The sequence below is a fragment of the Nyctereutes procyonoides genome, unplaced genomic scaffold (assembly GCF_905146905.1).
Source record: "Nyctereutes procyonoides isolate TBG_1078 unplaced genomic scaffold, NYPRO_anot_genome, whole genome shotgun sequence".
In the NCBI taxonomy this organism is placed as follows: domain Eukaryota; kingdom Metazoa; phylum Chordata; class Mammalia; order Carnivora; family Canidae; genus Nyctereutes; species Nyctereutes procyonoides.
Window position 1 is genome coordinate 55,696,879 of NW_026575046.1, and position 69,949 is coordinate 55,766,827.

Here is a 69,949-nt window from a genome sequence, read left to right on the forward strand (position 1 = left end):
GTTTAAAAGATGCTGTAGTTTCCAGGGCTCCTGGCTTCGCCTCAGGTCCCGATCCCGGGGTCCCGAGAGCCAGCCCTGCATTAGGCTCTGCACTCAGCCAGGAGTCCGCTTCTGTCCCTCGCCCTCTGCTCTGCCCTTCCCCGCCATCCTCTCTCTTGAGTAAATTAAATACATTAATAAATCTTAAAAAAAAAAAAGATGCTCTCATTTCGGATTCACCTGTCATGCCCTCGGGCATCTTCTCTATTTAAATAGAGCTTAGGCCAAGTAACTGTAAGGTGAGCGCCTTTGGTCCAGGACACATCTGTAAGCAGGAGCATCTGTACTGGCTTCTGGAACGAAGGCCTCGCCGGCCCCATGGGTCTGCTCTTGTCAACCCGAGGGAGGGATTTTGTGCTTTTTCTTTTTCCTTCCTTCCTTCTGGCTTGTTGGAGCCTGGGGACCTAACACCCGGAAGGGGGCCCGGCACAGACAGTACACTTGGAATGTGTGTCGTTAAAAGAACGGCTGGGTGTGCTATTGACGAATAAACAAATGACTGAACCTCATTCAGCTAAAAACATGCATTTGCACGATTTCATCATGTCACACGGACGTCCCAACATCACCAGCCTGCGGCTACAAAATAAAGTCGCTTACTTTATTGACCACTTTATGGTGGCTTAAGCCGTCGCCACTTCATTCTGGAGCCTGGGTCAAACTCCACCGAACCCTGGCCCCCACCACACCTGCGCTGCTTCTGTGACTCTCCTAAGGGACCCCCTCCCCTGCCGTGTCTGCATCGACTCTGGCAGCCGTGGTCCTCAATGGCACACTCCCCATCCTCCCCATCCATCTTGCCACGGCCGGGGCCCTTGAGGACCGTCAGAGGAGCACCAGCACCTGCCAGCATCCATGCCAGGCGGGCTGACCCCGGCTTCTCTCAAAGCCCCCAGTCCTCAAGCAGCAGCACTGCAGAATGTACCCCAGGGGGGCAGGGGGCCCTGGGTGTGCCCCAGCTCTTGCCACATTTCGCCAGCTGGACTGTGAGGGACAGCTCCCACGGGTTCTCTTGGGGACACTCTCCTCGGTTCCTAACTCCTTCGGAATGCGGATGCTCAAACACAGGCTCCAGGCTGCACAGGCCCCAGAGCTGTGGCCTCTTCTGTTTCCCACCCAGTCTCCCCTCCTCTCCTGGTACAGAGAGGCTCCTGGACCCATTGGTGGGCAGAGACATCCTGGAGGTTAAGCCTGAGCAAGAGTCCTCGCCTCCAGACAAGGTGGGCGCTGCAGCACGCGGACCCCCTCAAACATCCTCTCATACGTCTAAGAATAGCAACTGCCTCCTGAACTTGAATCCGCAGGTACAGAGCCGGTGCGAGGTGCTTTGCATAGATTAGCTCTCGTCACCTTCAAGGCAATGAGTTTTTGCACCATGTGTCGATGGAAGTGAGGCCCAGGGAGGCTTAGTCTCTTGCCCAAAGTCACACGTAAGCAGCAGAGCCAGGATTCAGACCCAGGGCTGTCAGACTGTCAAGTACCACCTCATTTCATATAGTTAGAAAGTCTGACCTCAACCGTGGGAGGAAACACACACCATCCTGCAGATTTCCTACAGACGCATCTCTTTTGTTTTTCTTTTTTTAAAAATTTTATTTATTCATTCATGAGAGACACACACAGAGAGAGAGGCAGAGACACAGGCAGAGGGAGAAGCAGGCTCCATGCAGGGAGCCCGATGTGGGACTCGATCCTGGGTCTCCAGGATCACACCCTGGACTGAAGGCGGTGCTACACTGCTGAGTCACCGGGGCTGCCCTAGAGACACATCTCTTGATCACCCTAGAGATGCATCTCTGCATCTCTTGATCGTCCATCCACTGTTTAGGGCCCAGAAGTGAGAGGGATCCCACCTAAGCTGAAGCCCCCGCCTCCCGACTCTTTAGCGAGAGGCTTAAAATGGTGCCAGCTAAGGGCCGGGCCTGTCCCGTGTGGCCGGGCAGCCAGTCCCGGGCCCCCACCACTGCCTGATGCCGTAGAACGTGGCCCCACCTCACTCCCCCGGGGGACGGTCACTTCCACATTTGCTGGAACCTTAGGTTAGGCCAGACCTTCCTGTTCTTTCTCGGTATAGCTCTTGCCGGCAACCAGGTACCTTCCCCACACCTCCCAGCACAGGAGGTCGCCCCACATGCCCAGGTTCCATGATTGCCTCTGTCTGGATCTGTCCAGGAGCCCGCGACCCCCCCAGGTCCAGGATGCTGGCCTGGGCTTCTAGCCCAGAGGCTCTCATGACCAATGTCCCAGGGACCACACCGTCCTCAGGCTTCCGTGTCCGTGCCAGGTCTCCCCATCCCCGCCGTCCTGGGCTGGGTTGGGGGGAACTAATTCTAGCTCCAGGGCTCGTTCATTCCCTCCCAAGTGACCCCGCTGGGCCCTGTCCTGCTCAGGAGAAAAGCCTAGTCCGGGCCCGCGGTGGGGCACGATCGCATAGCCAAGCCCTGCCAACGTGCTACCGTTAGAGGCACACGCGTGGCCATCTGGACTAAAATTCGCAGCCGCCCACAGAGTCAGATCTGGAGGTTGGGGGAACCCCAACTCCCCGAAGGAGCCAGGAGGCAGGATGGGCCTGCTGTCAGGGACACTGGCCCCCGCGAGCCCGCGAATACCCATGTCAGCAGGGAGCAGGGGCCCCGTGGCCCTTGTTTAACAGGCTTTATTGACCACTTACAAAAGGGGTCGATGGCACGCACAGCGTAAGGATGCTGCGCTCCCCGCAGATGGCACACACGGCCCAGGGCAGCCCTCTCCTAAAACACAGGCTGCAAAACGCCCCTGGGGTCACGCTGGGCCCCGGCCTGTTGGATTCCACCTCTGAATACACTCCGGGGCCGGGATGCAGAAGCCCCAGCACGGGGCTTACGCGGCGACCCCGCCGAGCAACCTCTCCAAATGCACACTCAGAAATGGAGGGAACCATGTGTGCATAGAATCTGCTTAAATAAGATCACGGAGGAGACTCGGGCGCTCGTTAGTAGGGGCGGCAGGTGCAAACAAGCCTCCCACCTCCCTCTCCCTGACACGTCTGGGTTCCTTATAAAGCAGGTTTCCTTGAAGTTGGGCAGGACTTCTTTGCACTGAACATAGAGGCCTGTGCATCCGCTCTCCAGGCAGGTGGTCACCAGCTGGCCGGGGCACTTGGCCAGAGGGAAGCGCTGAGAAGCCCGGAGCCCCGAGACCAGGTCTCCGCCACCAACCTCGCTCCTCCCTCGGAAACTCATTTGTCCTCTGGACGGAGGCTTGGGCTGGAGGCACTGTGGCCTTGGTCCCCTGGGGCGCTCGCTGGGGGTGGGTGAGGACGACTGGACGGCCTCGGTCAAGGGCAATGACATCATTCAGATCTGGCTGCCAGGGGCCGGGGGCTGCACTCGGATGGACGCAGTCCAGGCCCTCCAGGTGATGCTGGTCAGAATGGCTTGGAAGGCTTCTAATACTTCCTGGAAGAGTTGCCCCCGCCCGCCCCCACACCCGGAGAGTCAGGCCACGGAGAATAGTGCGCGTTGGTGCTGCTTTTGCACTTGCCCGAAGCCCTTGTTCCCACGTGTTTGTCTCAGGCTTCACCTTGGGCCTGTGAGTGGCGGTGGGGACAGACTCGCTTCACTTTCCAGATGAGGAGTGAGCGACTGGGGGTTTAGGCGGCTTTCCCCGGTCATACCACGTGAGCAGGCTACAAACCGGTGTCTCCAGAACCCGCACTGTCCCCTCAGGGACCCCTGGTGGCACCTCGGGCAGGGCTTGATGCTCTCCCGGGTGGCTCAGCGGCTATGGCCACGCTGCAGCCCGGATACCTCTGGGCCCGCCTGGGACCGCCCTGTCATCCCGGTGCCCCTGGTCCCACACGGGTGAGGCAGGGGCCCCGTCTCTGCCCAGACACCACCGTCCTCCTTGCAGTTGCCTCTTCGGGGAACAGCCCCGCAGGCCGCGAGTTGTCCGTGCGTCCCTGCCCTGCGCGATGCACCTGCTGCCCTGCAGCCCGCGGGGGGCCCTGCCCACAGGCTTGGCCAGAACCCAGCTTCCTTCTGCTCCTGCCCCTGGCAGGGGGCTTCGGGAGCAGGTCCCGGCTGGCCCCGCCACACGAGGCCGGGGTCCTGGTCCTCACCTGAGGGCGCTGAGGCCCCAGGAGGACCCGCGGGACTGGAGGACCCCCAGCCTCTGCGGATGGGGAGCGCGCTGACAATCTGGGTGAGGAGGAAGGATCTGCCGGTGCCCCCCATGAACAGAGGACTCCCTCGTCTACAGTGTGTCCGTGTCCAGAGCCGCGGACGAGGGGCTTACGTCACTGCATGGACGGGGAGGACCCTAGGGGGCAGATGGCGGGGAGTGGGGTGCAGGCAGGAGGATGGCTGGGGCGGGGATGCGGGGGCCACCGGGACACCTGCTAGAAGTGAGCCTCATTCCCCACTCCCTTCTTCTCGAACTTTTGCCTTAGCTCCGAGACCAGAGCCGACTGCGTGGGGCCTCCCGCCTCGGGCCGCAGCGAGCCCCGGGGCTGCCGAGGGCTGAGGGAGCCCGAGACCGTAGGCACAGCCCAGCGCGCCGGGCCCGCCCTGGGAGCCCTGGGAGCCACAGCGGGCGCGGGGGGCGGCGCGGGGGCTGCGGGCGGCAGGGGGCTCCCCGGGCCGTTGTTGTTGCCGTTCTCGTTCTCGTTGGACGGATCCTCCTTGAGCGCGAACTTGGCGGCGGCCTTGGTCCTCCGGAACCGGAGCCACTCGACACGGACGGCCCGGGGCGCGGGGCTGGGCCGCTGGCGGAGCACGCGCCGCACAGGCAGGACCCTGCTGGACTTCTTATTGCGCCAGAAGGTGGCGGTGGAGATGAGGACGGTCAGGGCCACGATGATGGCCATGAGGCCGGCCAGGACGGCCACAGCCTTCAGGGGGTTGTCCTTGGTCTGCATCAGGAAGGCGGCCACGGGGCTCCGCGACAGCGTCTGGAAGACAGAGCCACCCCCTAGCCTTCTGCTGCTCTGGCCCCCCGGAGCCTGGCGGCTCTTGGACTTGCTGGGGTCAGGCACCCCTTGAGGATCGGAGGAGCACCTGGGCTCCATCCTGGAAGGAACGCACGGACCATGCAGCGCTCCCGGAGAAATGCACCAAGAGAGCGTGTCGAGTGTGCGAGCAGCCTCGGATTCAGCTGGACGGGCCCCTTGGGAGGAGGGGCCGCTTCCCTCCAGCGACCAGCGACTGGGCCCCACCTGGCGAGCGTACCAGCAAGTCCCTTAGTGAGATTCCCAGCAGCCGGGAGCTGAGAACGGCCCACAGTGGCTTTACGTCTGCCTTTTAACGCCCGTTCGGAGGCGCCATCACTGTCCCCGGTTATGGTTACGGGAAAGGAAGTGGGGGCTGGGCAAAGCCCAAATAAAAGTGTTGAAATTAGGATCACCTGCCACTTGATCCCAAAGCCCAGACGTCCGACGGCGCCGGCAGCCGGTGCTGGCACCGAGTGTCCCTGGGAGGAAGGCTGGGGATGGCCTTCCTTCCTCCGACCACACCGCAGCAAGGCCCAGCTGGCCCTCCCAGCTCCCGCCCAGCCCTGCCTTGGTGCCCACCTCCGTGTCGGTGACGTCAATCTTGAGCAAGGCCGTGGTGCTGAAGGAGGGGGAGCCACGGTCCTTGGCCTGCACCTCTAGGGACCACGTGAAGTCCCCGCCGGGCGTCATGTTGTGCAGAGCATCGAGGGAGCGGATGGAGTTCTTGAGCCGGATCTCCCCGGTGTGCACATCGATGTCGAACACGTTGGATGGCTCTGCGTGGGTGATGGAATAGTCCACCAGGTTGTTGGGCTCCTCTGCGTCCTGGTCCGTGGCCTGCGCGTGGGGAGGGTCGGACAGAGTGGGGCTTCGAGGATGACGCCTGTGCACCCTGGCCACACTGGTGGGTCACATGTGGGTGGCTTGCTGGGTTGATGGGAAGCGGTCCTACCCCTACTTGGAGTGCACTGGACTTGGGAGAAGCACTGAGCAAGCTGGGGCCGGTGCCGGGTGCCTACGCCTGTCGTCCCCTTCCACCCTCAGAACGAGGCTGGGCAGGAGGCGTTGTTAAGAGAAAACCCAGAAGCTTGGGTGATGAGCGACCTGTCTAGGGATAGGAACCTGGAAGGAGGGCAGCTGGGACTGAAAGCCTCGTCTGCTGGCTTTCCACACTGGGGAGACCGGGCGGCAGGGCACTGCTGCGAAAGCGGGCAGCCAAACACGGCAACTACCCCAGCTTCGACTGTTTCTTGTGTGAAGGGGCAGCAATACCTCCTTTGTAGAGGTAATTTCTGGGTTGAGGTGGGGATGGGGACATGCAAAGTACCTTAAAAACCCCTGCTCGTCCCGGGAAGCCAGTACGTGGTGTTTTAAAATAAGTTATTATCCTGCGGCGCCTCTTGCAGCAGCTCCAACAAGGCTCTCAGGGAAGCCTGGCTGCCTTCGGAGCTCACCTCGATTTTCACCGGGGTCCCCAGCACCATCGTCCTCTCCTGGACGCTCTTTCCAAACTGAGGAGAGTGGTCGTTGACATCCAGCAGGGTGACGAAGACCTCGGCCAGGCTGTATTTGCCCTCTGTGTCCTCCGCCTTCACGTAGAAGTTGTACCTGGCGGTGGCCTCGGCATCCAGGCTGGCCCAGGGCTGGGTGTAGATGAGCCCGGTGGACGGGTGGATCAGGAAGCTGCAAGGCACAGGGCGCTCGGGCTCTGCTTGCACGAGCACACACGCACGTGCGCACGCGGGCAGCCTTGTCGGACTGAGCCACCTCCCATGCATTGTGCAGCTTCTCCAAAGGGCCCCCCTAACCCGGTCCTATCCCCGACCTGCGGTCTGAGGGAGGCAGGCCCGCCCCGTCTACGCACCCACCTATTAACCCTGAACTTAACCCCTCGCAGCCTCAGGCCCTGCCCCGTCCTCCTGGGGCCCGCCCCTCCATGGCTCTCAGAGCCTAGGAGCTCAGCCTCAGGTCTCTCCTGCTCCCCCCACCCCGACCCTGGGCTCAGGCTCGTTTCTCCAACCCTCTCCAGCGTCCTCCTGTGTGGGGCACCCGTCCTCTCTGCCCCCTGCCTCCCAAATCCCTTGCCCGAGGCCCTGCCCAGGATCCTGGATCTACTTACGGGTCTGCCCCGGGCCCGTAGATGGAATATTTGACTTCGCCCCACGGACCCGTGTCTGGATCCACAGCCTAGAAGACACAACGCTCCAGGTGGCCCCTGCCCTTGGAGGGCTGCTTCTCGGCAGCGACGCAAGGGGACCCGGGGTTAAACCAACTAGGGACAGCCAAGCTGGAGGCCTGCCCGGGAGCTCTAGTTCTCTGCCCAGGGCTCAACTGTCGGAGGAGGCAACAGGTGTGGATCTGGAAGGCACGCACCCCTCCTTTATAAATGAGGCAGGGGCAGCCCGGATGGCCCCGCGGTTTAGCGTCTGCCTTAGGCCCAGGGTGTGACCCCGGGGTCCCGGGATCGAGTCCCACATCAGACTCCCTGCATGTTGGTGTATGGAGCCTGCTTCTCCCTCTGCCTTCGTCTCTGCCTCTCTCTTTCTCTCTCTCTTTGTGTCTTTCATGAATAAATAAATTAAGTCTTAAAAAAATAAAATAAGTAAAATAAATAAATAAAATAAAATATAGTAAAATAAATAAATAAAATAAAATAAAATAAAATAAAATAAAATAAAAATAAAAATAAACGAGGAAGGAAAGGGAGATGGGGCCCATGCCCCGAGCTCGGGGTTTATGCCCGTGTCCCCCTTACAGTCATACCCGTCGTACCAAAGAAGAACCTGAGCCTCAGAGAGGCCCGGGAGCTTGTCCCAGGACAGAGTTAATGAGTCTGGGCTTTGCTATTCAAACCGGGAGCCAGGTGATTTCAGGAGGCCCCTTCATTGGGAGCCCCCACCCCCGGCCCCTACCCCCCGGGGTAGCCCCCAACCCACCGTGACAGCCACCACGTTGGAGCCCCCCGGCGCATTCTCGGGGATCCTGGCAATGTAGTAGTGGGAGGTGAACTTGGGGACGTTGTCGTTGGTGTCCAGGAGCTGGATCACAACATCTGCAGTGGAGCTGAACTTCTCTGGAGTGCTCACCTCAATGGCCAGGAGCTGGGGGAGGAAGGAACCTAAGGGCTTGTCCGGGCAGTGGCCCGGGGCTCCCCGCCTCGCACCCACCTGCCCTGCCCCTCCCTGCTTGGCCGCCAGCCTGCCAGGCCCGCCACCCCCTGCCCGGGCACCCCAAAGGCCCACGGTCTTGAAAGGCTGGCTTTCTTGCAGTTCTCAGGGGGCCAACTTCCTTGGTCTCGTTGACTTGCATCTTCCTTTCTAGTCTCGATTTCAAGAATTATTTTGTTACATGATATAATTTAATATTTGTTTTTTTTTTAATTTTTAATTTATTTATGATAGTCACATAGAGAGAGAGAGAGAGAGAGAGAGAGAGAGGCAGAGACATAGGCAGAGGGAGAGGAGAGGGAGAAGCAGGCTCCATGCACCGGGAGCCCGATGTGGGATTCGATCCCGGGTCTCCAGGATTGCGCCCTGGGCCAAAGGCAGGCGCCAAACCGCTGTGCCACCCAGGGATCCCTAATTTAATATTTGTTAAGGAGCTTCCCAACTCCTATTCTTTCCTTCTGTTTTCCTGGCTGTACTTAGAGGTTTCTTTCTTCAGAGAAAAATCAGTGTGATTAGGTCAAACCGCCCCCCGCAACCTCCCCAAAGTCTTGGCTGCCCAAGACTCGGTTGAAATGATATTGGATCCTTTATTCACTTGATGAGAATTTGCATTTTCTTAAGCAAGGTGCGCCTTTATGTTTCTTGCTTCCTTTACGTCTCTTTGTTAAATTCTCATGGTTTTTTTTTTTTGTTGTTGTTGTTGTTATTTAGATGCTGCATAGTTACTACCCTAATTCCTAGGAATTTTATCTTTGGTTGTTATTATAAAAAAAGAATCTCTTATTCCATTATTCTCTTTGCTATTTTTCATACGCAGGAACACTCTCGAATTTGGCGTATTAAGTCTGCCATCGGTCATGTTAGCAACTTTACTGTGTTTGTTTTTCCAACATTTCTTAGATTTGTGTAAGCAAACAATAACAACCACTTACAAATAATGATATATTTTTTTTGTCTCTTCCTTTCTGACGTTCATGCCTCTTATTTCCTTTCTTTATCCAGGAATAACATTACTCCAGGAGTAGTGCTAAATAATAGCGCTGATAGCAGGCATCCAGGATTCGTTCCTGACCTCATAGGAAGCTTTCAGAATTTCACTTTTAAGCATGACGTACGCTGTAGTGGTGGTAATGTATGTATAATTATAAATAATTATAATAGTTGAAGGGGTGTCAGTGAAGAATTTGTTTTTCCTTTATATTAATAATTATGTATGTTTATATATAACATGCATCATATACATGTGTATAATTTTAATCACAGATTCAAAGGAATTTTTTTTTATCTTCTGCTAAAATTTTTATCAGGATCAGTGACAGATGTCAAAGGCATAGGACAAATACGTTTATCTTGATAATCAAATCACTTTTCTGCCTCGATCTGTTAACCAGGTGCATGGAGCCCCTTTGCACTCCTAGGGACAGTCATGGTTTGGGATGGGGGCTCCGCGAGGCTGTGTGGGCAACAGGAGCAGGTCCCTGTGCCCTCCCCCTGCCCCCCTCCACCTGGCTGCCCCGTCAGCAGAAGGGGCTGAGGACCTGAGAGGGGAAAGGAGGGCCAGGAGGGCAGAGGAGGGGCAGCAGCGGCAGGGACCCCGCAGGACTGAAGCAGGAGCTCCAAGGACCCCCCAACACCCCCGTTCAGGGCAGTGCAAAGCGTCACTTGCCTTAAAGGTCAAGACTTTGGACTTTTCAAAGTCAATGGCGGCTGAGTTCTCCACAATGATGGTGACCTGGGCTTCGTTCAGGACTGTCAGTGGGACCACGCGGAAGATGCCTCCAGGCCCCACCAGCCGCAGGTTGAACTTGGCATTGGCTCCCTGGGGGAGAGGAAATGGGGAGGTGAATGGGCATAGAATCTCCTTAGACAGTCAGGCTAAGCGAGGAGATTCCTGTGCCCTTAAGCCGGGAGGTGGGTGGGAGGAAGCCACTTGACGGGCAGTGGAGACTGAGTGGGGCAACACTCCTATAGCCGGGCCCCGCACCGGGCCGAGGAGGGACGGACACAGCCGGACACACAGGCGCTTTGGCTTGGCTACACTTTGTACTTGATCGCGAGGGTCCCCAGCTAAGCAGCTGGCCTCCACTCAGCTCCCCTCCCCCAGCTCCTGGGACACAAGCGGCCAAGGCTGATGAGCTCAGCTTGGGGCCCTGGGAAGACGGGGTGGAGTGCAGGCCCCTGCACCTGGTCTGAGTCGTTGACGGTGATCTTCAGGCCCCGCAGGATCTCTCCCTGCGGCGGGTGCTCGTACATGGACAGCTCAAATCTGTTCTGGGGCCCACTCTCCCCGTAGAACGTAGGCGGATGGTTGTTGAGGTCCACGATCCTGACGGTGACCGGGACCATGGCCTGGGCAGCTGGGACACCTGCAGAGCTGACCTCGGTCACCTGGGGTGGGGACAGGTGGCTACTGCTGTGAGCCCGGAGACCCCAAGGTGGCCCCACGGACCTCGGCCTCGGGTACTCGTCCCCACACATAATTCCCCCTCTGTAGGTGTGGCTGCCCTACAGATTTCCTTCTGACCGCACACGGCAAAGGGGACGAGACACACTTAGTCCTGAGACCACGCAGACCGTAACTCGTGTTTTCAAGCAGACTCTCTCCCTTGCCGGCTCTGATGAGACGAGACGCTTGGGTCCCAAGGAGCTAATGGTGACCCCCGGCCAACAGCCCACTGGGAACTAAATCCTGCCAGTAATCAATCATGTGAGCTTGGAAGCCAGTCTGTCCCCAGTCCGGCCTTCGGATGAGAACCTAGTCCTGGCTGACAGCGTGGTGGCAGCTACATGAGAGACCCTGAATCTGAGGACCCGGCGAAGCTGAGCCTGGAGTCCTGGCCCACAGCGACTGCGAGGTATAAGCATGTGTTGCTTCAGGACACTAGGTTTTCGGGAGCGTTGCCGCAGCCATAGGTGACCTTATGGGGATTAGTACTGAGCCTATTTCACAGACGAGGCACAGGGGGCGGAGAAGTCCTGGGGTCACGCAGCTGCTGAGAGGCCGGGCTGGGGCAGGAGGAGCTCAGAGGTGTCTGGTTCCTCACTGAGCACTCCCCCCACCTCCCCACACCGGCCCCTCTTTGCAGCCAAGCAGGTACGGGTTCAAATCCCCACACTGCCACATTCTGTCCTGGTGTCCGTCTGGCCAGGGGGGCTGCAGGGAGGGGGCGTGGAGACGCAGCAGCAGACACCAACACGGGTGCCGCAGCCGGGCCAGCACAGGCCCGTGTGGACCACCCACTGCAGCGGGCACTCCCCAGGACTGCACCACCCCCCCCCGCCTGCCCTGGGAGCAAGCTCCACCCTCCTGCCCTGAAACTCCATGCCCTGGCACCTCCACCTCCTGACCCGCTGCCCTGGACCCCCTTCCAGAAGCCTCCACCTCCCGGCCTAATTCCTCCTCGGTTCTCGGCCCTTCGCTGACTAAGGTACAGTCACACCAACACCTCCTCTACCTTCCAGCTCCACTTGACCTCTGACCTCTCCTGGGCTTGCTTCCTCTTCGGCCACAGCCCTCCTCACTCAGCCTCCCAAGCTCCCAGGGCTGTGCTCTCAGCCAGCGCCCCTCGGTCCCCACGGCCACCCCCTGGGCAGCCCCGCCCCCCAAGCCCACCTTCCGCAGCCCCCTACAGGCGACACTGTCTCCCGGGTGCCAGCCTGTATCCCCGGGTGCCGGTTTCAATGTCAGGGTCCTGAGACAGCGACACTCTGCATGCCTGTCCTCCCTGCATGCCTGTCCTCCCGGACCTGCCTCCTGTCCTGCACTCCCATAGCATCACCCCCAGCCCCCTCCCTCCCCCCGCCTCGCTTCCCTCCCTCCCCTTCCCTCATCCCTGATCCCCCTCCCTCCCACCCCTTTCCCTCACCCCAGGCCCCCCTCCCTCCCCTTTCCCTCACCCCAGCCCCCCCCACCTTTCCCTCACCCCAGCCCCCCCTCCCTACCTTTCCCTCACCCCAGGCCCCCTCCCTCCCCTTTCCCTCACCCTAGGCCCCCTCCCTCCCCTTCCCCTCACCCCTCACAGCCACATTCTGTGGAGTCTGCCTCTTTCATATTTTACAATTTGACTATTTCTGCGATTCCCCCTCCCTCATCCCCAAGGGCCTTCATGTATCACCTTGACTAATGGCTCTGCCCCCCTGCCCCTCACCCAGGTTCCCCTAAACTCAGGTGGGGACCAGGGTTCTCAAACCCTAGGCTGGGGCTGGTGCCAGAATCACTTGGGGTCTCAGGACGTGCAGTGTCCTGGGTTTATCCCAGACACACTAAGCTCCTGTTGCCGGGACCAGGACCTGGAAATCCTGCTGGCCGAGGTCTGGAGACCTGGGAACTGCCACCGCCCCTCTCCCCCTGCCCCGTCTAATGCAGACAGGATGAGCTTTTAAACAAGACTCTAATCATGCTCAAAAGCCTTCAGTGGCTCTTTACTGATCTCGGGCAGGACCAGCTCCTGATAATTTGCAGACCCAGTGAAAAATGAAAATATTTTTTAGCAAAAACCTTCGTTAAAAAAGTGTTTGAAAATACGGTTAAAAAATTATCCAGAATTTCAAGACAGCAAGAGCAGAGCATGATGCCCAGCAGGGGGCCCTTCTAATGGTGATCCCTGCGTGATTACACAGACCACATGCCCACAAAACCGGGCCTATTCCAGGAAAACAACCGTATGTCACATTCAGGGCCTTTACCCCCCTGGGCCCAGCCTGCGTCCAACCACCTCTCTGTCCTCGTGCTGCCCGTGGACTGTGCTCTGGACCCATGACTGCGTCCTTGCTGCGTCCCTAGTACCTCATGTGCCCTCACAGCCTTGACTCAGGGGGCTTTCCTGGCCCACAGCGCCCCAGTCACCCTCACCCCCCGCCGCAGGGATGCCCTTCCCGTCTCCACCGGCTGGTCCTACCCATGCTCGCGGCCTTGCAGGTCAGTCCTGCCTCCTTGTGAATTCACATTTCCCCTTGCCAGGGGCTGTGCGGTGTCTGCAGCATTCACCCAGGCTGTGATATGTGGGTGCTCCGTGGGGCAACACCTAGCTCCTTCCCTGGTGCTGAGTGGGTGCTGGGGGTGGGCTGGGTCTCATCACCATTGGAATCTCCCAGGGCCGGAGGGTGGGGGGAACAGCCAGGCTAGGGGTAGGGTACCTGTACGTGCAGCTCGTACACGTCTCTCCTGAGCTGTGCAGGGCTCTGCATGACGGAGATGACTCCAGAGGTCTCGTTTATCTCGAAGGCTCCATCACTCCCTGTTAATGGGGAAAAGATGTGCCCTGCAGCTCCACACGAGGCCAAGGGAGGCCCGGGGGGGGGGGGGGGGCACACCAGGTGCTCCTGTAGCCTATTTATTTTTTAATCTTTATTTATTTTTCGAAGGAGTTTGCTAATTTTATTTTTATTTATTTATTTATTATTTATTTATTTTTACATTTTTAAAATTCAAATTCAACTTGCCAACATATAGTATAACACCCAGTGCTCATCCCATCAAGTGCCCTCCCCTCTTCTAGAATGATTTATTTATTTATTTATTTATTTATTTATTTATTTATTTATTTATTTATTTATTTTAAAGATTTTTATTTGTTTATTCATGAGAGACACAGAGAGAGTCAAAGACAGGCAGAGGGAGAAGCAGGATCCCTGCGGGGAGCCCAGTGTGGGACTCGATCCCAGGACCCCGGGGTCACCGCCTGAGCCGAAGGCAGACGCTCCACTGCTGAGCCCCCCCAGGCGTCCCCCCTATTCTAGAATGTAATTCTATCATCCGGATCTGGCCAGTGAGGAAACTGAATTTCAGAGGGGCTCAGTAATTTTCCGAAGCTGACACAGCGAGTGTAGACCTGGGGCGTAAACGCCCGTCTGAGTCTAGCTCTCAGCTTTCATAGAACTTTTCTGCCCTTATGGGCCACCTGTGTGCATGTGGGCGTGCGCGTGTGTGTGTGTGTGTGTGTGTGTGTGTGTGTGTGTGTGTGAGTGATGGAGAGAGGAAGGGAGGCACAGACCCAGAGGTAGGGAGACAGGGAAGGACAGAGAGGAGAGAAAGGGGCCAGGGCTGCAGGGGGAGGAGCAGAGTCGGGAGAGGAGAGCAGGGGGGACGCGGGTGCTGGGGTGGGGAAAGCTTCCTGCTCCACCCACGTGGGCCGCTGGCAGGGGGCGAGGGTGGGCCCGGGGGTCTGAGCGAGAGCACGGCCACGCGAGCAGGTCCCCCAGCAGGTGCCAGGAGTGATGATCCCACCCAGGGGCCTGGCACTGCACAGACCAACGGGCCCTGGGGGCCACGGAACCTGCCTGGGGCCACCTGGACCTGCTCAGTCGCTGCTCGCTGGTACGAAGAACACAGTCTTGGCACCGGGACACTTGGGTTCCAACCCCACGGGAACGCAGGGTGGCCCGCTGGCATCTCGGAGCTGCTCTCATCCACAGGCAGCGCTAATGTAGGGAGTGCAGTTTCATCGTGGCATCTAATTCATTTAATTCCACTATATGCTCTAGGTCAGGGATTTTAACGAATGGGAGCGGTGCCTGAGGCGCTCACTCAGCTCGGTTTCCTACTCCTGGGTTCGGCCCAGGTCACCACCTCAGGGTCGTGGGATCGAGCCCCAGGTCAGGCTCCCTGCTGGGCATGGAGCCCGCTTAGGGTTCTCTCCCTCCTCCTCCCTCTGCCCCCTCCCTCCCCAAAAGAATGAGAAAAAAAAACAGCTTTAGAAAGTGTAAGAAATGTTGCTTACCCTTTTGCTAATTAAAGTGTGGCCAGGGCGGAGGGACAGGAGTCAGTGCCACCCACGTTGCTCTCAGTCCCCGCCCCCCCACACTTGCTTCTCTCCATGTCGCTGGACGTGGGGGCCAGAGGGGTGGAGCACAGGCCCAGGAAGGCTCGTCACCTCCTGGAGGGACCCAGCAGGTCCCCTGCCCCCATACACCTTGTACTTGTACGAATGAGGAAACTGGGACCCGGGGAGGTCTGGGCGGGTCGCTCCAATCGCCCAGGAGCTGGGAGCTGGAGCCCAGCAACGGCCCGTCCCCAGATGGCTCCAGACTCACCATTCAAGAGGCTGTAGAGAATTTGGTTGGGTTTGCCTCGATCTCCGTCCATGGCAACCACCGTCAGTACCTCCGAGCCCTTGGGTGAGCAGAAGTGGTGCCTGAGGCCGGTAGTGATGCCGGGGCTCGCCCCTCCCCAGACACCTGCCCCCATGGGGGTGGCGCCACTGCTACCCAAGCAAAGGGCCAGGCCTTGGCGTGGCCCCCACCTGTTTACGGGGCCCAGGGCACCGCTGCTCCCCATCTCTCCCCCACATGGGTTGGCGCTTGGCCACCCGGGGACAGTCGGGCCTCCCAGCGGTCCTTTTCCCCACAGCCCGCCTTCCCACACGCTGCACTCAGCTCCGGCCTCCACCGTCTGGCCCTGCAGCCTCGCCCTCCTGCCTCACCCACCTTCTGCCTTCAGGGCCACGTGGAGGGAGGGTTGGGGCCAGGGCGAGAGGGGCCAGGCACGGGGGCTCCAAGGCAAAGCCCAGGAATGACGATGCTGGCCTGGGCCTCAGCCTGCCACCCTCCGGGCCCCTCTCCCTGGCCCAGGCACCCTAGTGGCTGCATCCTGACAGTCGTGCCTCAGCCGCCCCGTCCACCCTGAGTTCCGGGAGCCCCAGGGGCACCGGCCCGCCTCCCTCACTCTGCGCTCATCTCCACCATTCTGCCATGGCTCCTGGACAAGCGGCACCCCAGCCGGGGCCCAGCGCGGGAGTGGCCGGGGGCATCGCGGCCCGGTCTCATCCGGTCTAGAACCGTCCGACCGGGGAAGGAAGGCCTGAGGACGCAGCGCCATTGCCCAGAGCCCTGGAGCCTAGCGCGAAGGCTGGGCCTGCTGTGGCCTTCAGGGAGCCCCCCTCCACCGGGCGGAGCCTCGGCCCCTCCCACACCCAAACCCCGGCGATGGGCCCCCACAGCCTCTCCTCCTGGCCCTTCTCAGGGGCTGGGGGCGTCAGGCCGCCTGAGCCAAGATGTGGCCACCACGGCGGCGGCGCCAGCAGGTGCAGCCTCCCCCCTGCACCCCCACTGGCCCATCCATGGCCAGCCCTGCGTGGAGGGGCCCAGAGCCGGGGCCCAGGGCTCCCCAGGCAGCGGAGACGGGGGACCGGGGCCGAGGGGCCAGCCACCCACCGGAAGGGTGTCCTCATACACGTAGCCATAGTAGGGTGTGCCCACAAAGATGGGGGCCATGTCCTGCACATCCTCCACGTTGACTGTGACTGTGGTGGTGGCTGACAGCACCACGTCAGCCCCTCGCAGCCTCCCTCCGCCATCCTGTGGAAGAAGAAGGCGGTGAAGACAGGGGCGCCCCGGGGCCCCCCGCCGCTGCCTGGCCCGAGACCAGCTGCCCTCTCTGATTTCTCTTGGCTCCTGCATCACCCGGGCACCATCTCCCCCCACAGGGCTTGTTTAAAGGAGCTGATGCCCGGAAGTCTTAGGCAGCGCCTGGTATGCACGAGGCACCCAGGGGTGTTGCTTTGGGGAAAAGAGACGTGAATTCTGTCTCCAGGGAAATCGTGGCCGACAAACGGCAGGGGAGGAGAGGGTCAGAGCCCAGTTGCCCCTCCTGCCGGGAACCCAGCTTCAGACGTCCCCCGAGGACCCGCTGAGGCCTGAGTGGCCCGCACCTGAGCCCAGGCCCACGGGTGGGTGGTCTGGACCGCAGCGCGACGGCCTGTAGCCAACATGTGAGCAGCAAGGGCCTTTCCTTTCCTGGAAAGGGAAGTGCTGGGCCGAGACTGAGAGCTGGGCTTCCCGCCCGCAGGGGGCTGAGCGGCCACTTGGGCTGAGCGCCTGCTGAACTGCAGGTCCCACATCACGCACCTTAGAGACCCGAGGAGCTCAGCTGAGCCTCACGGGTGGGCAGATGAGGAAACAGAGGCCCAGACAGGGAGAGGTGAGGTGAGCAAGGCCCCGCAGACGGAGGGAGGTGCCTGGAGGCCAGGCCGTGGGGGGGTCGTGCTCACGGGGTGGGCACCCCCTCCAGGAGCCAAGGGCCATCTTCGGCCCACAGACTGCAGCCTGGGGACCGCGTCCATGCCTCTCCAGAGGTTGTGGCAGCTGCATCCCTGTGCCCATTGCACAAAGTGCCCCCAGCCTCTCCTAGGACCTGAGCCTGCTCCAATCCAAGGGCCGCTTCCCCACGCCTCCCCGTTACCTTGGCGACCACAGTGACAATGTGGGCCCGGGCCTTCTCGTAGTCCAGGGTGGCCCCAGCCCGGAGGCGCAGCACGCCGCTGTGACGGTCCACGGCAAACACAGTGGCCTGTGCACTCTGCAAGAGCGGGGGATGCGCCGGTCCTCGGACTCGGGCCGGCCCAGGGGGGGGCCCCTGTGCCACCCTCCGTTGGGGAGCCCCGGCCACGCTGGCCCTGGGCCCCTCCCGTCCCTCAGTGTGTTTCCCACCGGCCGGGCCCGGAGTCCCCACAGGTACCCAGCAGGTGCCCTGACCCACAGCAGCGGGGACTCGGAAGCCAGAGACGAGGAGGCCTTCTGCATCTGCAGGGAAGCCGCTGCGGCAGGGGTGTGGGGGGCCAGGGGATGATCCCCCAGCCAGGACGGGGTTACTGTGCATCACGGCCGTTAGCCGAGCTTTACAGGCAGCTAATCCTCGCCGCCCGTGGGCAGGTGCCGGTGTCTTTCCCACTGTGCACGTGAGGAACGAGCTGGGAGAGCCAGGCCCACGAGGAGGGGGTAGGGTCTCCCCGGAACATGGGGCGCCCGGGGAATTCTCCAGAACCACCCCCCCCCCCCAGGTCCTGGCTGCCTTGACAGTCGTGAGAGCAAGGGACAGACTGAGAACAAAGGAGCAGCGGCTGGTTCCTGCAGAGCCCAGGGAGGAGGAGGAGGAGGAGGAAGGGGGCTCTGCCTTTGATGGGGTTGCAGGGGGATGGACACGGGTGGGCAGGGGTGTCGCGGCACTGCTCCTCCTGACGGGTCACCCTTTGCCCTTCCTCCTCTCCACAATCCTAGGCCCAGCCAGACTTTCCTCCAACCCTGAGTGGGTGCAAATGAGCCCAGCCCTCTCCCGGGGGAGTGGTGGGGCGTAGAGAGCTGAGGGTCCCGGGGATCTGGGGACAGGGTGGCAGGGGATCTCCAAGGAAGCCAGGGTGGGCCGGCCAGGGCAGACAGCTCCCACCCAGGGCCCTGTCATGTCCCCACCAGCCCAGCCCTGTGGATCTGATGGGACCCCTCTGACAATCTTTGGCAATAGTAGAGACCCCAACTCAGGGCCTTGGCGATGGAGGTGGGGGCCGTCCAGGTGTCCCCTCTAGCTCAGGCCCCTGCAGTGCCCCGTGTGCCCGGTGTGCCCCTCCTTACCTGCAAGAAGTAGGTGACACTCCCTCCAGAACCTGTGTCCTTGTCCACCGCATGAACCTTTATGAGACTGCTCCCAGGAGGTATGTCCTGAGGGGTCACAGCCATTGAGGGCTCAGTCCCGGGGCAGAGAGAGAACGCTCAGGGGGCAGGGGGTGAAGGAGCCAGAGACAGGTGCAGTCGGGGCATGAAGGGCTAAGAAGAGGTGAAGAGGTGACGGGTGACGATGAACCTGAGAGCCGCCCACTGGGGGCCCGGCAGCCATGGAGGAGACGTGCCAAAGTCGGGGTGGGGGCGGGGAAGAAGGCAGGGGACCCAGAGGGACGAACAGACGGCCTCCAAAACCAAGACTCCCAAAAGACAAAGGGTTTAAATATGGAAAATATGAAATGGGGGAAATGGTTAATAGACACATTCAGCACTGCCAGGGGTCACATGCCTACCATTTAGGCCAAAATGAAGTTATCTTCTTCCTACTGGATTAGCAAACATTACAAAACTCGAGAGTCGGGACACCTGGGTGGCTCAGCTGTGGAGCAGAGTCCGCCTTCGGCTCAGGGCGTGACCCCGGGGTCCTGGGATCGAGTCCCCGCGGGGAGCCTGCTTCTCCCTCTGCCTGTGTCTCTGCCTCTCTCCCTGTGTCTCTCGTGAATAAATAAATACAATCTTTACCAAAAAAAAACGAGAATCTCCAGTGTTGCTGAGGGATGGGAGACAAAGCCCCCCCTTCCCAGAGCCTAGGGGAGAGGGCAAGCAAGCTCCACGTGGGCGCCTCCCCCGGGCACTCATGCTTTCAACCTGCCCATATCAAATCGTGGCCTGTGTCTTAGGGAAATCACCCTAATTAGCTATAGGGCCGTTTTACGTTTATGTGTTAGTTAGGTTCAGGATTTGATGCTTCTTATGACAGCAAAAACTTAAAGCATCTTAAATACCCAAATGCAAAGGACGAGTTCAGCGAGTGGTGGACCGTGCACCAAGTGGAAGCGATTCAAACCATAGTTAAGCCTGGACTTCACGATCACGGAGGGAACGCTGACGTACGTAGGCGAAAACCAGCACAGAGGAAGCGGGGGTCCGGCATCGTCCCCGCAACGGAAACAACCACAAGCAAAGCGATCCCGTGAATCACCCGAACCTGACAAGGGTGTCTCCAGGCAGAGGGATCAGGGCTGATTTTTGAACTTTTTCTCCTGCCTTTCTACATATTTCACGTTTCCCCAGGAAACACACGTCATGAGCGTAACAGAAAACAGTACACGGACGTTCCCGTGGATCAAAACGAACGTGGGAGGGGTCGGCAACAGAGGTGGGGGGAGGACATGAAGTGGGGGCTCTCCAGAGGGCAGCGAGCGACGAGGGGGTGCTCGTCACCCCGGGTCCGGGTGGGAGTGCCTGGGGCCTCCTGCTTACCTCAGGTACCTGGACCATGTAGGGCTCCCGGATAAAACTGGGGGCCTCATCGTTGGCATCGGTCACCAGGATCGTGACTTTCTCTGCCACCTGCGAAGGGGCAAAGGGGACAGGAGTTGGGGCAGTGCGACTTTCTGGGCAATAAAAGGACAGGGGGGATGCCCTGGGGGGATGTCTCTGCCCCATGTCTCCCCTTCTTCATCCCCTTCCTCCCTCCCCTCTTCCCTCCCTGCCTTTCTGCCTGCCTTCATTCATGCAACAGATATTAGGAAGCGACCACGCGGTGCCAAGCACTGTGTTCCAACCCAGAGACAGAAGGCACAAGCTGATGGCGTGCGTTTTGCAGACCAGGCTGGCAGGCAGAACCGACACAGGGAAGGAAGGTGGTGACCTTCTGCGGGGCGGGAAGGGCGGCGGCAGGCACAGGTGGGCGCTGGGCGACAGGTAAACGCACGCCATGGGTCTAGGAAGCTGTCCCCAGAGGCCCCGAGAAGGGGCAAGGAGCCCAGCCGGTGGTGGGACGGCAGGAGCTTCTGCAGCAGTGCATCGGGGGAGAGGGGCAGAGGCGGAAAAGCCCGTCCGGAAGGAGGAGCGGCACACGCGAAGGCAAAGAGGAGTGACATGCGTGGTGGGTTCAGGGAACATAAGCAGATTCAGGGCGAGATGGTTGGGAGCGTGAACGTGGGAGAGGAAGTGGGTGAGACAGATGGTGTGGGATGGGGCGGCCCGGGATGCGGGAGGTGGCTTGGGCCGCGTGCGTCCTGGGGCGGCGGGGGCGGCTGTGGGCGCCTTCAGGGCCAGGCTGTGGCTGGTCTAACGTTTCCGGGTGATGGCTCTGGCTGAGACGGAGTGGGGTCGGGTAGCCTGGAAGCTGGGGGCCCCTGCAATCGCCCCGCCAAGCACCGATGAGGGCTGGGTGGAAGTAGTGGCCGTGGGGGAGGAAGGGACGGAGAAGCCAGCTCTGGGTGCCTGCAGGGTCACCTCGGGTGACCTGGCCGGGCCCGGTCGGTGCAGGCAGATGGGAAAGTGAGGTGCATGGGGTGCACGGGGGAGCACATCCTGCTGGGCCTCGGCTCTGAGCTGCCCTTGAGGCCCTGGAGGTTGGAGGAGGGAGGGTGGCCGGGCCGGGGAGCTGGCACTGCCAGGGGCCGGCTCGGGGTGCACTTACCAGATTCAGGCCGTCCGAAATGCTGATGACAGCCTCAATCTCGTCCTCCCTCTGCAAGGCAAAAGGACTGGGTGGGTGTGGGGGCCTGAGGGATCCGGGCTCTCCCTTCCCCGCCCCCACTGAGCCCCCCGGAGCAGATCCAGGCCTTGCGAGGGAGCCGGGTGCAAGGCGGGGGGGGGGGGCAGAAGGCTGCCTCTGGCCATGCCTGGGGCCTTGCTTCGGGTCTCGGCACATCAGGAACTCTACCAAACCCACGGGGCCACCGAGGCACCCCAAGAGAGCGCTCCCTGGAGAAGGGGGACAGATGCTAAGCCGGCGGCGTGCTGGGCTCCCAGGGGAGGGGGTTCCCCTCCCACCCCCCTGTGACTCCACAGCAGGTCTGCGGTATCTCAGGTTCTCCTCCGTCCAAGGTGGGGCCGCGGCAAGGGAGGTCCCCAGGGTGCCGGGGAGGATGCACCCTCACACCTCCACCCCGGTGTCCCTACAGCAGTCTCTGACACCAGCCTCTCCTTCTCCACCCGGGTCTGCAGCTGGTGGAGTCCAGCGCCGGCCCCAGGCTGGCCGGAACCCCCGGCAGAGGCCCAGTTAGGGGGCCAGCCAGGCCCACTGACCTGGTGCACGGCCCCCAAAGAGAAATGTAGCCCATGCCCCAGCGCCTGCAGGTGCAGAAAGGGGCAGAGGCGTGGAGGCGTGGAGTTTTACCAAACTCAGGCCCGCTCTCCAAGCCACGCTTTCCCTGGCTGGCTCAGCCCATAGAGCACCTGTTGATCCCAGGGTCGTGAGTTCGAGCCCCATGTTGGGAGTGGAGCTTACATTAAAAAAACAAAAAAACACTCTTTCCAGCCCTGATCTGCTGTCCCTTTCCTTTGGCTCACGGGGTCTCTCCCGGGACGACCTCCAGGGAAACCCACAACCCACGGAGGTTTGTCTGCACACGTGGCAGGCAGCACTTGTCACCCCCGTCCGTACCTCCCTGTCCAGCTCTTCAACCAAGGTGATGTTTCCGAAATTGGGGTCAACAGAAAAGACACTTCTAGCGCTGGGGTCAAAGCTGATGTGATAGGAGACGGGGTCTCCCTCAGGGTCTGTCCCATTTAGAGTATATACGTGAGAACCTGGAAGGAGACACGGAAGGAGGACTAGAATCTGGGACCCAGCTTTTCCCCAGAGTGGCATCTGTTCAGGGCCAAGGATTCAGCCGTTCGGTTATAAAGCGGGTGTTCAATTCAGAGCTAGAGGTCCCCCCTGAAGTGAGCACTCCCCCCCCACATCATGACTCTTCATTGCTGTCAGTGAGGAGCTAGAAGCAGCCACTGTACGGACTGTAATCTGTCACACAGGTTACAGAGGAGCCTCGGGCGGCGGTGTCTAAGTCCAGGACGTCTGTGTGGTACTGACACTGTCCCAGGAGCCAAGACCTGGGGTCCCGGGGGTGGGGGATGGGAGGAAAGGGAGGAGCCAGGAGGGCAGGGGGGTGACCCACGGGCAGCGTGGTGTCCCCACGTCTGGATTAGTGTCTGAGTAGGTAGGTCTCTCATGCTGCCCTCCTCTCGGGGCTCCCCACCCAGCCAGCGAGAGGTTAGAAGGGAGAATGTCGTCCTTCCCCCTCTGGCCTGTGGACCCCAGCAAGGTGGGTGTTCCTAGGCCTCTTTAGAGCCTAAAGAGGGGGGGCTCCGGGAGGTAAGTACATTTGCTCAAGGTCACACGGTGAGTCAGGGGCAGTGCCATGGCCGAGCCCAGCGGTTACATCAGGCTGCCAGCCGCTGCCTGCTGTCGGGGTGGCCCCATCTCCACACACACCCCCCGCCCCCCACCCCGGGTCACCGGGACTGGCCTGGCTTAGGTCTGCATGACAGCCGTGACCTCCTTTCCTGCAACCGCACTAGGGAATTGAGAGGGCACACAGGGCTCCCTGGGAGGGCCCACAGCCTGGCACCCGCTGTGTCCATGGGCTCCGTGGAGTCACGGGTTCAGTCCTGGTGTCCCGGGGAACGTGGGCCACCCTCAGGGAAACGGAGAGCAGGTGGCTGCCGGGGCTCCTCACCCACAGGGGTGTCCTCTGGGAGGCTGAACAGGGCCATGTTTCCGCTGTCCAAGAAGTGTGGGGCGAAGTTGGCCTGGGCTGCGGGGAGAGGGGGCGCAGAACACTCAGGGCTGGCCCTCGGCTTGCCCCATGCTGGCTCTACATACACTGGTCCCCGGCTCGCCCCACGCTGGCCCCATGCTGCCCCCCCCCCGGGGCTGTTCCCACGCTGGCCCTATGCTGGCCCCACACTGGCCCCCAGCTCACCCCCCAGGCTGGCCCCAGGCTCTCCCCAGGCTGGCCCCCAGCTGACTCCACACTGGTCCCCGGCTGACCCCCCCCCCCCCCCGCCACCCCCTCCCCGCCCAGGCGGGGCTCCAGGTACCCCGGCCAGTCTCCGCCCATCACCCGGGACGGGACCGGGAGCCCCGCGGAGGGGGCCGCGCCCCGAGGTCGCCCTGGGAGCTGGGACGCCCCCGCCCCGCAGCCCCCCCCCATCAGCCGCCCCGCCTCCCGCCCTGCTTCTGAGGGGTCCTGGCCCCAGAGCCGGTCTCCGGGTCTCCGGGTACCTGCCGCCCCCGGCCCGAGTCCCAGGCTGGGGAGCGCCCCGAGCCTCTGCACCCCCCGGGCAGCGCCCGCCCCTGCTCCTCGCCCCGACCCCGCGCGCCCCCGCGGCCACTCACCCAGGCAGAGGCGCAGCAGCGCCACGGCCACGGCGGCCCGCGGGTCGCGCCCCATGGCTCCGCGGGCACAGCCTCCCTCGCCGCAGCCGCAGCCGGGCGGGAGCTGGAGAGCAGACGGGGCGGAGCAGGGGGTGCAGAGGCGGGGCGCGGAGCAGGGGCGGGGCACAGGGTGCAGAGGCGGGGCGGGAGGGCGCGGGGGGGGGGGGGGCGGGGCAGAGGAGGGGCGCGGGAGGTGCAGAGGTGGGGCAGGGGGTGCAGAGGCGGGGCAGGGGGGCTCGAGGTGCAGAGGTGGGGTGGGGGGGCTGGGGTGCAGAGGTGGGGCGGGGCGAGGCGGGGTGCAGAGGCGGGGCGGGGGGCGCAGGGTGCAGAGGCGGGGCGGGGGCTGCAGAGGCGGGGCAGGGGGGCGCGGGGTCAGAGGCGGGGCGGGGGGGTGCAGAGGTAGGCCGGGGGGTGCAGAGGCGGGGCGGGGGGTGCAGAGGCGGGGTAGGGGGGCGCGGGGTGTAGAGGCGGGGCGGGGGGTGCGAGGTGCAGAGGCGGGGCGGGAGGGCGCGGGGTGCAGAGGTGGCTCGGAGGGTGCAGAGGCGGGGCGGGGGGGGCGCGGGGTGCAGAGGCGGGGCGGGAGGGCGCGGGTGCAGAGGCCGGGCGAGGGGTGCGCTAAGCGGATGCCAGGGCCGAATCAGCGCGGCAGAAGCCGGCGCCGCCACCCGGAGCGCGGGGCGGGGCGGGAGGGGCTCCCAGGGGGCGGCCGCCAGCCCCGCCTCCTTCCTCGCCCCCCTAGCCCAGGTGCGCTGCGCAGGCGCGGTGGGGTCCCCGGCTGCGCGCCCCGTAGGAGCACCGGGTGGGGGGGCAGGTGTGTTCCCCAGATGGCCCCGAGCAGGGGGACTGGGAAATTGGGGCTCCGCGGGGTCCGCAGGCTTGGCCTTTGGCTGCAAAATGCACTTTTTAATTTTTTTTTAAGATTTATTTATTTATTTATTTATTTATTTATTTATTTATTTATTTATTTATTTATTTATTTATGGGGTGGGGGCAGGTGTGCGTGGGTGTGCCAGGGGGAGGAGCAGAGTCCCTTCTGAGTCTGGGGGCTCCATCTCGGGACCCTGAGATCAGGGCCTGAGCTGAAACCAAGGGTCGGATGCTTAACCACCCAGATGGTCCTGGAAAATGCGCTCTCGGCTCCCAGGCACTTGTGCATCTTCCCATCACCAAATGCTGGGACAAGGACAGGGCGGGCGCTCGTGGAGTGGCCGCGGAGATGCGCAGCCTGGGCCCTTCTGTAGTCACCAGGTCTGTAGACCCGACCGGAGCGAGGATTTCCCGAGGCAGCGTCTTCCCAGGTGCGAGCAAGGCCAGCTTTCCCTTGTCCCGCCTGCCTGCCTGCCCCTCCCGCGGGTCTCTCTCCTTGGTTCCCTGGGTCGACAGACTTGCACTGGAGAGGGAATGTGAGGGCGCAGCTCACGGCCCTGTACGTGTACTCCTGGGCCACCCATGTGACCTTCTGTGACCAGCACACCCCCTTCTGATGTGAGCATCCCTGCTTTGTTTGCTTTTCTAAGATTTTATTCATGTATTCATGAGAGACCCAGAGAGAGAGGCAGAGACCCAGGCAGAGAGAGAGGCAGGCTCCGGGCAGGGAGCCCCATGCGGGCCTCGAACCCGGGACCTGAGCCGAAGGCAGCCACTCCACCACTGAGCCCCAGGGCCCTCATCCCCGCGTTAGGAAGGAAGAGGTGAGGCACAGAACAGAGCCAGCGAGGGACAGAGCCTAGGGGCGTATCCAGTTTTCACTGGTTCCAAAAAAGGTTGAAACTCTGGCTACGGGAGAGGACCCTAAAGCTCTGAAAGCCTCAGCTCCTGGGCCCCTCGCCCACCTGTCTCTTCCGCAGCCTCACTTGAGTATTTGTAGTTTTTATAGCTTTGTTCCTTAGAGACGCCCCCCCCCATTGTCTGGGCTCAGCCGGCTCCAGGGACAAGCAGTCCGGCCTGCGCGGCCCGGGGTTCCCTCGGATGCGGGCAGGTGTGGGCTACCCGGGGACACGGTGCTCACCCGAGGTCTGTCCCTGTCCACAGAGCACCTGGGACCCGGGGGAAGGAGCCGTTCTTTAGTGCGGAGGAGCGAGAGACTGTGTGGCAGGCGGCCGTTGTCCCCGCGGGCAGGGCTCGGCCCTCACCTGCAGACCCCGCGCCTCGGACACGCGTCGCCTTGTCCTCAACGTGTACATCACCATCCAGGTGCCCAGCTCCCTGTCTCCCAGGGCCCCTGGCCGTGGCTGCTGCAGCGACACCCCAAATCAGTTCCCTCAGGTCAGACCCTGATGGCGTTTCCCCAGGTAGATTCTCGAAGCTGGGCCAGTGGCCAGGCAGGGGGTCAGGTCAGCGCCAGCCCAGCACACGAGCACCTCCTACCCCCCCACCGCCGACACACCAGCCGGGCGCTTCCACCCTCTGGGCGCCCCCAACACACCAGGGTGTGCTAACCTGCGGTGCCTCGCTTGCTCACGCACACACTCAGCTGCCCCCCCCCACGAGCTCTGGTCCCCTTTGCACACTCACGCATGCGGACCATCGATGGGTGACTGCGAGCCCATCTCCTCATGTAAATGCGCCTGCACAGGCACACCTGTACCAAGGGAGGCCGGGGACGCGCTGAACAGCAGGTGCCTGCTATTCAGGCTCATTTTCGGAAGGTCCCAGACCTGGAAGGAGAAGGGGAAGGGGAAGGGGAAGGGGAAGGGCGCCATGCCCTGCTTCTTCCCTAGCTGTCGGGGAGAGCGCAGAGCCTCTGCCCCCCGGGGTGAGGGCCATGGGTAGCCCGGGGGCGAGCCCGGGGTACTAGCTCCGGCTACGTGGGCACAGGGCAACAGTGGCAGCCGCATGCTCCTGCGCAGGACCTCAGTGAGCCGGACACACAGGATCTTGGACAGACAGGGGACGAACCCCATCTACGTGTCAGAGGGCAATGAGACAGCCACCCCACACCCGGCCCGGGCACAGCAAGGGGACAAGGGACAGCCACGCTGCAGAGTGGATGGTGTCCGGACCTCACAGGCCTGCTGACCACTAGCCCCAGAGCCTGCTTGTGGCAAGGGATTCCCCGCCTCCAGCCAGGTGGGTGCCCCCTGGCCCACCACCACGGGGGACCCTCATTGGGACCTAACCTGGGCTGGGCTACCTGGGGCCTCCCAGTCCTGTCCAGACAGGGTACATCCAGGCCAACCGGGCCCCCCCGACCCCGTGCTCCGAGCCCAGTACTCAGGCCCGCCCCAGACAAGTCCTTCCCTGTCATGAGTGGTTGTTCTGGAGCTCAGCAAGTGGACAGGGCAGCTCAGGGCGCCCAGGACAGGGCACGCGGAGGATTCCTTGTTGACAAGGACCAGGGAGCAAGACCTGACTGGGGCGTCATCAGGTAACCTCGCCACGCACTCGTTTGTTCAGTCACTCCCCCGTCTCGCCAACTCCTACCCACGGAGGGCCCCCTCTGTCACGAGGCCTATGTAGACGGGATGCCCCGGGGGGCTCAGCCGTTGGGCTCCCAGTGCCTTGGATGACCCTCGCCTGTTGGCCGTTCCCTGCAGACTCAGTCTACCCTGGAGGGTAAAGTCCCCCGCCCCCTGTTTACAACCGCGTGTTGCTGCTTTTGGGGGTGACATCCCACAGAGTGAGTGGGAAGGAAAGTTTGGGGCCTTGGCCAGCCGGCGCCGCGCCCGGGAATCTGCTCGGGAAGGTTCCCCGGCTTTCGCTGCCTTCCCAGGCTAGTGGCGCGGGGCGGGGGCGGGGGGCCGCGGGGGCAGACGCCTCAGCCCCCCTTGGCCTCCCTGCTTTAGCCTGGGCTGCTCCGAGGGGCTGGCGACCCTGGAAGGGCCCCTGGGTCACCCCCCATCCTACCCGAGGCTGGTGTCCTGACTGCCGGGGGCTCGGAGCTGCGGGCGCTGCATCCGGGCCCCGCGGGGGAGCCTCCTCCTCCTCCCACCCGTGGGCTCCTCCTCTCTGCGGGTGTTCTGGGACCCACACGGCACCCACACAGCACCCAGACTTCCCTACCAACACAGGGGCGGCAGCTGAGGCTCCCAGGGCTGTGCTCGCCTGAGCAGAGGGCCACACCTAGCTCAGGGACCTGAGTCGTGTCCCTTGGTCGGCGGGCAAGCACACACGTTCAGCTGTGCGTGTGTGTTTCCCTCGCATTGAGCTGTGCGTGTGTGTTTCCCTCGCCTTCTCTGGGCGTCCCGACGGCCCCCAGCTGCTGCCGTCTATGCGGTGACCTCAGGTGTCCGCCCCGCCTTTCCCGCTCCCTTCTTCACCCCAACACACGCAGTACATGCACACATGCACATGCACACACGTGTACATGCATGCACACACATGCACATACAATTCACATGCACGCACACACATACACACATACACCTGGGGACACATACATGCACACATATACATGCACACACATAAATGCACACACACACACACGCATATGCACACATACACCTGGGGACGCACATGCACATGCATACACATACATGCACACGTGCACACACGTACATACACATGCTTGCACCTGCACACACGTATCCCTTCTGCAGCTTCCTCCCCTCATCCAGCTCAAGTGTCAGCTCAGTTTTCCCTTCCCTCTCGGGTGCCCGGTCCTCTATGGGTACCCTGCGCTCACACCCTGGTGCCTCTCAGCCCCCAAGGACTGCATTTGTTCACGTCTGAGCCTCGGGGCTGAGTGTGACCCGTGCTGAGTGTCACCCAGGGCTGCTGTGTGACCAGTGCTTACCCTGGGAACGAGTGAGCGGGTGGTGAGCCAGCCCGCGAATGCAGACTCTGACTGGAAGTGACCGGCTTGGCCTAGGACCAGGTAAGGGCTGTGGCTTGCCCTGGGAGCCCTGAGCCTTGCACCCTGCCGTGGGGGCGGTGGGGAGGGGCTTCTCACCCTGGGGTGCCAGTGCTGGGGACTCAGCTGACAGGGAAGCTCTGCAGACAGATAAGCCTCTTAGACCTGGGCCATCTGTCGCCTCCAGCCGCAGCCCTGGCTCACGCGGGCACACACTCAGACCCGGGGGGAGGGTGGGGAAGGCAGGGACACACCAGCCAAGCCAGGCCCTTTGTGGGGACGTCACATCCACTTGTGAGCTGGGTCCTGGGCTCTGCATTTTGCAGGAAAGGGAACCGCCTTGCCCAGGTCATAGGGAAGATCCTGGGCAGGACTGGAATGGGAGCCCTGGCTGTGGGACCAGGCCCCTTGCTATTGTTAGTGGCCCTTCCCAAGATTAGACTTGGCTGGGACGAAGGGGTGGCCTGCAGGACGCGCTCCAGGGCCCGGCTCTCCTAGGGGAAAGCCGTGGCTCACACCCAGTCCTGACTTTCTCAAACAAGGACGTGCCTCGCATTTTGGTTGTTTACTCATTCACTGTCTGTGAGCTTGAATGTTCTTTCCGGCCCACTGACACGGGGGAAGTTTGGAAGGGGTTCCCTCGGGGGCCGTCGGGTATGGGGCGCCTAGAGGCTTTGTGTATCTCGGGACAAGGGAGCCTCTGCAGACTCGGTTGCTGCTCTTGGGGGCCCATCACCTTGCACCCCAGCAGCCCCAGAAGTGTCTGGATTTGTAGCTGCCCCAAGTCACAGGGGAATCTTGACCATGAGCCCTGTCGGGGCCGGGTGGGGACTGAGGCTGGGTGGGCTGAACCTGAACAACCCTGAAAGTGGGTGGCGAGATTGGGGCCTGGCATCTGGAATTGCAGACCTTTCTCAGGGCCCTTCCTGTCCAAGGTGAAGCCCCCCCCCCCCACAACATCCCAGCTCACCACCATGAAGGCGGAAAAGGGCAGTGAAACCCATTGGTGCCAGTGACGGAAGGGTCTTTCCTCTCTGACCTTTACATCTCTGAGGCCAGCACGAACCCAGGGAGGCGAACTTACTGGTTCAAGACCACACGGCAAGACAGGCATTCCAGAGTTTGGACCTTTGTATTCATGTCATGGTTTCCAGAAAATTCTGGTTCAGGCTTTTCTAAAAGGCAGTATTGGCACAGTCCAGGATGGCGGGCAAGACATGGTGCATCTTTAAGAGAAGAGGCTCATGGTTCACCGGCAGAAGCTTCCACGGGCCAACGCTCTTGACGTCGTTGCTATCGGGCCCAGCTTCGAGAGGTGCATCCTGGAAGACGCGAGGCCTCTGGGCGCCTCGGCCACTGGGCATGAGCAGCTGGGCTGCGTGCGTGCAGCCATGTCGGGGCGGGGGGCTTAGACTTGCGGGAGAGCCCCTGGCACCACCCACTTGTGGGGCTCCGGCTTGAACTTACACGGTCTGCAGATCCTGACGGGGCGCCCTGGGAAGGAGAGAAGGTGCAGGCCAGGCAAGAGCCAGGGACACGGGCAGATGGCAGGCCCGGAGACGAGAGAACACAGCTGAAGGTTCTAGGCGTGAAGAGCTTTTAAACGTCAAGGTGAGAATCCGAGTGTATCCGCTTCCCGGAGGCCCAGAAGGGGCCTTTCATGGCAAACGGGACTGGCTCGGGGTATAGTCCCGTCAGGGAGTGATGGAGAGATGGGTCTTATCGGCAGAAGATGGAGAGAAGGGGCTAAGGTTCTTTTTTTTTGGGGGGGGGTGACTAAGGTTCTAAAGTGGCTCTGCCAAGAACGGAGTCCACTGCAGCTGCCTCCTCCCCAGCAGCACCTCGCGGGCATGGCGCATCTCAAAGCTGTGCTTGCATCCTGACCCACCAGCCCGTTTATGGGAGGAACAGTCCACAAGAAAAACAAAAATAAAACAAAGAACCCTGCATGCATCAAACAGTTCTTCATAGTTTAGTTTTGAATACCAGAAAGAAATTTCTGGAAACTAGCTGAATATTCCACGGTGGAGAAATAGCAGGTTAGTAATGGTACCTCACAATGGGATGCGGCTAGCGGTGAGGAAACCCGGTGAGTATGAGGACTGGGTGCCCATAGGAAGAGAAGTGCGCGGGATGTAAGCGTTCATTTTAAACGTGAAAAAGTAAGATATAGGGGCGCCTGAGTGGCTCAGCGGTTTAGCGCCACCTTCAGCTCAGGGCGTGATCCTGGAGACCCGGGATCGAGTCCCACATTGGGCTCCCCGCATGGAGCCTGCTTCTCCCTCTGCCCGTGTCTCTGCCTCTCTCTCTCTCTCTGTGTGTGTGTCTCTCATGAATAAATAAATAAAATATTAAAAAAAAGAAAAAGTAAGATACAATAGAAATAAAGCTGGGTACACCTGGTTGCATTTAAAAAAACAAAAAACCAAAAGAGACACAAATGAGTGAAAAGAGTTGCTGAGTTGCTGTGATGAGATTATTCTTTTTTTTCCTCCTGTTTCCAGATTATTACTATATGCAAGGTGGTGTGAGGGTTGAGAATGCAAATCTGGAGCCTGAGTGTTTGGATTCAGAGCTCTGGCCCTACCCCTTATGTACTAGCTGGGTGGCCCTTGACAAGTACCACAACCTCTCTGTGCTTTGGCTCTTCACCTGTACAAGTGGGTAGAGTAATAGTATCTAACTCTCAAAATTGTTGTGAGTTAGAGTAAGTACCATAACTGCTGTATATATAACCACCGGCTACAAAAAAAATAAATGTCCTTATCATAATGTATTTATAGCCCCACACCTTAATCTTAAATCAGTGCTAATATTGGTGTGGCTTTGGGCTTTTTTTTTTAAGATTTTATTTATTTATTCATGAGAGACACAGAGAGAGAGGCAGAGACACAGGCAGAGGGAGAAGCAGGCTCCATGCAGGGAGCCCAATGTGGGATTTGATCCCGGTGCTCCAGGATCACACCCTGGGCTGAAGGGGCCAAACTGCTGAGCCACCCGGGCTGCCCCTGGCTTTGTGTTTTTTTTCTCCCTATTTGCAAGTGCTTTCGTTTTCCAAATGTGATTGTCACAGTAATTTACAGTGTAAAGTAGTCTTTCCTATTGATACTGTCCTGTGAGGATTTTGCACCGAGTCTGATGGAGTCTGATGGAGGATGATGATTTCCTGAATACTGCTCCCCCACCCCCCTCCACCCCCCTCCAGTCCCCAGGGCTCCCTTCTCTGGCTCTCACCATAAATATGGTGTTTGACTTATTGCAAATAAGGTGGCAATTCTCCACCCTCTTTTGCAGCGTGACCTTGTGGCTTCTCCCACCAAGGTATGGGGTCTGTTCCTCTGCTCCTTCCAACTGGGCTGCCCTGGTGGCTTGCTTTGGCCAACTGAAGGCAGCGGAGATAACAGTGGGCCAGTTCGGAGGCCTCGAGGGGCCTTGGGTGCTCCCACTCCTAGGAGGAACCCTGCAGCTCCTGCCAACAAGCGTGGGCTAGCGTGTTGGAGGATGAGAGATCATGTGGAGGAGGGTCCAGGCGCCCAACTGAGACCGCCCCAGACCTGCGGGCTGCTGACCCCCAAACTGCTAGGGAGCCCAGCCAAGGCGAGCACAATGGCGCAGCCTACCCTTGGAAGAATGAAGGAGTGTGGATAATAGTCGAGGAACTGCTCAGCTGACCCTCAGATTCATGGCAAATAAGAAATACATGTTATTTTGAGCCACTAGAGTTGGGAGTGTTTTTGTTTCTTTTTAAGATTTTATTTGAGGGCAGCCTGGGGGACTCAGCGGTTTAGCGCCTGCCTTTGGCCCAGGGCGTGATCCTGGGTCTTGGGATCGAGTCCCACATCAGGCTCCCTGCATGGAGCCTGCTTCTCCCTCTGCCTGTGTCTCTGACTCTGTGTGTGTGTCTCTCATGAATTAATAAATAAAATCTTAAAAAAAAAAAGATTTTATTTGAGAGAGAGGGCGACCGAGAGAGCATGAGCAAGGGGCAGAGAGGGTGACAGAGAGAGCATGAGAAGCAGAGTCCCCACCAAGTGTGCCCGTGTCCCTGCCTCTCTCTGTGTCTCTCATGAAATAAATAAAATCTTTAAAAATTTTTTTTAAAACGCTGACATGAGGTGCTGCTGTTCAGATCGATATAAACTTTTTACAGCCTTTGGAAAAGTTTGTTTTAGTAAATTGGTAAATTCAGCATATTGGCCCTTCATTCAGCCTGTTGCTCTCTGGTGCTGGTTCGGGTCGCCCCACGGGCCTAGCCCTGCACTTACGGGTAAAGCGAGGCCCAGGGAGGCCACTCTCCATGCGGGCACATGCGTGTGGCAGCTGCTGGGAGCTTGGGGACGTCCCCTGGGCACCCTCGGCCGTTGTCTCTTTGGACAGGCAGGTGCATAGACACGTGTCAATGTCGGGGAACGAGTCCAGAGGCTGAGGTGCCCCCGCCGGGCGCACCGGGCCCCGCAGCAGCTGACACACGGCCCTGGGTGAGCCCTGGGTGAGCCCCGGGTGAGGCTGGAGGGTGCTGCTGGAAGGCCTGGGCAAGGAGGCAGGGGCTCTGGCTCCCCAGGGGGACACCGCTGGCCTCCTGCTCCAGGCACCCCGGGCTGAGAGCTGACCTTACAGGCACGGCCTCACCAGCTCCTTCCACAGCCCGCCAAGGGGAATCCACGGTCACAGCCCTGCACAGGCGAGGGGACGGCTCAGCGGGGCTGGGGACCTGCTTAGGGCACAGCTGGCAGGGGTGTGGCGGGGACTGCAAGCCAGGGGACAAGTGTAAGGTCCTGGACGTGCGCGTCTTTGTGAGCCCCCACGGGGAACGTGCCCTCTGTGGAGGGGGCAGCGTGTGGTGGTGGAGAGAGAGGCAGGCACACCTGGGCTCCTGGCTCAGCCTCAGAGTCTTTCTGAGCCTCAGTTTCCCAATCTGTAAAAACGGTGACAACGCGTCCCTGGGTGCTTCCAAGGATCTACATGAGATCACGTAAGAAGGACCCAATAAAAAGGTTTGTTTTACCCTTTTTGTTCAGAGTCCTTGGCAAGTTTCTGCAATGGAGTCACAGTCTGTGCGAACAGGAGACCCAGAGGCAACACGGAAGTCATGCGCCCAGAGGAGGCTGAAGTGTTGAGTGACTAACAGAACAGCTGTTAGCTGGTGGTGTTTCCTGGGAACTGTGTGCGTGTGCGCGCGTGCATGAATGTGCACGTGTGTGTATGTGCAATGTGCGTGTGTGTGAATGTGAATGTGCAGGTGTGCGTGTGCGTGAGCGTGTGCATGCGTGCAGCCCTCACCTCTTCTTACGGCCCGTGGGTGAGTCCATGCAGGGGCGGGTCTGGAGCCGGAAGCCTCTCTCTTCCCGGGTTTGGCCTCACTGGCCCGTCCTCCAGGCTCCGAGGGGAGCAGAGCTGCCCCGGGCCCTGCTCCCTCCTCTCCAGCCGGGGGTGTGGGGTGTGTGAGCCCTGCTGGGGTTGGCAAGGAGGGGCTGTCAGCTTCTCCAAGGAAGCAGCCTGAGGCTCCTCTGCTGTCCCCGCCCAGCCAGGCTCCCTCTGGGTCACGACCCCTGGCGTCAGCTGGGGGTGGCCCGGGGCCCTGGGGCTGGTCTTGGGCGGCAGGGTCTGTGTCCCACAGCAGGCCTGCGGCTCCAGGCTGTGCAGCTTCCCCGGCCCCCCCCCCAGGTCCTGCCGCAGCGCCACCCCCCCCAGGCACACGGACCTCTGCGCTAACTCAGCAGGCAGCAGTGGCCCCCGGGCTGGGACGGTGCCGGGGACTGGGTGCCTGCAGCAGGGCCTGTGTCCCTCACCCCCCGGGCCCAGCCTGTGGGTGGGCGCGCTGGCTCCTCCAGGCCTCCCCCCGGGCACGGAGTCCAGCCGAGCACCTGTGGCCTGGCCCCCAGGACCCCCCCCAAGGCTATGCCCCCCCCCCCCCCAGGCCGCCCTGCCTGGGCAGGAGCTCCCGTGAACACCGCCGCCAGCTCACGGGCCTCCCCGCCTTCCGTGGCGCCCCTTCCCCTCCTGCCTGCCGCTCCCCCTGCCCGAACCCTCCTCTCTGCATCCCTCCCTCCTGCTCCCTGCCTCTGTCTGATGCCTCCCACGGGACAGCGGGGGGTAGGGGGGTGGGGGGGTGTCCTGGTACCATTTTCAAACTGCATTCTGTTCTTTCTCTTCACAGGACACATTTAGTCCAAAATGATTACTTCTTTGACTCTTTTTGGGGGTGGGTTCTGTTTCCCCCATTAAACCAGAAGTTCCACGAGCCCCAGACCACACTACTGCGGCCCCTGCACGCGGGGCACCCACAGTGGGGTGGGGCCTGACCCACCTGTCCCACCTGTCCCATCCCCCGGAGCCTCCTCCCACCGCGGGGTGCGGGGCTTACCTGTTTGGGTCGTCAGGACCAGCCTGGGAGCTCGGGTGCAGCAGAACCTGCCACTCCAGGGCTTGCCAACGTGCTGGGACGGCCTCCTCCCTGAGGGTGGGCACAGAGGGCCGAGATCCCCTCAGCGTGCGGGCAGCCCCCATGGGCCGGGCCTGGGAAGGAGCCACTTGAGGCCCAAGATGCAGGCGTCCCGGGGCTATTTATTTGAGGAAACTCAGGACTGGCCGGAGGATTGGAGGGCCTGGGGAAAGGGTGGGCTCGGGGGTGATTTTTTTTTTTTTTTTGGCAGAAATGACAAAAGTCAGCGCGGGCAGATGCTGTCTTCCTCACATTCCCGTCTCCAAAAATCAGCACCGTCATTCAGAGTGTCTATGCCTGCGGACCCCGTACCCTCCCTCTGGCAATCCAGCCTCAGAAAATAATCTTAAACACAATGACAGGCCTCATACACACATAGGCTTTCACCACGCACTTCACGTGGTGCCAAGCTGTGAGCCCCCTACATGTCCAAGCATGAGATGCATCATAGCACATTTCCCTGATGGCAAGTCATACTTAAAAATATGACTTAAATGACACAACTTTGGGGCCTGTGCCAGGGACACTCCTAGGTGGATGGGAGACTCTACAGGGGGAGTTATTTATCCTCTTTGAGTTGTCATAAGGTAGCAGTGGCCGCCCCTACCCTCAAGTTAGAGGTCTAAGGAATTGCATTGCCTCGCGCTGCGGGGACGAGGAATCCGAATCACTGTTTTCCGTAGGACACGTAGCGATGCTCACGGCAGTAACTGCAGAAAACAAATACTCCCTGTAGCCCTAGCGCTCGGAGAGGATCGCTGCTGACCTTGTGCTCTCAGGACAATCGTGGTCATAAGTATTTTTGGTGATTATAATAATATGATTAAAAAAAAAAAAAAAAGAAGGCAGCCGGGTGGCTCAGCGGTTTAGCGCCATCTTCAGCCCAGGACGTGATGCTGGAGACCCTGGATCAAGTCCCACGTCGGGCTCCCCGCGTGGAGCCTGCTTCTCCCTCTGCCTGTGTCTCTACCTCTCTCTGTCTCTCACGAATAAATAAATAAAATCTTTTTAAAAAAAGAGAAAGTGTGTGATTATCTTGATCACATTCATTAAAACTATTTTTTAAAAATTTAAACATTAAAAAAGAGATAATGACCATGACCATATAGAGATATAGAGATATATCAATCTCAAAAAAAAAAAAAAAAGCTTGCCTGCAACATTAAAACGACATAAAGCGTTGGACATGGTTATCCTCAAGTCAGGAGGGTCATGGGTATTTTTTGCACCGTCTATGTCTGTGCCCCCAACTCCAGCACGTTATCAAAATCACCGTCAGAAAGATGATACAGGTGAGCAGTGTCTAGAGGGTTCGGCAAGAGAAGCAGCTCAAAATGCAACTTGGACCAAGAAGGGCAGGAAGGTGGAGCGGTGCCCGGCACAGAGGCGCGAGGCCTCGCCGCTGCCAAGCACGCCCCGGCCCTCACACGCACCCGTCTGCGGCACACGCCTGCCGGGCATGAGCCTCGGGGATGTTCAGGCGCACACGGTTCACTCACTCGCTCGCCCATTCATTCATTCATTCAGTGCAGATTTACTGTCCTGCAAGCACTGAGGCAAGAGGGCGGCTCCTGCGCCTGCAGCGGGGCAGGATTGAGGGGTATGGACCCCCCATTGCCGGGAGGCCATGGGCTCGCATTGCCCCTACATCCCTCGTCCACGTCGGGGGGCAGGGGAGCTGGGGCTGTGGATGCCCCTGTGCGGCGCTGCCCCTGTGCACGGAGGTGCCTGCGACCTGTCTCCCCAGGCCCGGGCCCGCCCGCCCGGTTTGGGGGGGTCGGGGTGCGGCCGGGCCTCTGACATTTCCTGCTCCCAGCCTGCCCAGGCCCCGCTCAGGAGCCAGTGCCCTGGGGAGCAGCCCTACCTTCCGCGGCGAAGGTGGAGAAGCAGAGGAGGATGATGCAGAGCAGCCTGGAGATGACCAGCAGCCTCATGGTGGGGCAACCCGGGGACCCCACTCTGCGAGTGCAACCCAGGCTGCCGCCCGCATTTATGGGGCGCCGCGGTGAGGTGTTTCCCGGTGGGCAGGGCGCAGCATGGCATTCTCATAAAGGGTAGGGTCAGCCGCTCCCAGGAGGAAGCAGCAAAGCCGCTGTTGGAGGTGAGGGTACTCGGGGAGCCCGGCCCCCGGCAGCTGGGAAACTCCAGGGAAGGGCCACTCCCGCTGTTGAACGTTAACTTTTAGTGTCAGTAATAGTCCCCCAAGCACAGGCGGCTCCCAAGGTGTGGCAGGGAGGCGCCCCCCCGCCCGCCCCCGGCCGGGGCCACGCTGGGGGCGTGGGGCCTGGAGCCGCATGGCTTGGCCTGCGGTCCCGCCTGGGCACTCCACAGCCCGGACCCCAAGCCTGCCGTCGGGAGGGCTTCCCGGGGATGTGGGCTTCCCGGAAAGGAGGATGCGTGTGCCAGGCCGTGTGCGCCATGCCCGGCGGTTAGGGATGCAGCTGTTAGGGCCGCGGCTGGGCCTGTAGGGACATTTAGGCTGAAATAGAAAGGCACAGCCCGAGCGCAGGTGTGGAGGAAGGGGACACCTTAGGGGGCGGGCACAGGGGTGAGTCCCCGATGCCCCGGGGCCCGTTCTGTGGGGCAGGCCATGCACTAGGCCTGGAGACGGGGACGCTGTGCCTGGCCTTGGGGGCCGTGCTGGGGAGGCACCGCGCGGAGATGGAGTCTGTTTGTTCTCTTGGTAGCATGTCTGTGCGTCCTTCTAACGACCTAATGGCGTCTGGTCTCTGGCCTAGAAGGATGCCTGGCAAGACGTCGGCATCCGGTTCGGCGCCCGGGATCTTGCGGGTTTCTGGCAGCCAGGTCACACGCTGCCTGCTGCCCGGGCCTGCCCCGGGGCACCTCCCTGGCGCTCCTCTCTTGCCAGAGATCGGAGATGCTCTTTAAAGATTTTATGTATTCTTGAAAAAATTAACAGAAAGATTAACACTAGTTGATAGCGTGAGATAAAAATTGAAGCGCTGATGTAGCATGAATAGAATTGTATAATGTTTATAAATTTATTTTTTCTATTTCCTTTTCCCCTTCTTCTGGCCCTTTGTAAATTTTAAAAAATTATTTATTCACGAGAGACACAGAGAGAGGCAGAGACCCAGGAGAGGGAGAAGCAGGCTCCCTGCAGGGAGCCCAATGCGGGACTCGATCCCAGGACCCTGGGGTCACGGCCTGAGCCGAAGGCGGATGCTCAGCTGCTGAGCCCTCCAGGTGCCCCCCGAGATACAGTTTAAACTACATGCTCGGAGAGCTTGGTGAGCAAATCAGTGGTGGGGGATGCTCCTTGAAAGTCACCTTCTGTGCATTTACAGAAACTACAAAGAGTCCACTAGGAAACTGGTTGGACCACTGGGCTTAAGGGCGAGTCATGGGTTGGTCACCTGGCCAGCCGCCACCTGGTTCCCTCCCAGCCGCGCTGCGAAGCCTGCCAGCTGTGCTGAGCCGCGGCACCGGGCGGGGGAGGCGTGGGAAGCCCTGGGGCCCACTGGGTCCCCAGGAGGGATCGGGCAGCCACCTGCTGGCAGGAGGCCTGGGACCGATGGGCCTGCGTTGCCTTCGCCAGGCCCCGCTGTTCCCCTTAGCTTGCAGGGCACGGCTCTACAAACTGCCCCATTTCTTGAAGACGGTCCTTGAGATGAGCGTCGTCCCCGAGGGCCGCAGCAAGCACCATCGCCACCACTTTATTTCTCTGGGTCCCTCGGGTGCTGCTCACCTGTCGTAGCAGGTCCTTTGCGGCGGCCGGTTCATGGTTTGCTTTGGGCGAAGGATCACCTGGGGAGACGGGAGTCACTGGCCTGCGGGTTAGGGCACCTTGCTTGCAGGTTAGGGCACCTTGCCGCCGGCCTGGGGCTCATGGGTGCAGAAGCCCACTGTCGGGGAGCGGAGGGAGCAGCCTGGGCCCACCGGCTCGGGAAGGGTCCCCAGGACCCCGCTGCTCAACTGTGGAGCCACAAACGACACCGTGTCGTCAGCGGCTTTCTTCTTGGCACATCTGCTCCTTGTCGGCTCCCACGGCTACGGGCCGACGGGTGTTCCCAGGACCATTTTTCATTAAATGGGGAGAAGGGAGCTGGGTGTCGGGATTGCACCCCGCTTTTTAAGCGCTTAGGAGAACTTGCTGAATTTAACACAGGGTGTGAAGTACCAGTTCCACCCCAAACTCCTGTTCCCCGGAGACAATCACTGTTCACAAAATTTCACCTCCTTTTTTCTCTTTTTTCAACATTTCAAAGATAGCTATCGACTTCCTACTTTAAAAAAGGAAGAAACACCTTTGGCTCTTTGACATGTCACAAAGTCGGGAGAGGTGAAAATGAGAAGCATTTTTAACAGGAACACCTGTTAGTTTTCAGCGACTGCACTTTGGGTATAAAAATAAGAGGACCTGAGGCTCCGAATCATTTCGGAAGACGCGTCTTGAACGCTGGTGAGCCTTCCGGGGGGACTCCGGGCGCCCATGTGACGCGCGGGGGGACTTACGAGGAAGGGAACAATTTTTGGGGGTCCAGCTTCCGACCGCTGGAGTCCCCACCTGCACGGGTGGGCCGCTTCGCCGTGTCCGCCTCCCTCTCGGCCTGGGTCGCGCTTTCCCCCAGAAGATGGCTTATGGACCTGCAGCGCATCACAGGACGCACGGTCCTTTATTTGCATAGTGGATTGTGATCCGTTTACAACTGGAGCCCGGACGCTGGGTGCCCCCCGCCCCCGGCAGGTGCTGAAGGGTGACCTCGCCACAAGGGAAGCGGGGGCTCCCTCTCCTCCCGGGGGGAAGCTCGTGCTTGGACCCCGGGCCGCTCCTCTCCTGGCCTTGCCTCCCCGAGCCTCTTCCCTTAGGGTCCCCCACGAGGTCCCCCGACCTTCCTCGTGGCCGCCGGCTCCCTGGGTCTTGCCCGGCCGTCCCTTCCACCCCTGCCCTGGGTCACCGGGGGGGGGGGTCCTGCTGGGCCCTCAGCTCCTCACGCTAGTGGCCTGTGGCCACCGCGACGCCGTCTGGTGGGAGCGACCCCTTGGCTGCTTCCCGGCCGTTTGCCGCCCGCGCTCACACCCCCCCCCCATCGCTTCAGCCTGGAGCTGGGGGGCTGGGGTCTGGGGGGGCCCAGGGCCCGGTCTGCAGGTTCCGTCTCCTAGCTCCCTCACCCTCCAGCCACAGGATCCAGGGCTCTAACCGAGCGTTTTAGCCTGTGCTCCACTCCTGGTGTCCGCAGCCTGGCCTCTGGGAACGAGGAGCTGGAGCTGGAGGGGCCTCCCGACAGCGGGAAGGCCCTGCCCCCTGCACTGGAGCAGCCCGGGCTCCTGGGATCCAGGCCTGCCTGTGTGTGTCTGGGCCCCTCATGAATAAATAAAATCTTAAAAAAAAAAAAAACCCACAGTAAACGATCAGGCGCCATTGCCAGGAGAGGGTGCACAGCTTTCCTCGCCTTTGTTCACAGCATCCTGTCTCCAAAATCTACCTCCCACTCGTGTTCACGGGTGTAAGACGCTTCTTTAAGGCGGACAATGGTTGTCTTTCGCTGCCACAATTCAGGGCAAGTTAAAAAAAAAAACCAAAAACCCAGCACCCTGAAATGCAGGCCTCGGCGAGGAACAGCGGGCGCAGGAGGGTGCGGGCGGGGAGAGTTCGGAGCTGGGCGCCCCGCGGGGTGGCAGCAGGCTTCCCGGAGGACAGCGTGCCCTCCGTGCTGTCCCCCCGGGAACTCCAGTCCTGAGGTTGCGGCCACCGCGCGTCCGGGCTCTGGGGACTTCGAGGCCCTGCGGAGAGACGTGCCCGGGCTCTCAAGGGGAGAGACGTCCTGCTTTCTGGGTCTTTCCGCTATACCTTCCTAAAACCCGAAAAGCTTGTTTTAGCGTTCCCATGTTCCCTCTCTCTGTATGTACTTTCCTTTAAAAAAAAAAAATTGCTTGGGGGCAAAGATACAGAAAAGCCCGTTTTCCTCCCAAACACCCATTTTTCCTGCTCCCCAGGATTCACGGCGAAGACCTTGCTGTAGCTCCAGTACCTGGACTCCTGCACTTTGGATGCCGTCTCCTGTGAAACCCTGGAGGGTAAGGGAGCTGGCTGGGGGGCTGCCCAAGCGGCCTCCCTGGGGACACCTGCTGCTTCCCCCCAACTCCTAGGGCAACGCGTCCGGGAGCTTTTTTGTAGTTCCCAGATCACGCCTTCACGACGGCCTGGGGTCACAGCTGCTGGTTCTCACATTTTAACTACGGCTCAACAGACACCTGTTGACTGGATCTCTTCGGCGGGACTTGTGTCTGGGCCCCCCCGCCCCCCAAGGGCTCCTGGCTTCAGCATTCACTGCGGCGATGGCAGCAGGGTCGGGGCCTTGGCTGGCTGTGGGATAACCCTGGCTGCTGCACTCCATTCACCAGAAGCTACTTCACAGCTTTGTGGCCTCTTACTCCTCGCGTCACACCAAACTACTGAATCTCCTGCTGGGAACCATTGTGCGCTGCTGGGAAGTCAGGGAAGTCAGGTTCCGCCTGCGAGATGCACACAGCTGGGTGCGGCTAGGTTTGCACGGTCTTCTGGGAAGAGTCCCTGTGAATCATCAGTAAAAGTTGCTACAATTATGGAAAGTTAATCCCTCAGGTACCTGTTCTTACAAATCGACGAACTATTAGAAATGCAAAAACCAACCACTGGAAAAGAACATTTTTAAAATTCTAAAATGTCACTGATTTTTAAGATAATTTAGCTTTGCAAAAAAAAAATGCACCTCGTTTTAGTTATCTGGATAAATGGTAATCATGAAATTAAACACATTAAAATGAAAGACCAGTGAAATTAAACACATTTCAGAGATGAAATGTGAAAAATACAGCATCTTGGAACGGAGGTAACATGACTAATAAGCAAATAAAATTAAGAAATCTAACACCTTTCCTATGAAATCGTGCCTCGAATCTCGTTTCACCAGGCTCCTCGCTGCTGTGTAAAACCAGGGCATCAGGCCACCTCGACGAAGTGCTCATGGATCGTTCGACGCGCCCTCGCCTGTGAGCAGGAGTCCGTTGTTTCCAGCCCCAGGTTGCTAGCCACGCTGGGCACTTTTGGGGAGGACTCCAGCTTGGTGAGCACATGGACCTGAAAAAAATCCTTTGATCTGTAGCTCCAAGTGACCTCAGAAATGGAGAAAAGGAGTTTCTGGCACTATATATAAGCAGCAGGAGCTGGGGAAGTAAAACGTGATCATTTATTTTTCAGACACTAAGGTCAATCCTCTTTGATAAACACAAATTCTAATGCTCTGCATTTAGCAAACTCTCAACCTGTTTTAAGTTGTGCAGTGCTCTGGATTCTCAACAGGATCTCAGCCCTGTGGTATCCGCGGAACGTTCCAGCATAACCAGCTGAGACGTTCAAGTGCACCACTTCCTCAGCCACGTGACCTTGTGCGAATACTGAACCTGTGGGCTTCAGCTCAGTCCTCTGGCAGGACGGGGACTGCAAGCACCCAGCTCCAGGGGACGTCACGACACAAAGGACTCCACACACAACATGCAAATAATCGAATCCTTAGCAATGACCAGGGCCTCTGGACCCCCTGCCGTACTGGGAAGACACAAACCTCAAGGGTTGTCCAGTTTCAAGAACCTCAACACGGACACACGCCCTCCGTCCAGATGAACAACTTCAGGCAACACGGTGCCTGCTACACTCACGTTTCCTGAGTGCTCACGACACTATTCTAAGCAAACCAAAAGGGACTTCATTTTTCGTGTGATTATTTTTAAAGTACATTTTCTGTTATTCTGTAAAACTTCAGGTGATGTTTCAGAAAACCACAAGTAGGTCTTTCTCTTTTTTGCCTGAAGTCTTATCAATGTGCCGGTCCTCACACTTCCCCGTGAGTGATGTGAAGAAAAAACCTCAGTGAGCCTAGGGACCAGTGATTTTCTCGTTATCACTTTACATCTGGTTAAAATATTTTATTTTGTAAGCATTCACATTTTATATAACTCACTTTTTATACCAAAGTCTTCATTGTGTTTAGCAAAGTTAGAAAAAGTGATGTAATAAAATACCCAGTCATTAAAAAAAAAAAATCTACCTGATTTTTCTAAATAAGCTGTTGCCTGATGCCCATTGTTGAAACCCTGTTTTGTGTGATACCATCCAAACACAGGGATACAAAATGTGACTGAAGACAAGAGGACCTTTACAATCACATTAACACTGCAGAGAGACTAAAGTAGACGAGGGGATAAATCCAAGTTTGGCCCTTGGACTTTTCTTAGGACACCCCCCTCACCCCCAGCAACAGCCGCTTAAACTTAGTGCTAAATGTCCACACATTTCACCCCAATCCTATGAGGTAGGTTCTCTTACCATCTTCATTTTATAGATAAGAAAATGGGCACAGAGAGGTTAAGTAATTTGCCTGCCCAGGACACACAGGCAATCAGTGGCAGAGGCAGGGCTCAAATAAAGGGCAGTCTGGCGACAAGCACCATGGCCATAATCACACGGTATTCTACACCCTAGGTGAGGAAGAGAATAAAGGAAACAAATCCTCTATTCATATAGTATACATGTGTTCAGCTGGAAAAATTACAGACCAATCACAGCAGGCTGGAACCTTTATTATTTCAGAAATAAGCATGAGGTGACATGAGGTGGTTGGAATAGTGACTTCTGGATTACTGTAATAAATATGTGTCAAAAATACCAATCATTTCAATAACCATACACTTACTTCATTCATTAAGAACTTCCAAAAATAACTCCTCTGTATCAAAAAACTTAACGTCACGAGAGTCAAGTAAATAGTCTGTGCAAGAGAGAAGGGTTAAGTCTGCGGGGGGGAACTCTTAACGAAGCACTTTGCCTATTACAGTTTTAACTGACATCATCATGAAGAAAGACTAGCTATGCCCCCCTTTTAAGTGCTTATTAGTCTGAGAGCAACACAAGAAACCAAGTCTTAGGGAGAAAAACTATTTTCATAATCTTAAGTGTGAACCACTAACAGGCTTTACTGATAAAAGCTTCAAACCCTGTAGAGATGAGAAAGGTAAGCATGTAGTAAACATTTCAATAAATATGCAAAAAAAAAATTCAACAATTAGGAACACTGTGTTTTTGTGTTTGAAAATCCAACAGTTTTCATGCTTTGAATGTTTTATCTTGAGAAGAGTTAGTTTTAAGGATATTTTGTTCTTTGTGGTTCAAAAATAAAACTTAAACACATTTAACACTTATCAGGAATTCTCCATACGATTAACATTCTGGACTGTCCTAGCAATGTCTCACAATGAGAAGTCAAAAAACAAACAAAACAAACAAACAAATCACACCCGCGTTGTACAGATAGCACTGAAAAGGAAAGGAACATCGGGAGAATGAATCACTTATATCTGTTTAATGCTCAATGCTTTTGATAAGTTCAAAAGACGAACATAAAAACATCAATGATTCGTTTGTTTCCAAATAGCCAGACCTCTCACACTGGCTTACCACCAATTACACAAGTGCTAAGTATTCAACGAAAGACTGCAGGTGACCCTTTGCTTCTCTCTGGTCCCTTTACCAAACCTCTACATCACTTGTGACATTACTTGTTAATATTTCTGCATTTCAAGATATGCAGCAAAACAAAGTTTGCTAATTTTCACTTAATCAAATAAATTTTAAAACAGAATAGATTTCTCACAACAAAAACCTTAAGTTTTCACATTCATTGAAATATTTTAGAATTACTCAAACATGAGAACTAGAAATGTGTGTGCTTATTTGGAAGAGAACTAAATTTATTCTTCAGAAGAAAAAGCAGACCTGAAGCATCACATCTCCAGAACATCTGAAACATGCTGACGAGTCTTATCTTCTAAACTTCAATGAAAGCTGCTTGGACAACTATTTAATGAATACCTGTCCCTATTAAACAAGCAAGATATCTGATGTATTAATGAAGTCAGAAGCTGAGGCACTTCATTTCTTTCTGTTGCTTCCAGTCGCTAGAATACTGGCAACTCGCATAAATATATTCAATGTATCCATGTAGATTCTCAGCATCCTGGAAAAGAAAATTATGGCCTGTTATAGATAATGTAATTCTAATAACAATGAAAAAACTATTTCTTAATGTAGAAAAGAAAAAGCAACACTGATTATCTGTCAAAGGTATACGAAATAGAAATTAAAGAAACAAAAGATGCCAACTAAGGAAGGAAGCCCTAGACTAGAGTCAAGATTTCCTTCTGGCAGATTAATTTTTGAAATGTTAAAGGGCAATTTAAAAAATCATTATCCTATCCTTGCAAAAAAAAAAAACCCTGGGTGATAGACAATGAAATAATAGAGAGAAACCAAAGAAACACCTTCATAAAAATGTGTCAGACACAAGTCTGGCATTTTAAAATATGATGTATCTCCTCAAAGCAACCCCCTCCCCCCAACTGCCAACCAAAGAAAACTGTTACAAATCTGTGTTAGAGCAGTTTTAAAAAAACATTACACTGAATTTCAGTTTCAAGGGAAAAAAAAAATTACTTAAAAAAAAATGTGATAGACACCACGAAACTCAAGAAAGTTGCTTAAATAAAACAACCTACTTTGGTGTAGAGCCCAAGAAAAGGGAAAAGCACTGTTATAGAACAGCTGCACCATAAAGCTAATCAACAAAAACAGGTAAATACTGACTTAATTGAACACCTAAATATTACACTTAGTTGTTACAACCCAGTCAAATGTTCCGTGGATACATAGCTTACTGAAGAGATGAAACAGCAAGCAACTGAAATAAAATAGAACTCCACCCACTCATTCTTGTGGGTGGACATCCTAATCCTTGTACCTATAAAAGTGACCTTATTTGGAAATAAGGCAAATGTAATCAAGATGGGAGTTAAGATGAGGTTAACACTGGAGCAGGGTGGGTCTTCATCCAACCTAACTGGAGACAGACATACAGGAAGACTGCTGTAAAGACGGACGTAGAGATTGGAGTAATGTGTCTACGAGCCAAGGAATGTCAAGGACTGCTGGCCAAAGGAGAAGCCAGGAGAGAGGCATGGAACACACTCTCTCTTAGAACTCTCAGAAAGTATCAACCCTGAGGACACCTTGATGTCAGACTTCTGGCCTACAGAACTACAGAGAGTATACATTTTCATTGTTTTAACCAGTTTGTAGTCTGTTACAGTAGCCCTCGGAAACTAACACAGCCATAAAATAAAATAAACCATAATAACACGAATGTTCTATGTAACAAAGGGAAGACATTAAAGACTACTTACGAATTGATGGGATCGTATTTTTGAACTCCATATGCTGGTATTACTTCTGCACGCTTGATTACTTTCTGCGTATCATAGAGAAGAAACATGCTGAAGAGAACTAATCCACCATAAACTGCCACTGAGTACAAAGTGGCACCAGCCACAGTGGTAGGTGGGAGAAACATCGATCCTGGAAGGGAAAAAAACAAACAAATCAAACAGATGGACTCTTTTATAATTGGATTTATGATTAACTTTACTTAAAAAACAAAACAAAACAAAACAAAAAAACAAAAACCTTTTGGTGTATTGCACAAATAACAATAGGACTATATGCACTGTGTAATTTTGTTCCAGACCCATTATACTCATTCCTATAGTGGGTCACTTGCCCACATTACAGAAAGGCTCTTGCATCAAGAGCAATCTTGATGTTTCCCAAATCGGCTTTACCACTTTAGATGTATTTTGGTAAAACCAAAAATAATAGTTTACCATGATGCCAAGTAAGAAAATACACTCTAGTGTTTCCCTTTTAAACTTTTGTAAATGACTCTTAATAAATTCCCTCCATCAGGATAACTGAGTACACCAATGATTGTAGGATACTAAGAACCAAGTATCCGAGCACAGCGGCTTACCTAGTGAGGATACAAAGACGAGGCCCAGACCCACTCCCAGGGGTGCTCCCATGTTCAGAAATTTCTCACTGGGTGCGCACATGGCCACAGTGGAGAGGCCTCCCACAATGCCTGCGGTGTACCACGCAGCTCTGATGAGAAGAGGCCCCCCTAATATTGTCAGTGGAGCCACCACTGCACCCATCACACCTGGAGAAAGAGCAAGTAATTAAGTATGTACTAAATAACAACCAAAAATGAAAACGCCACTTCTAACAACATGCCATCGGAACATCACATACCTCATTGTTAGACAAGAGGAAAGTCTCTCCCTTATTTCATACTCTACTCCCCAACCCTCCCAATTCCACAACCCAAACCTGTACCTGTGGCTATCCAAATTCAAAATCACAATAACAAACATATTCTTAAATTGTCTCGACTCAAAGAATAAACACTAATTTAGACTTTAACAAATTCTATGTAGTTCTTTATCTGGATGTGAGCGTCTGGTATTCTTTGCAACAATGATCACATATATAAGGATTGAGATAAAAAGGTTTGAAATAGGTAACTGATAGGTCAAACCTGCCGATGCCCAAAGGGAATAAGGTAAAGAGAGAGAATGTGTACATAGTGCTAATTCTAAAATGTAGGAACTTCAAGCACACTTTGTCTATTTCTTTGTGTATAGGGAATGCCATCTCAGCTTGCAAACGATAATTTTAGTTGTCAGATATTTATAAACAAGTTCAGAAAAATTATACTGAAAGGGATCAATAATTTAATCAGCAACGCAAACAGAATTCCTTAATTAAAAAAAAAATCTTAAGGCAGTATTTCAGAGGTGAGTAGAACAAGTTATCCTCTTCCTAAACATAAAGGGTCTATGTTGAACTCCTGCAACATGCATAGCTGTTGCCATACTGTAATTTCAACAGTGTGTCCCTTTTGTGAGAGTAACATTTCTGGATCAAGTAGTAAGATATATCTCATGATAATGAGCAATAAAAAATGTCCTTTGCTGTAAGAAAGATACTGGATAAAAATTCTTCTAGGACATTTCTACCAAGATTCCCATCAGTTTTGCAACTAACAGCAACGTTTTTAGGAAAAAAAAAAAAATTGGGTGGGGGGCAGAATCCAAGAAAAACCTTTATTCTCCACCAGGCTCCCCACTTTACTTGCCCCAGGTAATTCCCTGTCCTGAAATTTGGATTAAGCCAAAGGCAGAGGATGAAAGTGTCCTTCCTCCTCCATTCCCTGTACTAATGTGCCGGCTCATTGCTTCAGCTTCTCTTGACCCCATTAGCCACCAATGGCCAGGGACAGGAGGGAGAGCTGGTTCCATGGAGCAAGGATGAGGCCTTGCCTCCTTCATGGCCCTTTCACAGCATTCAGGGCCTAGCCTGGTGGTCCTGTTTTCCATGGCCTGCCCCTCAAGTGATCCTCTTCTACCCTGTCGAAGACAGTTTCTCAGGTGGCCTTGACGGCCATGGTACAGTCCTCCAGTTTTTCCACTCTTCATGGCTAGGTTCACTGGAGGTCTTCTCTGGAGCTTTCATCACTGGGAGTCTGGCCCTTGGCTGGCTTAGTCACCACGCTCTGCTAAGGTGTCATCCCAGATGCCACTGTACTGAGAGGTTCACCTTCTGTGGCCTAGCTCTCTGGCAGTCAGGCTGTGTGTGTTCTGAGAGACTTGTCCTCCCTCACAGAGTGTGGGCACCTGAGTCCTGGCCTTCTCGTAACAGTTGCACCTAAGTTTGAGGCCTTTGAGGGTCTGGTCTGGTCCTCCAGGACTTTGTCATCAGCTCGGCAGGTCCCCCCAAAGGTCTGTTCCCCACCATCTGGCTCTTTGGTGAGCCTGTTTTCTAAGGCCTAGTTTTCTGATGGTGTGTGCAGCTGTGGTCTAGCCTTCCCAAAGCTTTAAGACACAATTAGAATAGTTTTCCAATGATCATTTTAGTAATTCCTGCACAGTATCACTTAGTCCTGATTAAGACCACAGCTAGGTCTACATAGTGCTTATACATTTGGATGAAAAAAGAAAATAGTATGCACTGGGATATTAATACTGGTCAAAAGCCAACTCTGATGTCCCTTTAATAATGTGAGGGATGACCCCTGGGTCATCCAAAGCCCCTTCAGGTATCATCTCAATCATGCCAGTGAAAGCAAGAGTAAACAGAGGGCTGGACTTGAAGAAATTAAGGTGTCGGTTTTGACCTGGCACCTGGTGTGACCTCACATAGTCTCCACTTCCCTATCATGAAATGCAGATGCTAATGCCAGCCTACAAAGCTGCTTAAGAGATGTATGAAATATAGAGCAAAAACTGGCATTCATGCTGTGTAGGGAAGGGTTACTGTAGCAGGCCTAAGATCATCTTTACAAAGACTTGCTTGCAGGGCTGGTCCTTGGCTATTTAAGAACTTGGCACATGAAGCATTCCGTAAGTGGGAGGGTTAAACAACTTGTGCAAACAATCTTATGCTGAAAACCTGCTTTCCTTCTGGAAATTCACATTTTGGTAGTTGCTAGGAGGATGCTTACAAGATCAGCCAGAAAATTCCTGGGCACCAAGTCTCTAACAGGCTTCCCAGCTCACTGCACTTTTCACTGCCCTAAGTCCCCTCAAAGAAAGGAGGGAGCGCTGAAAGCCTCTGGATGAATTTCTCCAGACTGCCTCTATTTTTCCCCCTTGCAGATGCTATCATGTGTCCTTTTATCGTAATAAATTCTTAGCTCTGAGTAACAAACATCTGCTGAGTCCTAGGATTCCTTCTTAAAAAACACTAAAATGAATGAATGGGGGGGGGGTGTCTTGCAAGCCCCCTTCAACACACAAAATACTTTGACTGAAGTAAGCAACCCAGAAAGAAAGCCCTGTTCTAAATTCAAACTCTATAGCTATTTAATTTAATTCAGTAAGTCATTAAGTATCTACTACTTATCAGAGATAAAAAAGCACAACCTGTTTTCTCACCAAACTCAGTGTCTAAAATGGGAAAGAGGAACAGAACTCCACCCACTGGGCAAGATACTGATGCTAAACAGATGGTGAACTGAATAATTCTTATTTACGCAAGTTCATATATCTCTAATAATTTAAAAAATTTTTTTAAATACTTTTTTAAATTAAAAGTAGGTCATTGGTACTAGAAGATAAAGGACCACCTCCCTCCATCACAGGGTTTTATTCTGTAAAGCTCCATGGAAAATAGCTATGGTTGAATGACCTCAAGCGTAACGAAAGAGACTTGAAAGCCGAGGTTGTGAAGTCATGCCTTCTCTTACTGACTGAACAAAGCACATGAAGAAAATAAATGACACAGTTCACACCAGAAATTTGGATGCCAAATACCTAATTTCCATTTGTTAATGTTAATAACACTTCAGAGTCTGTTCCCCTGAAATTTTCAGGGAAATACTTATTAAATTTGTCTTGTTTAAGTGAATAGGCTATTAAAAAGCAGACACAGATAAAGACAAAGAACAAACAAATGGTTGCCAGGGGGAGGTGGCAGGGTGTGCAAAGTGGGTGAAGAGGGGTGGGACATACAGGCTTCCAGTCAGAATGAAGTCACAGGCGTAAAAGGCACAGCACGGGGGACCTGGCCAGTGATACTGCAGTAGCACTGCATGGTGAGACGGCAGCCACTACAGCTGCGGGGAGTGGAGCACAACGTACAGAGCTCAATCACACTGTTATACACTGCCAAGCACTGTAACACTGCGTGTCAACTATACTCAAATTAAAAAAAATGAAAAAATAAAATTTGTTTTGTGGTAGAGATCACGTATCTAAGAAGTACTTTTGTTTCTGGGTCTAGCTGGCTCTTAATTCAACCCACAGACAAGCTATCCTGGGATACCTGAGATGGAAAACACTTTGTCTAAAATAGTTGTGTCTCGGGATCCCTGGGTGGCGCAGTGGTTTGGCGCCTGCCTTTGGCCCAGGGCGCGATCCTGGAGAGCCCGAATCGAATCCCACGTCGGGCTCCCGGTGCATGGAGACTGCTTCTCCCTCTGCCTGTGTCTCTGCCTCTCTCTCTCTCTCTCTCTGTGTGTGACTATCATAAATAAATAAAAATTAAAAAAAAAAATAAAATAGTTGTGTCTCCACAACTAAGGGAAGGATCACAACATATACCTATAAAAGGATATTAGAACTGTCCCAAAGGACAGCCTTTGCCCTGTCCACGGTGTATTTGTGCTAAACCTACCTAAATAATGACCCAGCTAACAGTATCAGACAGAGATACACATTTCCAAAGACCTTTTTTACTGTGTTCTCTCTTCCAAAGCCTCGCTGCAAGATCCTCTACACTCCTATTCTTTCATGTGTTGTCTTACCTCTTCTTCTCCACCCTCATTTTTACATTTTTCTAAAGATACACAAGAACAAGTATGAAGTAATGTGTATCACGTTTGAAACCCTCCCAGGAGTAGACAAAATACATAACGGAAATCTCTGCATATACTGGAGTGTCACAGGAGGCCAAATGTAATTTTGGGGGTGTCCATGATCTTAGTATCAGAACCATTAACTTTTCAGAGTAGAGGTCTGGCAATAAGCAACCACTAATAGTATAAAAAACTGTTTTTTTCTAAACACGAGGCTTTATTACATTATGCACAATTGTGAAGTCACCAACAAAAGATAGTAATGAAGGTTGTTAAATGAGAATTTAAAATTAGAACATACCAGAATGTAGTAACCAAGCAAGATGCTTTGGGCCTGGGCTCTGGTCATATGATATTGATTGTACCAGTATTCCAGCTCCAATCATGGCTGCAAAGGTTGCACCAATTGTCTGGAAGACACATATTACTGAGAAGAATCAATCCTATACAGCAACAAAGTAGAAACCCACACGTTCCAAGTTCAGCTGGTCTCTCCCAAAAAACCTTGTTTAAAAAGATTGAGGATGAGCGCCCCCTACCGGCACACAAAGTTTTGCAGACCCCTTCAAATGAGTTCCTTTGAGCTTTGACTGATAATGACCATCTTTTAATTTTATTCTTGCTACAGAGATTGATTTATAAAGATTTTATTTATTTATTCATGAGACACACACACAGAGAGACAGAGACACAGTCAGGAGAAGCAGGCTCCCTGCAGGGAGCCTGATGTGGGGCTCAATCCCGGGTCTCCAGAATCACACTCTGGGCCGAAGGCAGGGGCTTAACCGCTGAGCCACCCAGGCGTCCCTACACAGAGATTTAAAAAAAAAAAAACCTCTTTAAGAATCCCACAATAGGGGTGCTTGTGTAGCTCAGTTGATTAAGTGTCCAATTCTTGGTCTTGGCTCAGGTCATGATCTCAGGGTTGTGAAATCGAGCCTTGCTTGGAGTCGCTTGGGATTCTCTCTCCCCCTCTGCCTCTGTTCCCTCACCAGTGCTCATTCACACACTTTCCATCGCTCTTGCTCTCTCTCTCTCAAATAAATATATCTTGGGAGTGCCTGGGTGGCTCAGTCGCTCAGTCAGTTAAGTGCCTGGCTTTGGCTCAGATCATGATATTAGGTCCAGGGATCAAGTCCCATGTCGGCTCCCCCGCTCACTGGGGGAGGTTTTTGCTTGTGCCTCTGCACCTCCCTGCTCATTCTCTCAAATAAATACAATTTTTAAATAAATAAATCTTAAAAAAAAAAAGCCTTCACTCATATTAATATAAATAAGTACACTAGAGTCTATCATCTTGGGAGTGGAGAAATGATTACTAAAAACCATTTCATACAATTTCTTTATATAAATGCAAGGCATTTTCAGGGTATTTATTACAATTGTTACTTTTTTCTTTTAAGATCCTTCATGTTCATGACCCAGCTGTATTTTTTGCCTTTCCATACTCTACACAGTCCAGCTACACTGAAATGGTGGGGATGCAAACATGCCCCCATTTCATGTCTCTTTAATTCTGTTCATTTTGCCTAAGAATACTTTTTTTTTTTAATTTTAGATTTTATTTATTCATGAGAGACAGAGAGAAGCAGAGACATAGGCAGAGGGAGAAGCAGGCTCCATGCGGGGAGCCTGATGTGGGACTCGATCCCAGGAGCCTGGGATCACGCCCTGAGCCGAAGGCAGACGCTCAACCGCTGAGCCACCCAGGTGCCCCAGAATACCTCCTTTTCTATCTGGTTGACTTATTTAAGGATTACATCCTCACCCGAAAGTTATTCTGGGAGGGACACCAACTGCCACAGCAGGGTCAGAAGCCTCTCCTCTGTTCCAAAATCACTTGGTACCAACTCTGACATTATTTATGTGATGTCTGTCCTCCCCAAAAAGTTTTATCTTCATCTCTGGAGCACTTGCCTGACTTTCCAAACAATTTTATTTAAGTAGCCCTAACAGCAGGTAAGAGTGAACTTACACCCAGAGGAAGTCGAGAATATGATCTAAGCACAAAACTTGTTTGAAATCTTATTTCAGGAGCTAAACTCTTTTGTGTATTTTATTTTTTCTCGTAGCCATGGTGCTTTGTTAAAAAGCATTGTTTTATATTATCTAATTAAAGTTTCTGCTCCTGGTGAGAATGAACCACGCTTATTCTGTGTCCTCATGAACTTCTAGGCTAGGAGACTTATAACATCCATCTGAGAAGCGATCCTAAGAATACTGAAGTGTCCAAATGGCCATGCTATCCTAAATGGTACTCTTTTGGAAAGTACAGTGGAAATATGGCTTTGGATAGAAGTTAGATCTGGTTACTGATGGGAAATCTGTATGATAAACTTTCCCATCCTCCTTCCCTCCCAGTCTCACACTCAGTTCACGTTCCTACAATCCCTCATTTCAGAGCTGGCAAAGCCACAGCTGGTATACTTGCTGCTTGTCTCTTCCACTGGAGCACTTAGAACTCAAATACAAATCATATTTTTGCAGTTTCAGTATCTGCAATGGCCTCGGACAGGTCAGCCACTCTCCTCTGTGTGGCAAACATTCCCTAACTGTGTCTTCTTCACTCTAGACTTCATACTCTAAACTCCACTCTTGACACTACTGTGAAGCCAGTTTTAATGACTACCTCTTCTCCTCTGCTCAAGCTGTTCTGTAAACCTAGACTACCTTTGTCCTCTCCTATAATAAAAAAATGCTGGCCTTCAACAGTTCTGATGAAACAAATGCCTCTTTCGTGGAACTTCCCTATTAGTTCAAGACATAAAGTCTTTCAACTCATTTTACACTTTCTACTTCTTATTGCACAACCTTTACCACTTAAGTTCATTTCTTCAACCAGATAGTAGAAAACTAGCTACCATTTTTGAAATATTTTTTTCTATCTAGCAAAATAACAAATGCTTAAAAAAAACTCATGGAATGTAAAGCTTTACAAAGGATCAAGAAAGTTGTGTTAGCAACAAGTATTTTCCACTGACTCCTAAGATGGCTTTGCATTTGCCATTGTACCCCCCTCCCTTTTAACTAAATTGCTACAAAATACGAGCTGTTTGATCTCTGTTGCTAGGTAAGTAGGATATTCCTCTAAGTTTGGTTTTCTTTTTTTTTTTTTATAAAGATTTTATTTATTTTTCTTTTTAAATTTTTATTTATTTATGATAGAGAGAGGCAGAGACACAGGCAGAGGGAGAAGCAGGCTCCATGCACCGGGAGCCCGACGTGGGATTCGATCCCGGGTCTCCAGGATCGCGCCCTGGGCCAAAGGCAGGCGCCAAACCGCTGCGCCACCCAGGGATCCCTAAGTTTGGTTTTCAACCCCTTTGCCACTATTTAAATACATACTCAACGAAGAATAATTCCTGATTTACTTCAGAATGTAATTCCTACTGTCTCAGTTGCACTGTTAATTCATAGATTTGAACTTGTTCAATTTAGTAAGGGATTCCTTTCATTTAATACTCCTCTCCCAATATTTTTGTTTAATCTTCTGATAGTGGAAAAGGAAAACAAAGACAAGCTGACTTACCACCCAAGAGCCTCTCATCATAAAGTTCAGGAGAACAGGAGTTCTGCTCACTGCCAGGGCGGACAAAGCTGTTAAACCAATACTTCCTGCTAAGTACATGTAGGTAGAATGAATTCTATCCTTCACATACTGAGGCCAAATTCTGTAAGAAACACAAGATTTATTTATAGAAGTACGGATATAAATTTTGGTTAAATCATTCATAGCTGGGAAACTTTGGGAAATAGCAGTTTATTGCTCCCATCTTATTCCCCTCATTTATTATGGAAATGATGTACATACACATTGGACTTATCATAAAATGATATAAACCTAAGCACTTGGCACATATACAAAGCAAAATGTTTTCTCCTTGCTTAAACACATATAACCTTAGAAGATTTAAGTTTGAACAGAAGCTAAGAAATTTTATTTTATTCAGGTATATTTCTGGTTAGACGATTAGATGTACGTTATTCCAAAAGTGACAAAAGAGAAGGATGAAAACAAAATTGGAATCTTGAAGATTGGAAACGTCTGGGAATGATTTACTTACACAGCCTTTTCAATAGCTCCAATCTCGTTGGACATTCCCAAGCCATAGTAGCACAGTGCTCCAAGACCAACAGCTGCTCCTCCAGCAATAAACCATCTTCCCATCTGGTCAACTGCAGAACAAAGGGAGTGCACTTTAATACCGTCAAGTCTTGACTAAATTAAAATGCTAAACAAACAAACAAACAAAAATGCTGATGGCAAGCCCTTTCTAATACTTTTTAAGGGGAAAATCAAACGATATACCATATTCCTTTGTAACAACCATAATTAGAACATATGGGAATATAAATGGCTTCAAAATTAGGGGACCTGTAAAAAAAAGGACACAGCTAAAACATAGGTGTAATAGTACAAAAAGGATCAGACTTGATTAGCCTCTAATTTCTCTCCAAAGAAATTTAAAGAGGCAATGTATCTGTTGATGTGGGGACACTTCTGTAATACATATTATTTTATTCATAAGAATCTGGGTATGGGGGCACCTGGCTGGCTCAGCTGGTTAAGGTCTGCCTTTGGCTCAGGTCATGATCGCAGGGTCCTGGGTCCACTGAGCCCTGCATTGGGCTCCCTGCTCTGTGGGGAGCCCACTTCTCCCTCTGCCTGCCACTTCCCCTGCTTGTGCTCGCTCTCTCTCTCAAGCTGCCAAATAAATAAATAAAATCATAAAAAAAGAAAAAGGAACCTGAGTTATGTTCTCATATTTTTAGAAAATAAAAATGAAAAAAAATGTTAATAGTCATACTGGTGTCTAAATTGCCATTAACAAAGATGATGTTTGTCACAAAGAGAAAAAGGAACCAAAAATGTAATGTGCTTATACAGCAGAATCAAGGAGAGCGTGCTCTAATGTAAGAGAAAGAGAAAGGAAAAAAAAAAAGAGAAAGAGAAGGAATTTAACAACTCTTTAGTTGTATATATCTTACTCCTTTGAGTTTTAATTTGTGCAGTACGAATATTACTATGCCTTCGCTATATGATTCACATTATTTTTTAGGGTAAACTTACTAGTCAGAAATGCCTGGAGGGATACAGATTTACAGCTCTTTCCTATTATAATACATTGGTTTTGTAAGGCCGTTGACCAGGAATAGCATTCGAGGACTAGATTTGGGTAGACTAGCAATCTAGTAAAATTTGCAAAACGGAAATTCAAACTGACTTCATTATTGTTTTCAAGGGAGGCCATATATAAACAACCAGTTAAGAGGACTCTTCTTGAATAGCTAGGCTTTTATTAAATCTGTTTTAGTGATTTTCTCTTGACCTAAAACACATATAATTATTATATGCTTAAATGAAGATTCTATGCAACTTCAAATGGACTTAAGAATTTTGTCTTTTATATCATGGCATATTAACTATTAGTCCTTTTTTTTTTTTTTTTTAAAGGTAAAAGTAAGATTTTCTCTGGAAGAAATATGATTGGGAACCAAGGAACCCAGTATAAATCTTTTCTAGGTCATAAGATCCCAAAGAACGATTGTTTTTCTTCCCAGAAAATGCTCACATATGTAAGTTTGCACAAATTTTTAGAAGGCCGTTCATGGACTTCTTAAAACATATTCACATACTCCAGTTCAAAAACTAAAGACTGCTGCCTACTTTTAAATATTTTTTCCATTGATGGTTCCATTGCTCTCTCCTTAAGTTCTTGGCCAATTTTCCCACGCCGGATCCCAACTCTCGTCTTGGTGGCATAGTCCTGAAATACACAAAAACAAAGACACGTAATACACACAGCACAACAGAATGTTATTAATAAAATAAAATCTCATTACACTAGAAAACTCTATATGAAGTAACCTGGTACTTTCTTTGTATGTAGTTTCACTATAGATTTGATAGTCGACCTAAGAAACTAAATGTAGACCCTACCTGGGGTCGATCTTTGAAGTGGATTCGCTGAAGTTTGCAGTTTACAACTTCTTAACATTTCAGAATAATTACTTCATAAACTACAGATTTATACCTCTAGAATTATAGTTTAAACACTAACTTTTAAAAAATATGTATTCAATATTAGCTACTTTTTTCCCCCCATCTGGAAAGGGGCTCAAGAAAGTTACCTTTCCTTAACAGAAAAGTCAAAGGAGGGATGACTACTACCTCTATTTTAGCTCTTTTTCAACAGAACAGTTCATTTAAGAGGAAAACAGCTTGTCTACCTCACATATCAAAACTTATACTTCTAATCTGAATGTTGGAGGAGTAATCAATTATAAAACAAAATGTGTGTTTCTCTAACCTGATGGATTTTACCACTCTCTAACCAAGAGCTGCAATGGCATTTTTGGTAACTTACTAATAAGCTACTGACTAAATGTTAACATTCCTGGCTTCTTAAGCTTTTGACTATAGGCTCACAGTCTCTGTCGCACCATCTAGCTCTCAGTCTCAGACAAATCACTGTAAACTGAATGAAAACTCCAAAAGCTGTAAGTAAAGAGAAAGTTACAGGAGCTCGTTCTTTCATATGCAACGAGGAGGAACAGACTGACACAGAACTAATGAGAAAGAGCTGATCTGGGACATTATCAGGGCTGTTTCAGTCAATCACTAATGGTAAACAGGGAGCTTTGTACGCTCAAAAACAGGAAAAAAAAAAAAAAAAGGTTCCCGTAAACAAGATACCAGATGGTCCTTACCCGGCTGGGTGTGAAGAGCCACTGATTTTTCGTGATGGAATTCTTCACAACAGGGGAGGTCTTGGTGAAAGCTGGTTGGAAAACCCTGGAAGGTAGTGTCCGGAGACACACAAGTCTTGCGGCCAACATGGTGGTGCAGCAGGTCTACCAAGCAGATCTGAAATGCTAGTTTGAGACGCAGACAAGACATAACCCATTAACCGGTGGAGGAAGTAAACACAGAAAGATACAGAGACACGGAAGCACCTGCCAACCAGATTTCAGTAGAAAAACGTAAATAGTGAGCTTTTTAAACGTTAATGATGAGTTGCCTGCTTATTCCTTATTAGCTTCCAGAAACCCACCCACAGAACCCGATGTGGGATGATCACCAAAACAGAATCAAATCCCAGTGTCAAAAACAGTAGGGCGTAGGCCGCCCACGGAAGTCCTCTAATACAAAGTAGAGGTTGATGTCTTAAGACCATTACCGGGTGTGTGATGGCTTTGTGTGGTTTGAAGACTCATACCAGCATCCAAAGGGAAAATTTACGTATTTATTATCATTCTTAAAGATTTTACTTATTCATGAGACACACTCAGAGAGACAGAGAGAGGCAGAGACCCGGGCAGACGGAGAAGCGGGCTCCATGCAGGGAGCCCGACGCGGGACTCGATCCTGGCACCCCAGGATGATGACCTGGGCTGGAGGCGGATGCTCCACCGCTGAGCCCCTCGTGCGGAAATTTAAAACAAGTTTAAATTTAAATTAAATCACATTTAAACAAGTTACGCTCCGCATTACTTTTGAGCGTCATCCAAGGAGGAGATGAACGACTCTCCAAGGCCATGCTGAACAATACACATTACGAATTTCCGCTGAACGTGCCAGATAGTACTTTCCCTTGAAAACACGCCGAGAGAGAAGGGCAGCCGGGGGGGTGGGGGTGGGGGTGGAGGCTCGGCGGTGGAGCGTCTGCCTGCGGCCCAGGCCGTGACCTCGGGGTCCCGGGTTCGAGTCCCGCGTCGGGCTCCCTGCGGGGAGCCTGCTGCTCCCTCCGCCAGGGTCTCTGCCTCTGTGTCTCGTGAATAAATAAAATCTTAAAAAAAGAAAAAGAAAAAGAAAATACGACGAAAGTACGCAAGGTAGTGAAACCCCCCGGAAGGCATCTTAAACCGCAGATGCTGCGGCCTTAACGGAGGGGCCCGTGACGCCGCACCCCCCGAGGCTGCATCACGCATGCGCACTGTCCCCGCTTCCGCAGGCACCGGCCGCCGCTCGGGGCCGTGGGTGGGGGGAACTTGCAGCAAGCCGCGGGGCCCCGGCGTCAGCGCCCCCGCCCGCAGCTCTCCCCCGGGGCGCCCAGCGGCTCCGCGAGCAGCCGCACCTCGGGTCCCGGTCACCTCGACCGCGCAGTCACCCTCCCGGGCCTCCGACACGCAGACGCGCCCACCTCCGCGGCGCTCGGCCGGCTCCCCGCTGTCTGCGCGCGCAGCCTCCCCGACGCACTGCGTGACGCAACATCCGGAGACGCGCCCAAACACTAGGCTCGCCCAATCACCAGCGGAGCTCAGGCGGAAGGGCGGGCACAGCAGAGAAGAGGGGTTCCGGGCTGGAGGGGCGGGGCCGGTAGCGGATTGTCGGGGGCGTCATAGAGAGCGTCAATTATGGGGGTGGGCGGTGAAGGCGTTGCAGCCATGTTGGTTATGGGTAGCGGAGCTAGTCCTCGTTTTTGTCTCCACAGTTTCATTAGCGGCGGTTACGAAGAAAAAAATAACGTAAAAATTGAAAAAGAATGTTAACGCTGTGACAACCAAAAATTATTCTGTCGCCCCGTTCTTTGCCTCATGTCTCTTGTTTCTTCCTTCTCAGGAATGTATTGCGAGACGAATAGTGTGCCAAAGTGGTCTTTTTAGAGAGGAGCCAAGGGGGTCTTGGGTCTGACACCTAAGGTTGGCTGATGAAATATAGGACAATGCAAGGTCAGCGGCCAGATTTTAGCAGGTACAACCTCCCCCTCCCCCAGGTTGCTCTGTGACCTCCCCAAGGCCCATTTTCAGGCTTCAGTGTAGACATGTGTAACAGGCATGATGCAACAGCCTCTGCCTCTTGCCCTGAGATGGTTAAGGTGTGTCTTCAATACTCAGAATTTGTCAACTGAGAAGCCATTTCTTGGCTACACGATGGAGGTTTTGTTTTTTTCTTTCACCCTCTTTCATCCATTACACAAATATTTGCTGAGTCTCCCTTTGTACCAAGCACTGACCTAGGGATGTATGCAGATGGATAAAACACAACCAATTCTGTTTGGGCAAAACAAAGTCCTTGCCCTGATGGTGTTTACTTTCTGGCAGAAACAACAAATACACAAAATGTTTGGTGGTGATAAGTACCGTGGGGAAAACTAAAGCTGCATAAAGCCTTGGAGGGATGCTATTTTAGATAAGATGATTAACAACATGTAAAATTCATGAGCCTTATCTGCTCAGCTATTGTTAATTGTGATTTATGATAATCCTCTCACCGTGTAAATCTTGACAAACATAAAGGTTTACATTTTATGTGGGTAATAAAACAGTTTGGCAGCACACAATTTTTATTTCTTTACTCTGAAAGTTGCAGGAAAACACTGCAGAGAAATCTGTCACTTAAGATAGTGAACAGGTCAAGCAAGATCAATTCAATCTTTGGATCTTCACCCAATTTGATTAGCTGGCAAATGGATTCTTTGTTTAGCTCCCTTAGTTTTTTTTTTTTTCTCTTCTCCCTACAGCTTCTGTTATCACCAAAGAGAAGGGATTCACAACACAGTACCTGAATAAACAACATGCGCTTTTTAGTGATTTATAAGATTCTTATTAATTAAAGCCTATTGTCTTCTTAAAGGAAAATAAATTTCTGATTGCATATTTTCTTTTCTCAAGGATGGGGTTTGTATTGTTTCCACAGATGTCAAATACTTTGAAAAAGGAGTTACCTGGTCACATCATTGGGAAGATATGCCCAAGTGTGGGGTGGGGAGAGATTTCATTGACTGGAAACTAATTAGGAATTTATTGCAATTGTTCAAGCAAAAGCTGTGGAAGGCTGGAATTAAGATAGTAGAAGGACAGAGAGGGGTTTATGACAGAGATATATGACTAAGGAGGAATTTATAGGAATTAATGACTGATTGAATATAGCTGATAAGGATGAGGGAGGCACCCAGGATAATCCATGTTCTGAATTGAGTGAAATTGGGTGGATAATTACACCATTAATTTTGAGATAGGATACAGAAAGAGATACAGATGTGGGGGAAGCAGGTAAGTAGAAGTATTGAGACAGTGAAACTGAAGGACTCCATGAGTATCTGTTCTTGCTTCTTTTCCTGCTATTTTTGCTAGGACCTGCATCCCCACCCCACTTTATACAAGCCTCATAATATCCTCCTTGCAAGGGACAAATTGTTAATAATTTCTTTAGAGTAGACAACATCTAAGGAAGGACAGGTGCTTACCAGGAATAACACCTGGGCCCTCATCTTTGTTCTAACCAGTTTCTGGATGCCTGAGGGGACACATATGCCAGACCACCCTCTTCAATAAAACCCCCAGACCCTGAATAAAGACAAGACTCATGGTCCTTTCCTTTCTGAGTCTCCCAGACATTCCCTCTGTATCTTCCATAAACTCTACTTTCATTTCCTGCTGGCTTACATTTGATGTCCATCCTATGAGATGCCAAGGCCTCTCTTGGCTGGTCCTGCAGGACCCCCGCTAGTCCCTGGACCCGGCCTGCCAGCATCAGTATAAAGTGTTAAATTGTAGATTACCTGCTTCTAAGGCCTTGGAGCATAGGATAGAAAACAGAAAAAGACATGAATCATGAATCCTAATGCTGTATATCCACCACTATTTTTATTGAAGTCTGCTGACTGGTTCCTTATGCTCCACCTGCTGGCTAAGTGGAAAGTCCTGGATTATAGATGAGACAAATCAGAATCAAGGACTGAAGAAAAAATATTTTATTTTCATTTTTAGTTAAAATAAATGCCCCTACTCTGCTCCCAGTGAACTTCTCCATCAGGAGACGTAGGGTGAGTAAGAGAGTTGAAAGGGGAGTTTGTGAGGGTTTTACCACTGCCCTACCCAAGGTGCTCACTATGTCTTCCAACAAGGGGAAGGTGCTTCTCCCTGAAAGGTTGGTAATGTTTGTGAACATGGGGGGCCAACTGGCAGCTGCTTTTCATATGGTGTTTGTTAAATGGCAGAAAACAAAGCAGATGGGAAGGAGTCAAGATCTTCCCTTCTTGTTTTTCCTTGGATTTAAAACTTGTTGTGTCAGATTCCTTGAATCCCTGAGACCTGGATAAACACAAGAATGTAGCTGTGAGTGTGGGCTAGCTTGTTGGTACTCTTTAAGACATTGCTCAGTAATGAGGGGGTCACTTTCCAGAAGTTGGCACGGGCAAGATGCTCAAACGGGCGCCAACAGACCATGGTGTGTGCTACACAAGAGAGCTGGCATCTGACTGTCTCCGAGTAAGAGATCAAACTGTGCCAACCTCAACTGAAGAAAAATGAAGCCATAGTTAAGAAGGAACTGCTCCCTCTGGGTTCAGTTCAGTAATGAAAGCATTACCTGGGAGCTGGTACACTGACCAGAACGTAGAGTGGAGGAAGAGAAAGCAGGCCACACCTGTTTCTTCTTGTTTAACGTAATGTTTCTAAGCCATACGGAGACCAGGAAAGGAGAAAGCGTTTTGAACTAGAAGGCGACTGATGGTGAGATGTCCTAAATCTGACTGATGAGTTGTCAGACTGTCCTGAGCTTGCCAGAATGGAATATACTAAGCTATGTGCTTTAGGCTGATTGGAGGCTAAAAATAAAATTAACGGTGTAGTTCATTTTTGTACTCATTTTACTGGCAATTTTTCAATGTATACCCCTTACAGAGATGCAACCAAATGCCGTACGTGAATCCAAAGAGCAAGTTCATGAATGGGGTAGTATCTGTTAAGGGATGAACATTGGAGAGATCTTGAGAATAATCACACACTTCCTGGTCAGGTTGCAAAGAGGATGCCAAAACTCATATATGATGATAGCTTAAGAAAACATAGCAAAGTAATGGTAGATCTGGTCTAGAACAAGCATTCTCAATGTGGGTTAAAAGTTGGTTCTTGAGGGGGGAAATATATATATATTATATATATATAACAAATATATATATATAACAAATATATATATAGTTTATAAAGAAATACTTATACATAGTATATATTACACACAGTACATAGGTCAGTATATCTCTGGCATTAAAATTTCATGGGGGATGGAAACTAGGAGGAAAATGCCTAAAAATGCTCTTTAGAGAAGCAATAATGAAATAATGGTTGAGAAATACTGGTCTAGAACCTAGGATGTCTGGGACTATGGTGTTCTACTCTGATGGCAGGCCTGTGCAGTGGAAAAGTTTATGGTATTTCCTTCTATGATTTTATCAGAGAGATGTTATTTTACATAATTTTATGATTTCCTGATCAAAATTCTATCATTTATCCTTTTTTAAATTTTATTTATTCATCAGAGACACAGAGAGAGAGAGGCAGAGACACAGGCAGGGAGAAAAGCAGGCTCCCTGTGGGGAGCCCGATGTGGGACTCGATCCCAGGACCCCGGGATCATGACCTGAGCTGAAGGCAGATGCTTAACCACTGAGCCACCCAGGTGTCCCTATCATTTGTCCTTTGTTTCTAACTGCTTTAGGACATCTCCATCTAACATGTCTCAAATCGGGGCACCTGGGTGATTCATTCAGTTAAGTGGCTGCCCTCGGCTAGTGTCATGATCCCAGAATCCTGGGGATGAGCCCTGAGTCGGGCTCCCTGCTCAGCGAGGAGCCTGCTACTCCCTCTCCCTCTGCCACTCCTCTCCCTTGTGCACTCTCTCTCATTCTCTTTCTCTCTTTGAAATAAGTAAATAAAATCTTAAAAAAAAAAGTCTCAAAGCAACGGATAGCCAGAATTATGAAATGGATTAGAAATGTTTCATTCCTGGGGAATCCCACAAAATCCAAGGCTAGAAAGTATAGCTGTGTGTCACAATGACTCAAGTGAAACACTGAAGAGTCACAAAACATCAACTGGAGCATCCCATAACCCCTTCTGCAGGTTCAATTATTTTGCTAGAGTGGTCTATAGAACTCAGGAAAACTGTGTCCTTACTATATTACTGACTTATAAAAGGATACAACTAGGAACAGCAAGACAGAAGAGATGCATAGGGCAAGGTATGTGAGTAGGGGCATGGAACATCCATGTCTTCTCTGGGTGTTACTGCCTTTTTAGCCCCTCCACCTGTTCACCAACTGGGAAGCTCCCTAAACTCTGCCCTTTTGGCTTTTATGGAGGTTTCCTTATCTCCATAAAAGCACAGTTGGTTAAATCATTGGTCATTAATGATAGACTCAATCTCCAGTCCTTCTATCTCCCTGGAGGATAGGGGTGGGAGGGTTAGGCTGAAAATTTCAATCCTTTAATCACATGGCTGGTTCTCCTGGCAACTAGTCCTCATCATGTGGTTATCTAGACGCTTTCCAAAAACCACCTTATTAACATGAAAACAAGTGTGGTTGGAAGGGACTTGTTATGAATAACAAAAAACATCCCTTTCACCTTTAGTATCTTTTTTTTTTAAGATTTTATTTATTTATGAGACACACTACACACACAAAGAGAGAGAGAGAGAGAGAGAGAGAGAGAGAGAGAGAGAGAGAGAGAGAGGCAGAGACACAGGCAGAGGGAGAAGCAGGCTCCATGCAGGGAACCCTATGTGGGACTCGATCCTGGAACTCCAGGATCACACCCTGGGCCGAAGGCAAGCACTAAACTGCTGAGCCACCCAGGCTGCCCTCACCTTTAGTATTCTTATCACTTAGGGTTTTAGGAACTGTGTGCCAGGAATCATGGCTACTAAAATATATATTTATTGTAAATCACAACTCAGAACAGTCCTAACATAAACACAGGGTATCAAGAAATCCATATAGCGGTACATCTTCTTAATTTTACTTTAAGTGGTAAATATTAAATTTGAGTCAATTGTGAAAGTTCGGCATGTATATATTGTAAACCCTAGAGCAACCACACCAAAACAAAAATGAAAATAAAACCAAAACAACAACAGCAAATCATACAAGGATATATAGCCAGAGAGTCAAGAAATAAATTAAAATGGAATGCTAAAATAAAGTCAAATATTCCAAAAGAAGGCAGGGAAGGGAGAAGAAAGGAACAAAAAACAAAACAAAACAAAACAAAACAAAAAACAGAGGGGGCAAACATATCAATATTAACATATCAGTACAACAAATACAACCATATCAATTTTAACCAGGATATAAATGATTTAAATACACTAATTAAAGATATAGATTTTCAGATTGGATTTTAAAGAAAGAAAATCCAACTACTTGCCATCTGGAAGGAACCTACTTTAAATAAAATAATGTAGATTAAACATAAAATGATGGGGAAAGAAATACCTTGCAAACACTAAGCAAAGAAAGCTGAAGTGACTATTTTAATTTCAGACAAAGTAGACTTCAGAGTAAAGAAAGTTACCAGGGATAAATAGGGATGTTACACAGTGAAGAACGGCTAAATTCGTCAGAAAGGCATAACAGTCCTGAATGTGTGTGCCCCTACTACAAAACAGAGATTCAAAATACATAAAATGATGTGACTGAAAGGTGAAACAGGCAATCCCTGATTATACTTGGAAACATTAAGTCTTCCGTTTCAGTAAATGATAGAACACACAGAAAATCAGGGAAGTTACAGGAGACCTGGACAACACTAAAAACAATTTAATATAACTGATATTTATAGAAGTTTCCATCCAAGAATAGCAGAATGCACCTTCTCCTTAAGTACACATGCAAATTCACCAAGATATAGACCATGTTCTGGACCATAAAACAAATTGTAATGAAATTAAATGAGTTAAAAATCATATGAAATATATCCTAGACCGTAATGGAACTCAGTGAGGAACCAATAACAGAAAGATATACGGAAACTATTCAAATATTTGAAAATTAAACAATACATCTCTAAGTAACCCATGAATCAAAGAAATTCTCAAAAGAATGAATATAGAAAATATTTTTTAACTGAATGAAAATAAAAATACAACATAGAAAATTTGTGTGGATGCAGCTAAAGCAATGCTTCAGAGCGATTGATGGCATGGAGTACTTAGAAGAAAGATCTCAAATCCATAATCAAAGCTCTACTTTAAGAGATTGGTAAAAGGCAAGCAATTTAATCGCACCAAAAACAGAAAGAAGGAAAGTATAAAGAGAAGAAATTGGGGCACCTGGGTGACACTCTCAGTTGAGTATCTGACCCTTGGTTTCTGCTCAGGTTGTGATCTCACGGTCATGAGATTGAGGCCCATCTTGGGCTCCTCATTCAGCAAGGAGTCTGCTTGAGATTCTCTCTCCCCCTGTCTCTCTGCCCCTCCTGCTTTTGCTCTCTTTCTAGAGTAAATAAATAAGTCTTTAAAAAAGAGAAGAGCAGAAATTGGTGAAATTGATGCCAGAAAACAATAGAGAAAATCAATAAATTCAAAAGCTGATTTTCAGAAGAGATCAGTAAAATTAATAAAGCATTATCCAGGTTGTCCAAGAAAATAGAGTAGACACAAATTATCAATATCAGAAGTAAAAAAGGGGATGTTGAAAATGTTAGAGGGATAATAAGGGAAAATTCCAAACAACATGAACCTAAAAATTTTCACGAGCAGCGTACTCATGGGATATGTTGTCTCCAAATTTCAGAGGCCCACCAAGTGTTGTGCTTGTGACGGGTGGTAGGAGGTGCAGTAACTTGTCTCTTATTCAAAGGGGATATCCAATATGTCTTAGTCGACCTCTGGGACTCCTAGAAACTACCAAATATGGTAGCCTCTGTACTTTTGGAGGTTTTATTTCTAATTTTCTGGCATCCATATATCTTACTAAGGCATCTTGGGTACCTGTTCCTCTCTGTTCACCAGGTTTGATGAACTAGTGCTGCCCAATGGAAATTACTCTGAACCACATATGTTATTTTAATTTTTCCATGTAGCCACATTAAAAAAATAAAAAGGAACAGGTAAAATTAATTTTAATAATCTTATTTAACCAAACATCTCCAAAATATTATCATCTCAGCATATAGCATACACAATTATTTTAAATTTTCTTTATTTATTTATGATAGAGAGAGAGAGAGAGAGAGAGAGAGAGAGAGGCAGAGACACAGGCAGAGGGAGAAGCAGGCTCCATGCACCGGGAGCCCGACGTGGGATTCATTCCCGGGTCTCCAGGATCGCGTCCTGGGCCAAAGGCAGGCGCCAAACCGCTGCGCCACCCAGGGATCCCGCATACACAATTATTAATGAGGTATTTTACATTTGTTGGTACCAAGTCTTTGAAAAGTAGTGTGTATTTTACACCTACAGCACATCTCCATTCAGAATAGCTACATTTCTAGTTGCTCGGTCACATATGGCCACTGGTTACCATCCTGGACAGTACAGCTCTGGAGTATATTAGGACTGAGCAGTCAGGATGAAGTGGTACTGAGTTAAGGCAGAGATAGACCAGTCGCCCTAACGTGTAAAGGCAAATTTGTCTGACAATCTTTATTGATGGGGATAAAAAGGAACTATTTCCTACATTAACTACTACATACCAGCTGCCAGGGTGTTTCGTGGTTGCTCCAGTAAAGATACTATATTTGGTGGAGCCAGTGTAATGCTAAAAGAAATAAGTCAGGCAGAGAAAGACAAATACCATGTGATTTCACTCATATGTGGGATTTAAGAAACAAATGAGCAAAAGAGAGAAAGAGAGAAAGAGAGGGAGAGAGAGAGAAACCAAGAAACAGACTCTTAACTATAGAGAAAAACTAATGTTACCAGAGAGGAGGTCGGTGGGGGGGGGGGTGGGTGAAACAGGAGATGGGGATCAAGAGGTGTACTTGTTTTTTTATATATATATAAATTTATTTTTTTTGGTGCTCAATTTGCCAACATATAGAATAACACCCAGTACTCATCCCATCAAGTGCCCCCCTCAGTGCCCGTCACCCAGTCAGGAGGTGTACTTGTGATGAGCATTGTTGAAACACTATATCATACACTTGAAACTGCTATAGACTAGATGTTAATTACAAAGGGATTAAAAAAAGATCTTATTTTTGGGACTTCAGGTGTACTTGATATCACCATCTGATTACATTTATGATAATTAAGAGTCATCACCAAGACCTAGAAGACTTTGGCACCTTGGCAGGTTAAAAGGAGAGGTGAAGAAATGACTACACTTGCATCTTTCAAATCTTTGGGAGTGACGTTGATCTTTGCCTTTCTTTGGGAATGCATATGGCTTTTTGTTTACTATTTGGCAAGGAGAATTCCAGGGGCTTCCAACTGACCCTTCCTTCCATAATTTGCATAATTAGGAAAGTAATGCCGGGATATTTCCATTTATAAGTAATGTCTTCATTGCGTGTTTCACTTCCTGGGAAATAAGCACAGGTTGTGTCTACAGAGCCATTGGACTCCCTGTAAGACAGACTCAGGCTAAGATTCCACATATCACCTGACCTCCATAAGTCTTCACGCTTAACAGTGGATTACAAAAATGTTGTGATTCTTCAGGGATTAGTGACACTTCAGAGGCAGTATCCAATAACCTCCAGAAGGACTGGGTATTTTTGTTTCTCTAGTCAATGGTCATAGATCTTTCCAAGGAAGACTTGGAAGGAGAGTCATAGTCCATGCTTATGGCTGTATTTTAAGATGCTTCTTCAGAGAGACCCAGTCTCCCCCTCAAACAAAGATTTCTGAGTCGGTTACTGGGTTTAGTCTGAGAACTAGGTAAGGAGCAAATCTCCACTATGACAACTTAAATCTGGTGTCTGCTTATCAGACTAAGACATTTTCTATCCATATATTATGAAATAGCACTTCATTAGGCTACTTACTTATTTTATTTCCAGGGACTGAATGGTCCGTTAAGTCAGTCACATTTGCCTTTGGGATAAAATACTGTGAGTACTACTCTGTCTTTGGGGTTTATGATGGTAATTATTCTCTTCTTTATCTAATAGCTAAGGACCAAAATTTGGCCTCTAGTGCACTGGGATCTCGTCGTTCCCATTGAGACCAAGGAGCACAATCCCCTATTAACATCTCAAAACTGTCATCTCCAGCCTACAGAGGCTAGCCACCATGGGAATTTTAAGGATGTTGGCTATCCTCTTACCAAAGTACTCTCATGAGTATGGCTAAGGGGTGGTCCAGCAGTTGCACATGATGGATATTCTCCAATGTTCTTTTTCCCCTGAGTCTTCAGATTCCTTTACAGCAGGGTTTCTCCAAGTGGAGTCCCAGGTCCCAGTGCTGGCTGAAGTGGCATCATCCCTGAGCTTGTTAGAAATCCAAATTCAAGGACACCCTCAACCTACTGGATCAGAGTTTCTGGGTATGAGGTCTGGGAAACTATTTAAGCACATCTCCATGGGATATTGATGAGTGTAGAAATGTATAAATCACTTTCCTACAGTATGTCAGAGAGACTTTGGCATCTCACACTCATAGACTATATAGGCTGTTGTTGAGTCAAAGCTATAGTCAGCCAACTAGAAAACTATACAGGCACTTTCAGAAGCTTACCCTGACACATTTAAATCCCAAATTCCAGGGGCAGCCGGTTGTCTCAGTTTGTGGAGTATACAACTCTTGATCTCAAGGTTGTGAGTTCAAGCCCCATGTTGGGTGTAGAGATAACTTAAAAATAAAATCTTAAAAAAACCCCAAATTCCATATTGGTAAGTGCATCCATATTGAAAATTAAACCAAACATTTAATTTTCTTTAGTGTAATATCCTTAGTCTTCACTTCT

At 52.6% G+C, this 69,949-nt stretch overlaps 2 protein-coding genes across 3 annotated transcripts; both read right to left on the reverse strand.

Moving 5' to 3' along the window:
- Positions 1-1,738: 1,738 nt before the first annotated feature.
- CDHR1 (cadherin related family member 1) lies at positions 1,739-23,893 on the reverse strand. Its single transcript, XM_055325464.1, has 17 exons — positions 23,801-23,893; positions 23,139-23,216; positions 22,064-22,209; positions 21,095-21,145; positions 19,927-20,016; positions 18,517-18,603; positions 17,354-17,470; positions 16,327-16,470; positions 15,208-15,286; positions 13,312-13,412; positions 10,360-10,563; positions 9,842-9,994; positions 7,945-8,109; positions 7,128-7,195; positions 6,463-6,691; positions 5,588-5,845; positions 1,739-4,969 (listed from the first exon to the last, which is right to left on the reverse strand). The coding sequence occupies exons 1-17, from the start codon at positions 23,853-23,855 to the stop codon at positions 4,418-4,420; spliced, it is 2,577 nt and encodes an 858-aa protein (XP_055181439.1). The 5' UTR covers positions 23,856-23,893; the 3' UTR covers positions 1,739-4,417.
- Positions 23,894-43,637: 19,744 nt separating this feature from the next.
- Positions 43,638-59,512, reverse strand: GHITM (growth hormone inducible transmembrane protein). 2 transcript variants are annotated; one of them, XM_055325742.1, is made up of 9 exons: positions 59,462-59,512; positions 58,029-58,193; positions 56,986-57,085; positions 55,382-55,493; positions 54,847-54,988; positions 51,619-51,727; positions 46,932-47,120; positions 46,309-46,480; positions 43,638-45,086 (listed from the first exon to the last, which is right to left on the reverse strand). In XM_055325742.1, exons 2-9 carry the CDS (start codon positions 58,155-58,157, stop codon positions 45,002-45,004), a joined length of 1,038 nt encoding a protein of 345 aa, XP_055181717.1. In that variant the 5' UTR covers positions 58,158-58,193; positions 59,462-59,512; the 3' UTR covers positions 43,638-45,001. The 2 variants fall into 2 exon arrangements, with proteins under 2 accessions (XP_055181717.1, XP_055181716.1); XM_055325741.1 differs by having other exon boundaries at positions 59,396-59,505.
- Between the last annotated feature and the right edge of the window lie 10,437 nt (positions 59,513-69,949).

Bases quoted from the DNA above. Each gene is read 5' to 3' on its own strand.
- CDHR1 (XM_055325464.1), bottom strand. From the start codon at position 23,855: ATGGGGCGCGACCCGCGGGCCGCCGTGGCCGTGGCGCTGCTGCGCCTC. The intron at 10,564-13,311 runs GTACCCTACCCC...TCCCCACCCCAG, and splicing joins TGTACGAGCTGCACGTACAG to GTGACCGAGGTCAGCTCTGC. The intron at 5,846-6,462 runs GTGAGCTCCGAA...CCCCACGCGCAG, and splicing joins GGACCCCGGTGAAAATCGAG to GCCACGGACCAGGACGCAGA.
- GHITM (XM_055325742.1), bottom strand. From the start codon at position 58,157: ATGTTGGCCGCAAGACTTGTGTGTCTCCGGACACTACCTTCCAGGGTT. The intron at 54,989-55,381 runs GTAAGTAAATCA...TGTTTCTTACAG, and splicing joins GGAGCTATTGAAAAGGCTGT to AATTTGGCCTCAGTATGTGA. The intron at 45,087-46,308 runs GTAAGTAGTCTT...TTTCTTTTCCAG, and splicing joins AAATACGATCCCATCAATTC to GATGCTGAGAATCTACATGG.